This window comes from Pinus tabuliformis, chromosome 9 (assembly GCF_031772625.1).
Source record: "Pinus tabuliformis cultivar Carrire ecotype Pingquan chromosome 9, CPIR1, whole genome shotgun sequence".
Lineage (NCBI taxonomy): Eukaryota > Viridiplantae > Streptophyta > Pinopsida > Pinales > Pinaceae > Pinus > Pinus tabuliformis.
The window spans coordinates 1,890,179,088-1,890,251,176 of NC_142307.1; the positions used below are offsets into that span (position 1 = coordinate 1,890,179,088).

Genomic DNA, 72,089 nt, shown 5'->3' on the forward strand with positions numbered 1-72,089 from the left:
TCCTATGCCTCCATGCCTATTTTTGGAGAAACAAGGAGACCCTGCACAGAAGTTCAAATGAAATATGTGGTAAGTAGTAAGGCAAACCTAAAAATTCATTTGATTTATGCTATAGACATTGATTTGGGGTCAGAAATTTTATATAGTGATGTGAATTTGGAGGAAGGAATTTAACATTAAGTGGAAGAGAAAATCCATATAGAAAATGAGCAAGTGGCTGACATAGATGAGACATGAAGAATGCATTTTGATGGTTATGTTTGCAAAGAGGGACCATGAGTTAGTATATGGATCATTTCACCAGATGGAGGTAGATAAGTGTACTCTTTCAAGCTATATTTTCAATGTTCTACTAACGTAGTTGAATATGGGGCTTTAGTAATTGGTTTGAACATACTCAAGAAGCAACGAACTAAAAAAATTCATATTTTTGGGGACTCAGATGTAATCCTAAATCAGGTTAAAGGGTTATATCAAAAAAAGCACCAAAGGATGAGAGCTTATAGAAATGAGGTTTTGGATTCATTTAATAATTTCTTTGTTCAACTCAAAATTTCAATAGTTTCTAGACAAGAAAATTGCATTGGTGATTCACTGGCTAGTATAACAAGTATGTTCAAAATTCCTATTTACCCAAATAAGAATTATCAGATAGACATGAGATATAGACCTCCCATTCCAAACAACATAAAGCATTAGTAGGTTTTTGAATATGATCAACAAATAAAAATAATTTTCGAAATGACTGGTGAGATTTCCAACAATCCTATTGATGAAGACAAAGATTCATATAATCAAGTTGATACAAATGAATTTGTAAATGTTATAGGAGATCATAAAATAATCTAGCTAAGCAATATAATTTTATCTAGTGGGTTAGTGCCTCTGGATAAGTTATTTGACATCAACTATGTAGCTTTTAAACCAAAAATGAAGCCTAACAGTAACGAATTATAAGATTGCAATTTAGGCATAGAAAAAGAACCAAAATTTGTTAGATTTTAAAATTCTTTAAATGAGGAGCAGAGGGAGAAATATGTTGCTTTATTGAATGAATTTTCTGATGTAATCCCATGGACATATTATGATTTAAGGGTCTATGATAGAAGCATAATTCAAAACACTATACCCTTGAAAGAAAATGAAAAGGCTTTCAAGCATAAACTGGGGAGAATAAATTCTAAAATGTTGCCATTGATAGAGAAAGAGGTGGAAAAGTTGTTGGATGCTAAGATTATAATTTCCTTGATATTTTCAAACTGGGTTGATAATTTTGTACTAGTAAGGCAAAAGAATGGAGAGATTCGATTGTGTGTGGATTTCAAAAATCTAAACAAAGTGTCATTAAAGGATAATTACCCATTGCATAAGATGGAGCACATTTTGCAAAGTGTTGTTGGATCAAAGAGGATTTTAATGTTAAACGATTTCTCAAGGCATAATAAAATATTGGTGCATCTTGATGACCAAGAAAATATATCCTCTACTACACCATGGGAAATGTTCATGTATTCCAAATGCCTTTTGGATTAATGAATGCATGAGCTACACTTTAGAGGGAAATGGATATAGCCTTTGCAGGGGAGAGGAACAAATTTATGGCATTCTATTTGGCTGATATCACAGTGTATTCAATATCAGATTCAAAGCATGTAAAACATCTTAGGAAAGTATTTTTGAAATGAAAAAAAATCGGTATTTCATTGAAGCCCAAAAAATCAAATTTTGTTATGAAAGAGGATAAAATTTTGGGTCATATAATATATAATGATGGAATCCAAATTGGTCTAGAGAGAGCTGAAGCAATACAAAAAATTGAGTTGCCTAGAAGTAAAAAGGAGGTCCATTCATTCTTGGGAAGAGTAATTTTTCTGTGGAGATTCATTCCAAACTTTGTTGAAATCTTAAGGGTAATTAACAACATCTCAAAGAAGAAAAACGAAGTCAAGTGGACATTTTTAGCCAAGAAATAATTTTAAGAAATCAAATAAAAAATAAATAAATCCCCTGTCGTTATTAGCCTAGAATTCTCAAAAGATTTCCTAGTCTTTTCATTTTCTTTAGATCATACCATTTGAGGGGTCTTATTGTAGAAAAATTAGGAAAATCGGGAGAAACCCATTTCTTTTTTAGTAGGACTTTTAGATATGCAGAGATAAAATAAAAAATTATGGAAAAACAAGCCTTTGTATTGGTGAAAGTGCTCAAAGATTTCAGGGTTTATGTTTTGCACTCTCATATAACAACTTTTCTTCCCATTGCTTTTGTTAAAGACATCCAGAGTCAACCTAACAACGATGGTTGAAGAGGAAAGTGGATTGAAAGATTATTGGAGTATTATCTAGAGATTAAATCAATAAAATTAATTAAAGGTCAAGGTCTGACAAAAATTATGACTGAAACAAATTGTGACACTTTGGGCATACATTTTTTCTTTACTTTTTCCAATGATTAAGAAGAAAGGTTGGTTCTTAAAGTATTCGATGAGATTAGAAATTACCCCTAGTATAGTGACATAATCTATTTTTTCCAAAATTTGTAATCCAAACTAGGGATGGATAAAACCATAACATAAACTTTGAAGCTAAAAAGTGCCAACTTTTTTGTATTGATGGTTACTTGTTTTGGAAATATCCAACAGGGAACCTTTTGAATTTTATCATTGGAGTTGAAGTAAAACATGTGGTAGAAGAATGTCATCAAGGAGTGTGTGGAAGAAATCTCTACTAGAAATCCAGAGCTAACAAAATCCTTATGGCATGCTACTATTGCCCAACTCTTTCTGAAAATGTACACAAAGAAGTAGCCCTGTTTTAAGTGCCAATTTTTTGAAGGAAAAACAATTTTGTTGTCATTGTCATTGAAGCCAATCTTAGCTGAAACTCCATTTCAGCAATGAAGGTTGGAATTTATTAGAGAAACCCATCCACACTCTTTAGGATATTTGATCCAGGTGGATCTCTAAAAAGTACCAGTGGCATGGTAAAAGGCTCAAAACTCAAAGTACCCAAATCTTGATAAAATTAGCATCAGATCGAGTGCTCTTCATCCTGATTCGAACAATGTGAACAAAACTCGAATCCAAGCTCATATGAGGAAGTTAGAGTAATTCAAAGTTTAGGTTTGACTTGGACAAGTGGTAGGAGAACATGATGTGGCGGAACTCTTTATGGAATAGGGAAGCACCAAGTAACATGTCGCCATTAGCCCCACAATTTTCTTCTTGCAGAAGGCACGGGTTCACGATTAAGGAATCGGCCTCGGCAGAGCCAGGCTTCTCTTTCGATTGTGCAATCGTAGATCAGAGGTAGGTTGAAAGTTTTACAAATTGGCCCCAAGCAAGGAAGGGTGTGATGCAATGATCGCAATCGCACATCACAAAGTGAAGTGCTATACAAAACTAGCCCCCGACAATCAAGGTTGTGATTACGATATCACATATTGCATAATGCCGTGTTCATAAATAGTAAGACCCATCGGTTTCACTGATTGCGATACACCAATGTTCCTAGATGTGATATGGTATAGAGTGTTGTTTTAAAACCTTGGCGGGTCCGTGTCGCACATCGCATAGTGCACCATCCCATATGGAGGATAACCCTTGCTCTGACCAATTGGGATTTGCGACGAGTTGTCGACGCTGATAGACTATGGTTGTCGATGGTAAAGCTACTGGGTTTAGGAGTACATCGATTTATCTGTCGTTTGAGGTTTAATGTGAAAATGGTTTGTGAACTGTATTGATGGTGGTTTTTCTATGTTTGACAGGTTTGTTACCTACATATTATTCACATCCAAAGAATCTATATTAGAAACTCCTACCTGCTAAACTTGTTATCTGTTTGGAACTACCCCGGATTGGGGAGTCGGTTGATCAAGGGTATATATGGGACGGTCCGCACAACAAAAAGTGGGTGCAAGCATAGAAGTTCAGAAACTATTGTGTACAACACTAACCCAACCTGGCAATAGACCAGAACCTTGCCTTGAGTAGCAGGGAGGTTTTGAGAGGGTGCCTAAGCTTCATTTCTATGAATTGGGTGTTAAGATAGGCAATTCTTCACGGTTTTTTTCTAGGATTTCAGTGGTACTATCTATTTCTGAATTTTGGTTCTCCATTCTTCATCCATCTTCCATCTTGGAGGTATAAGGATTGTAAATGAATGTTTCTTGTACTTTTATCTCTTTTTATGCCACTTAGTGAATGAAGGCCTCGCCACTATTGAGCAGGGCCTTGAGACATAGTCCAAATTGGATGAACTCTTAATCAAATCTTTCTGTCATGGTTTCATGCTTACCTTATTATTTCCACATTGTTTTATGTGCTTTTTTTAAGTTCCATGGTTAATGAGATCTGTTACATGTAATTCTGATGCATCTATAAGTAAAATATCTTAGATCAAGTTTGGTATCAGAGTAGGTCTTTGTTCATGTGAATTGCATGAGTATATGCTAACTTGAAATAAGCTACGAAAAGGTGAAAGAAAGATTATGTCCTTTGATCCCGAAGTAGGATGTGCACAATGAAGAAGAAACATGGCAAATGAAGAAAATCATTGGGAAGAAGAGCGGAATTATCGAAAATTATTCTACAATATGGCAGAGAAAGTGGGAATGATGTTTTCAGAGTATGAGAAGGCAGTTAGGCACTAGAAGAAAGTTGTCGATGAAAATAGATCAGTAAATCATGAAGGTGGTGGAGAAGATCCTCCTCCCTCTCCTTCTTCAAGTGATAATTCTCATCACTCTAATCAAGATTCCAAACATACATCTAAGAAACCATTCTTTAAGCTAGATGTAAAGTTTGATCTTCCCATGTATACTGGAGAGTGTAGTGTAGAAAAACTTAACAATTGGATAAGACTGATAGAGGTGTACTGTCGGATTCAATAGATAGAAGAAGATGAGGCAAAGTTCCAGTTAGCATCTCTTCGGCTAAATGGCACTGCTATCGTTTGGTGGGAGAGAAAGTTGAAGAAGGGAAAAAAAAAGTTGGGTAACCTTCTTTCCTCTTGGTCCAATTTTATTTTTGCATTGAAAGACCAATTTTACCCTTTGGCTTATAAAAAAAGGCACTAATGGAATGGAAATATATAAAGCAAGGTAAAGGCCAAAATGTGTAAATCTTCACTGAAGAATTTTGGAAACAAGCATTGAATTTGGGCATCTCATTAGATTTTCTTGTGACTGTAACTAAGTATGTTGGTGCATTACATAGTTACATAAGACACTCACTATTATTGTTCGAGCCTACTACAATTGATGTGGCCAGCATAAAGGACATTCATCTAGAAAACCAAGGCAAGAATGACAGAGATGATCAAGCCAAGAAAACATTGTTCAAACCTCAACATGGAAAATTCTAGAGGAAAGGAAAGGGGTTGGATAAGAAGACCATCATAGCTAAGAAAGGGGACAAAGCAACGCCATCTTGCATGCATTGCAAGAGAGAAGGTCATAATGAGGACTGGCGTTGGAAGCTACATCTGGAGATGAGACCAGAGAGATTCAACAGAAAAGGCAAGACAATGGAAACAACATAGCAAGACCTTGGATCTGACTTGGGTGACGATACATTGATCACAATCGCGGGTGCAAGAGGTACTCTTCTGGTTAATAATAATTATTATTTGATCACAAGTACTAGTTCTTTGAATGAGCCTGTAAGTAATGAATGAAATAGAATTGAATTATTCCACATTAGGGTTATTATAAAACACATAAAGGTGGAAACTTTGTTCGATTTCGGTTCTCAACAAAATTTAATCTCAGAGTCCTTAGTTAAAAACTTAGGCCTCAAAACTAAGCTTGATCTGAGTCCATACCCACTTGGTTGGGTAAGCGATAAAGAAAAATTACAAGTAACCAAGAATAGTAGGGCTAGATTTGTTATTTTTTCCAAATTAGTTGATGAGGTAGAGTTAGATGTAGTACGTTTGGATATCTATGGAATCATATTGGGAAGTCTGTATGTATACGACAGAAAAGTGATTTTCTTTTGGCATGAAAATAAATACCACCTCATGAAGGATGGGGTAGAATATATAGTCTGAGATCATTATATGAAATCTAGTGCCAAAACGACTAACGCTTTCAAAAGTTGTGATCCTAATCATAAGAAAGAATTGTTAGAAATTATTTCTGGCTATGATGGATTGTTTTAGAAAGTAAGAGGATTACCCCAAAAATTGGAGATCCAACATCAGATCCGCTTACAATAGGATTCTCCTTTACTAAATATTGGCATGTACAAGATGGCTTCTATCGAGATGGAGGAGATGAGGAAATAGGTGCAGGAATTGCTAAATCAAGGGGTCATTAGACTGAGTTCTTCTCTGTGCAGCTCACCAATCATGTTGGTGCCAAAGAAAGATGGAACATGGAGAATGTGCATAGACTACAGGGCGCTAGACAAAATTACAATGAAGAATCGATACCCTCTCCATCGCATTGATGAATTACTAGATCAGTTGAAAAATGTTGTCTACTTTACAAAATTGGATTTGCGCAGTGGATATCACCAGGTTAGAGTTGCAAAATAAGAAATTTAGAAGACTACATTCAAAACCAAGCAAGGTTTGTTCAAATTGATGGTGATTCCATTCAAACTATGCAATTCTCCAACCACATTTACAAGGGTAACAAATGATTTGTTTAGGCATTTTCTTGATAATTTTGTGCTTGTATATCTGGACGATATTCTTGTTTATAGTAGGACATGAGATGAACATGTATGTCATGTGAAGAAAGTGCTTGATGTTTTGAAAAATGAAAAAAATGTATGTAAAACTGTCAAAGTGTGAGTCTAGGAAGACCTCTTTAGTTTATTTAGGTCATATAGTTGGTAATGGGCAATTGAAGATAGATCCCTCTAAAGTGGATGTGATTACGAAGTGGCTTGAGCCGACAAATGTTATAAAGGTCTGAAGATTTTTGGGTGCGGTACTGTATTGGAGAAGGTTCATTGTGAACTTCTCTGCTATCGCAGCCCCCTTACACGCATTGACAAGGGTGAAGTAGGCCTTTCAATGGGGAGGGAAACAATAGAAATCCTTCGACACATTGAAAGAGAAGATCAGCATAGCACCAGTGCTAGGCTTACCAGAATTTCAACAACCTTTTGAGGTTGAGACAGATGCTAGTGAATATGCCATGGGTGTTGTATTGATGCAGCAAAGGAACCCTGTATGTTATAATTCAGAGACTTTCTCCTAGGTTGTTGTGAACTATCCCACATACGACAGGGAGGTGTATGCCTTTATTCAGAGTGTAAAGAAATGGAAACACTACCTGATTGACAAGGAGACCTTCATACATATGGATCATCAGCCCTTGTAGTACCTTTAGTCACATACCAAGCTTCAACAAGCTTTTCTTTTTAGATGGATGGGATTCCTCCAGAAGTTTCATTTGGTGATAAAATACAAGAAGGGAACCAACCACAAAGTAGAAGATATGATTTCTCACCCTCCTATTTCTGCATCTGTAGTTTTGCAAAATTATTCTTTATCGTTAGAAATTTATGTTGAACAATATGCTAACAATGATGATTTTAAAGAGATTTATGAAAAAATAAATCGTAGGTCGCAGGTGGATGATTATTATTTGCAGGGAAAACTATTGTATCACCTTGGAAAACCGTGTGTACACATTTATGAAAGGATACATGTAACTTGAGAGGCTCATACCTCTCTTGTGTCTGGTCATTTTGGGGTTGAAAACCTTTATGTTATTTACAGGGGTTTTGTTTTTGGCCTCATATGAAAAACATTGTGGCTATTTTTGTAAAGGGTTGTGTGTTGTGCTCTGTTTCAAATCCCTCTAATTGAAAACATGGGCTCTACACACCACTCCCTATTCGGAGTCAACCATGGGAAAGTGTGTTCATGGTTTTTGTAGGTGGTTTTCCTATGTCTAGGAAAGGTCACGACTATTTGTATGTTGTCATGGATCATTTTATTAAAATGTGTATTTTAATGCCTTGTAAAAAGAAGGTCAATGCTGAGTAGACTGCTTATCTTTTCTTTCATCATTTCTAGGTCCATTTTGGGTTTCCCACATCTATTGTGTCAGAACGAGACTCTCGCTTTCTTGGAGGGTTCTGGACCACCTTGTGGAGAATGATGCACACTAAGCTAAAAAGTAATACGAAATTTCATCCACAGGCTGATGGGTAGACAGATGTCGTCAACGGAACTATGGTACACTTGTTACGAGGCTATTGTAGAAAACATCCCGAGTTGTGGGATGAATAACTTCCTTATGTGCAACATGCATACAATCGAGCAACACATTCATCCAAACAGAGCTCATGATTCAAGACATTTTAGTTATCTACCAAGGGATCCCTTAGACATGGTATTTTTGAAAGATGAGGATGGAAATGGAAGAGATGATAGGGACAAAGTACATAAGTTTATTCAACAAATATAGGTGATTCATCAGGAAGTACAAGAGTAGTTGGAGAAGAGTCAAGCTCGATATAAAGATTGACATGATAAGCACCGAGTTGACCATCAGATTCAAGTTGGGGACATTTTATGGCTCCACATCAACAAGGATAGAATGAAGGGGGAAGGGAAGAAATTGAGACCCATTTGATATGGTCCCTTCACCATATTGGCAAATATTGGAGACAATACTTTTCGTCTTTACTTGTCACTTATATGAAAATGTACTTAGTAGTAAATTTTGAAAACCTAAGGCTTTATGAACCTCCATTCATTATGGATACTGAAGAGGTTGCGCAGATTCCTTCAGTGGATGATTCTGCACCACAGTATCTATACAAGTTGCCCGAAGATATCATACTCAACAGGAAAACTAGAACTTCACAATGGGGAGATGTGGAGTAAATTCGTGTGGGCTTCAAAGGAACGAATCTGAGTAAAGGTCGAAGGATGGAGAAATAAAAAGTGATGAAGAAATTTCCTCACTTGCCAATTGATTGAAAAGGCTTTGGGCGGTCCAAAATCTCTTAGTGGGGAGGATTGATTGAGGTGGATCTCTCAAAAGTACCAGTGGCATGGTAAAAAGATTCAAAACTCAAAGTGGCAGAATCTTGATGAAATTAGCATCAAATAGAAGTGCTCGTCATCCTGATTCCAAAAGTGCAAATGACACTCGAATCCAAGTTCATATGAAGAAGTTAGAGCAAGTCAAAGTTTAGGTTTCACTTGGACATGTGGCAGGAGAAAATGACGTGGTAGAACTCTTTAGAGAATGGGGAAGCACCAAGTGGCAAACAACCATTGGCCTCGCATTTCACTGATCGCAAAAGGCAGAGGTTCGCGGTTAAGGAATCGGCCCCGACAGAGTCAGGTTATGATTTTGATTGCACAATCATAGATCAGAGGTAGGTCAGCGGTTTTACAAATCGACCCCAAGCAAGGAAGGGTGCAATGTGATGAGTGTAATCACAAATTTCAAAGGGCAGTGCTCTAAAGAATCGGCCCTTGGAAGTTAGGGTTGCGATTTTGATATTGCAATCACACATCGCACAACGTTGTGTTCATAAACCGTAAGACTCGTTGGTTCCGCCAATTGCGATATGTCGATGTTCCTGGATGCGAGATGGTATAGAGAGTTGTTTTGAAAATTCATCGGGCTTGCCAAATCACACATCGTACAACACAGCGGCCCGTATGGAGGTGTTAGAAAATTATATATTATATAGAAATGGAACACATAGATATTGCATAAATATACACACAGAAAATGCATAAAACAAGAGAGACACAAATATATGTGGTTCACCCAATTTGGGCTATGGCCATGGAGAAACAACGAGTCCTTCCGTTTATATTATCCAACAAAATGAAGATATGCATCCTACAACAAATCCATTGTAATTCCCTCTTCTTTCTTACATAATCTCCTCTCTCTTTTACGCTTAGAATACACATCTCCATGGCCACAATACAATTCCCTCATATATAGCAAGGGGTTGCCTTCTAGAGAAAAAAACCCTAAATTAAACATAACGTCTACAATTATATTTCTGCCTAATGAAGGGCCTATATTGAATACGAAATTACAACATTTTACAAGGAAAATTTATATCTATTTTTAACTTAGGGGGCACTACCCCAAATCCCCTGGACCCCCCTGGCAACGTGCATAAATAGGTGGCATTGCCACCTCATTACGAATAGGAGTCCAATGTGGTGATACCTTTGAATAAAGAAGATAATCAGGTGCCACACCCAACAGGAGGATCACCGCTACTCCGACCAATTACGATTTGTGATGGGTTATTGACGCCGATAGACTATGGCCGCTGATGGTAAAGTCGTCGGGTTCAAGAGTATGCTGATTTATTAATCATTTGAGGTTTAATGTGAAAATGGTCTGTGAACTGTGTTGATGGCGATTTTTCTATGTTTGATAGGTTTGTTACCTTCAGACTATTCACAACCCAAGAATCTCTATAGGGAACACCTACCTACTAAACTTGTCATCTGTTTGGAATTGCCCCAGATTGAGGAGTTGGTTGATCAAGGGTATATATGGGACAGTTCGCACAGGAAAAGCAGGGAATAACATAGAAGTTCAGAAACTATTGTGTACAACACTAAATCCACCTGGCAATAGACCAGAACCTTGCCTTTAGTAGCAGGGAGGTTCCAAGAGGATGCAAAAACTTCATTTCTCTGAATTGGGTGTTCGGATAGGTGATCCTACATGATTTTTCACCAGGATTTCAGTGGTACTGTCTATTTCTGAAGTTGGGTTCTCCATTCTTCATCCATCTTCCATCTTGGAGGTATAAGGATTGTAAATGAATTGTTCTTTTACATTTATCTCTTTTTATGCCACTTAATGAATGAGGGCCTCCCCACTATTGAGCAGGGCCTAGAGACGTAGTCCAAATTGGATGAACTCTATAATCAAATATTTGTGTCATGGTTTCATGCTTATCTTGTTATTTACGCATTGTTTTATGATCTTTTAAGTTCTATGGTTAATAAGCTTTGTTACATGTAATTCAGATGAATCTATAAGTAAAAGATCTTGGATCAATAGAATAAATGGATATTAACTACCACATACTACTTTACCCAATGGATTGAATCTATACCTACAAGTTAGTCTACTGATAGTGTGGTAAGCCAGGTTTTAGAGAGTATATTTTCAAGGTTTGGTTGCCATAGAAAAATCATAACATATAATGCTCAATCTTATAAATCTCATAAAATGGTCAAATTCTATGAGAATTATCATGTTACCTTAGGTCATTCAAAATCCTATTACCCCCAGGGTAATGGATTGGCTAGATATCTAACAAAAGTTTAGTTAGAATTATCAAGAAATTGTTACAAGAGAACAAAAAGGCTTGGCATACCAAGAAAAAATTTTCACTATGAGAAAATAGGATTAGCATAAAAAATTCCATTTGCACATCACCTTTCCACTTAGTCTATGGCACAAAAGTGTTTTTCCTAGTTTCCTTGATTTTAGTCGTGATTAGGTTGTTGGAGGAACATGAGGTAGAGACTGGTGATTTTGAAAGAAGGACTAATCAACTTATTGAAGTATAGGAGCTAAGAGAGAAGGTATATCAATAGTCTCAATTTTTCCAAGAAAAAATCAAACAAATACATGATTTTAAGGTCAAGGAGAATGATTTTAAGATTTAGGATTTAGTCCTGAAGTGGGATGGTAGATTTGAGGAAAAGGGGGAACATGGAAAGTGTGATCATTTATGGAAAGGGCCTTATAGAATTTTATCTTTTAGAGGTAAGAATGATTTCATTTTGGAATATCTAAATGGGGTGTTGTTGAGTGGAGGTCCAATAAATCGACGCTTCGTAAAATATTTTCTGGTTTGAGAGACGTCATCCTTCGCAATTCATTCTACATATCCATGTTTAAAGCAGTTTGGAGGATTGGACAAAACATTTGAAGGATTTTAAGCTTGAGGTGAAGGCCATAAGATTTTGATGAGTGGTTGTCACACTTTAAAGAAATTTTAGTGTCATTTCTTTAGTTAAGCAATTTTAGAGTGTTTACTTTTCAAAATAAAGCAGATTGAAAATTTCAAGCTTCTTCATAGGATATTTTCATAGTTTTTAGCCCAATGCATCAAGCATAGGGTCAACATGTTATTTAACTCCTCCCCGAGAGACAGTATCCACATTAGAGCCAATTGTTAGCATCAGGTTTGCACCTTTCCCTAAAGGTCCAAAGGCTATATTTATCAGTTCATTATGTAAATTCATGGTTATGTAAAGAACCTATAATTTTTTTTTGTAAATTCTTATATAAGCCTAAGAACATGTCTAATCAAGTATTTTCACCTAAATCTAAGCTTATCCTAAGTGTTTTGTAGCGTAATTAGCCTATTCCAAGCCTACAATTGGCACTATGAAATATTTTCTTAGCGCTCACCAAAAAAATTAAAAGTTCGGTTTTTGACCTACCAACCCAATCATTTCAATGGCCTAAGAATTTTTTCACGAAGACCTTTCCCTTTTAATCCATGATTTGACATCTAGATCCATTGTAAATATAGAGAAGGAAGTTTAAACTCAAACCTTAAATTCCCCAGTTTATGCTAAAACGGTAATTTCCAGTAACCCTGAAATTTGTTTAAGTGCGCAAGAAAGTTTTAGAAGTGTTTGGAATGTCTGACCAGGATAATTCAAGACTATAAAAGGATTTGCAGTGTGAGAGTCTTTGCAAGATGGGTCGATCAGGTCATGTGAAGCATTTTGAGCCTGATGGGATGTATTTCAAAGTGTAGCTAGAGATGTTCACTCTATTAAAAAATGCAAGATTGCAACCAGTGTTCTAGTGCTTTAATGGACACAATTTGAGTTGGTTCCATAATTTCACATATTATCTTGATGGCAATACAACAAGAATTATCACCTTGCAGTTTTCAGTCATTGAAAAATCCATTGCAGAGGCCATGAGTTTATCAACTAAGGGTGAGAGACAGTTTAAGCAACAAAGATCACAAAATGTGGACTTGGACTTTTTCTTGAAGGAGGATGTCATAACCAATATTGGAATATAGGATTCCTCTAGAATATGTTGAATCTCGAATGGTCCAACACCCTCAGGACTATCCAACTTTTCTTCACCTATGAAGGTAGGTATTCTAAAGCCTATTTGTATCACATGGGGTTTTTATGTCATTTAGCAAGTTTTAGTAATAAATTATCTCTATTTTCTTCACCAAAGTTTGCTAAATATGTCAACCAAAGTAATAACCAGAGCTAAGTTGCAACCTCATGACATTTGTCATCACGACTTGATAAAAATATTGTATACTCATGAATTAAACAAGCAAGTGGAGAAATTGAGATAGAGAAACATAAGATAACCTGCACCCATAAGACAAAGGAGAGGCCAAACTCTAGTTTATGTTCAAACCCTGGCTTATGAAAGAAAGGGAGTGTTTATCCATATCCCTGTTGAAGAAGATGTTGAAAACCCTATAAAGGAACTAGAGGTTAGGGTCTATGAGAGGAGGATAAGAAGACAATAGAATAAAATGTTAGAAGATGAGGAGGGAAAAGAGAGAACAACACAAAGTGAAAAAGGAAAATAGAAAATTGAAACAAGGGCTGAAGAAGTTGAAGTAGAGCCTATGGTTTACCGTCGAAAACCTCATACTCGCCCTACAAACAAAATAAGTTTGATTTTTAAGGAAAAAATAAACCCTAAGCTGAAGCAGATAGTGATTATTAATGAAGAGGAAGAGACTATGCAAGTTTCAAAGAGCATAAAGAAGGCCACTACATAGAGGAAAATAGAACATGCTAACAGAAAAGGGAAAGAAACCTTGAAGGCTGGTAAAATCATACAGAAAGATACGAGAAGGATGACAAGAAGCCAGGATAAGTTAGGCCTTCTTTCTTAGGCTACAGAAGCTATGGGTAAATGATTAGTTCACTTCACGGGGTAGATAAATAGACAAAACCCTAATTTTGTTTAGCAAACCCTAATTAGACCTCAAGATTTTGACCCACTCCATTTTAATATTTTTTGACAGTAAATTATTTTCGATATTTTATGGTAATATGTCAAAGGGCATTTTTGGCTGAGGGAGTGCAGAGAATAAAAGTCAACAAAAGGAAAAAGAGTGTTAAAAGGAGCAAGCAACTACAAGGGCAGTTGCATAGTTTCAACACAGTTTACAGGTTCATGCACTAGTTTTGCTACCAAGAGGGAAGATGAGATGTAGTTCCATATATCCAGCCTACAAAGGAGTGAACAATTCCAGATCCTACAATATAGCTATGACTCATCCTTGTTCCAAAAGAATAGTAGGAGATATGCACAAATTACAATAGTTCCACAACATAAATTGACCAATGTTATGTGCCAGATAGAGATCCGAATAGCTAAAATGATAGGATTTTGATTATTTTTTGTTAATTAAACTTTCATATATTGTAAATATTATGCAGTTATTGCTACCAAAATTTGTGGATCTTATCTTTATTGTATTTTTCCTATATATTACATGAGAAATGAGGAAAAAGGGTTTCTTTTTTATTTAAAAATAGCTATTGTTTATGTGTTGAAATCTTTATTAATCTATAGTTTTTCAAGATCAGTATATTTTAATCAATGACACAAAGATTCATGTGATGGTATCTCTTAGTCTATAATTTCTACATGTTTCAATGTTTCTCTCTTTGTAATATTATTTGAATATAATGTCGTCTTATATTTGAATGAAAATAAATGTTACAAAATTCATCCTTGTTTTTGATGCTCTGTCTCATAGATTCAAATATTTGCACTCCTATCTTCTAAATCTACTTTAGGATTCATTTCATATGCCCTATTGTAATGGATTATTTTTCTATTTTCCTCTTTTAGCTGCAATAATGATTTGAAATGTCTTGAATGTGCCATCTACCTTGCCTTTATCAATCTTGATATGGTAGCCAATATCTTGATAGGTTTCCATAAACCCTATCTTGTTAACTCCATTACCCAAGGGAATATCTCCCTCATGCCCAACCAAACCTACCTCAACACAAATCAATTGAAGATCTAGCCACTGTATGAATGTATAGTCAATTGCTAAAGTTAGTGTTTAGGCTATTAGAGAGATCCCTCTCTGGATTAAAGGGGTTAACCTTCAATCTACAAGATTGGCTTGTGACGGTTACCTGAGAGAGTTTTTTGTTCATCCAAGAGAAACGTTTTGAGTGATAACACCCTTAATTGAGTTATTTCAAAATTTAACTAAAGCGCTCAATCGAGCTTTTCAAGTGCTTGATTGAGCTATTGATGGCCTAAAAAATAGATTTTTAGCTCCCTTTCTATAGATTTCTCTGTAACACCATCTTGTATCGTGGTGAACTTAAGGCGATATTTGTCTATAGGTGGCGGAGTTGATGATGTTGGATTCATGAAGTAATTGTCTATCTAATGGCATATGAGTTTGACATTTTCAGATTCATATAATATTTGTCATCTAATTTCTTTTAAACGTTATGCTTGAAATTTGTTTGGACAATTTCAAAGGCGCTGAATGAAAAATAAATAATGTAAAATATACAAAACGAAAAGATTTCAGAAAATACTACCATCTTCAATTATGGGTCCTCTTCAAAAGGTTACTCTTGGTTATTGAATTTATTTTAAAAGTAGAAAAAATCATACATGAATGCATGTCTCTGAAAAATGAAATTCGAATATCAATTTGACAACTTTGAAAAATAATTAAAAATATAAATTTACATAAAAAGATAAAGTTTCAATATGCATAAGTTATTTCTCCCTGTGTAGATATATATATATATATATATATATATATATATATATATATATATATATATATATATATATCTGCACACACACACACACACATTTTAGACTAATTTATTACATGTGAACACATGTATACCTATTAAGATGTGCAAAAAATTGTAGGGACAAGCATTTAATTTAATGGAAAATTGACATATTATATGACACTAAAATGTTTTCTAAAAATTATCATTAGGACAACAAAATAATTCTCCACAAATTGATTTTTTACTCCAAATCAAAATTCACAAAGATTATATGAATTTTTTATGGCTTCAATTCAATAAAAGAGTAAAATTTTGAAATTTCATCGCCACATTTGGCCCAAAAATTGAAACCATCTTCGCATTTTCATCTTTCTTTATTTAATGGGTTTGTTTGCAACATATGGTATTTTTTCTAGTTAGAGGTGGGTTACTTTGAGCCAAAACTATCTCCATTTACCCTATTTTCTTTCATAGGTTCTCTTGTCATATATCTAGTCTCGAAGAATCACTCTACACCTAATTTCCCTAGACTCTTCAAGATGGTATCATAGCTAAGGTGACACATCAAAGAAAGGGCAACTCAAGAACATCCATCAAAGAAAGGCATCTACAAGGTTGAAGCATCAAGCCAAAATCTACTCAATGAAAAGAAGGCCTACCATCTATCATTCATCAAGGAAGACTACATAGCAAGACGAAGAGCCTTAAACAAAGGCACCTACAAAGAACAGTATATAAAAAATAAACATACATCATCTACAAGTTACCAAGAAAATATCTTCATCAAGTAAGCCCATTTGGAGAAGGAAACTTGAAGAACGTCAAGATCCTAGGAAGGCAAGCCATCAAGTCTTCAAGGAGGAAGCAAATCCATTACATCTCAAAATCTATAAAGTAAGTATATGTCCCCTTTTGAATATACATCAATGTCTTTTTACAAGGAAAGCAAAAAATTGGTAGGTACCAATAACTTTGTTGCATGGAAGAAGAGGAATGATTTACTTCTCGAGGAGAATGAACTCCTAGAACATGTCAAAGGGAATATCGCTATCCCTACTAAGGAACAAACTCAAGCCTTAGCCAATTACAGTAAAGATGAGAAGGTAACTCAAAGGATTCTAATAGAATCTATCAAGGGCTCTCTCATTCCTTATTTCTCCAAATTTGAAACATCAATTTGTTTTTATGATAAGCTAGTATGGCTATTCTCAGTATCTAAAGCCGGAGAAGTGATATCGGTAAGAAATGAATTGTACAAAATGAAGATATCAAAGGAAGGAGTAGGTCCCTACTTCATGAAGATGTCTAAGATGAGGGATCGACTTCAAGAGCTTGGAGAAGTCATTTCTAACAGAGAAATGAAAACTGTAGTACTCAATGCTCTACCTGAGGATTGGGGCAACCTCACATCAATCATATATGCGAAGAAGGAAGAAACTACACTCAGTGAAATGTGGTCTCTTTGCAAGACAAAGGAAACTAGACTTAAAGCAAAGGAAGATGTGGGATCAAAGGAGCAAGCATTTTCTAATGGGCAAGAGAAAGGGTAAATTTGGAAAAGTTGGTCCACGAAGAATAAACAACAAAGACATGTCCAAAATCAAATGCTATGGATGCCAAGAATATGGACACTAAAAAAGGAATTTTCCTAACCTTGAGAAGGACAACAAAAATAAACAAAAGAGGTAAGAATATCACATGACTCAAGAGGTGAAAGAAGAAGAAAATAAGCAAAAGAAGGAAGATCCTCTGGATCTCTACTATGACTAAGTCAAACTCTTTACTCCATGTCTTATTTAAAGGTTTTGAGTAGGATAGGAGCATGTAGGAATAAAATAAAATTGCATCACTAGAAACTTCTTCTAGAATCTAGAATCATGAAGAACATAGAGTTCTAGATACTCATGAAGAAGTAACATTTATAATAAGAATAAAATGCATGGTTATAAATATATTCTAGAATATAAGAGCATGGTAGATATAGCTCAAGATATCCATGTAGAAGGAGCATACTTAGTATAGTACCTCATCCATAATGAATGAAGATTAATCAAGATTAAGAATCTTAGAAGACCTCCATCATCAAAATAAAAGAAACATTTGCAAGGATAGGGTCTTTAAGATCCTATGATGGAATCTTCAAAAGAAGGTTCATGAACCAAAACATATGTCTCATTGGGAATTCCATTCATGGGATTCAAGAAAAGGATGATATGCAGGAAAGCTAAGATGAAGCAAGAAGGGCCACACCAAGGACAACCAAATGAATCTAAGATGATCAAAGGAGAATCAAGATGAGGTATGTATGCATCAAATTTTAGTCATGTTATCATTTGTATATTATTGAGTCATGAGAATAGTTCTATAAAATGATCAAGTAGGAAACAATAGATTTCACCAATGACATGCTCGAAGGCATGTACTATAATGCAATAAAGGTCAACAAAATGATATTCTCACATAAGGATTATAAGATTGTTGACTAAGAAGAAAGAAAAAATGTTGACTAGTCTAGGAAGCAAGCAATGAAGAAGTGCTCTCAAGGATCATAAGGTGGTTGACCAATTTATCCAAAGAGAAGAAAATGAAGATAGAGATCAACCATGTGAAGAACAACATGATCATCGAGAATCACTATCTGACAAGATACTTTGAATGTATCTCTCAAAAGAAGGTAGGACAACTCTGATGAAGGAAGGAAGGACCCTTGACACCTATGAAGGCCTTGGAGATATGAAAGATGCAGATAATTGGTTCTACTCTACGAAGATGTCATGATGAAGAAGCCATCCAACAAAATAAAATAAATGTTGAAGCATTGTCAGGATGAAGTCATGATGGGCTAATAGGTCGAGGCATGCAAACAAGCAAGTACAATGAAGCATCCATAAGGAGAGTATTAGAAAGCATGGAAAAATAACAGAGTAGCCAAATGACAAGAAAACTTGATGTATGACAAGAAAGCCACTTTCCACGAAGGAAGTAATGACATGATAAACTGGGAAGGAAAGTGATTAATGGACAGTGCCCTACCTAGAATAAGTTCGAGAAAAGACTTCATGACATCAAAGAAAGGAAGGAGATCAAGAAGTTGAAGGACCAATGAAGAAAAATTTGTTGATGAATGAAAGAATCCCTAGTTAAGAGGGAGCTCTGATAGGTCCCTACTGAAGAGGGAGTTTTGGATCACCCTTGATTACAAAGGAGTGACAGTTATGTTTTCCATTCCATGTATCATGCACTAGACTAGGACTAACAACCATAATTCTAGATGAAGGTCATGAATGAAAATGTAGACACAACATTCTTGCCTTCATTTGGGAAGAAATAATGGGTGGATTGGGTAATCATGTGGCATCCGATACTCTTTGAGGATGTGTAGGGCATCCAAGAAAAGAGTAGGAAAGAGGACCGATATTCTTTGATGGCTAGGAAACCAAGACAAGAATAGTCCTAGAAGGTCATACTAGTGAACCTACGGGTGGGTATGTACCTTGAGAGACAATGACTAAGGTTTCTAGAAGTCGTTGGTCTCGCCAACATTGTGCTTTGATCTATTGAGAGATATATTTTCCAGTTAAGGCCTTGTTGTAGAAACAATGTTGGTTATTATGATGCTATAACAGATGGATTACAAATCTGGTTTTTTTTATGTGAATTCTTCAAGATTGATAATAGACAAGCACCTTTTAATGTTGTATGAATACCTCCCTAGTTAAGAGGGAGTGTTGAATAAAATGTAACTAGGTTCAGTCTTCATAAATGTACTTTTTATATTTGTCTTTATTAAATAAAATAAATATTATTTTTATAATATATGTCAATGAGTTTCTTACTCATTGAAATACTTCTAGCAAATGTTTAAGTGTTGTAGGTGAGTGAAAGAGTCAAAATAATTATGTTGAAGACCTTAAGGGTATGTTACACTATGTATAAGAGTCAAATAAGTCACCTCCATGAAAATTCAAGTCTCCTCCTAGCAAAGACACCATCAAAAGAAGTTATGGCACCATTAAAAGCACCCATCGAAGTAAAGGAATTCAAGGTGGCCTCAAGGCAGCAAGTTGGCCTACAAGTCAGCCTAAATGAGGGAAAATAATTTATATATCGAGGCTGCCCATGCCTCCAAAAGAACATGAAAATCTTCTTTGAAATTAGCGAGCAAGTGAAGTCAAATAAAAGGTCGAAAAGTCAAGTATAAAGGAGCCTCTAGTGTAGAGGAGGAGGAAATATAACCAAAGTAAAAAAGAATGTTGTGTATACATAAGAATAGGACATCAACAAGAATTAAATAAGGAACATCTCATCTAGAGGCTCACATAAACAAGGTCTATCACTAGTTGTTGAAAGAAATAGGAGGACGAAGTACCGGGGAAGAAAGTGTCAGAAGAAGGAGGATGAAGCACCGGGAAAAACAAAGTGTCAGAAGAAGGAAGGACCATACTTATGATTGGAGGCTATTCTAGTAAGAGGTCTAGGGTTTGGCATTGATAAATAAGGAGCTTCAATAAGAGAAATTTAATAAAGGATTCTCCTCTCAAGAGAAGAGAGGTTTTGGCCCTGGGAGAGAGCCAACATCTTCTGTTCTTATTCTTATGTTTTGGTAGCAGTTTGATGAAGTACACAAACATGCATTGTTAATAAAAAGAAGAAGATTAAGCTAACAAGAAAAATTAAAATGACCATAAAATAGTGAAGTCAGACTGTTGATGTTATATGGCTTCTCTTTCCTTCGCTTGAGGTCCTTCCTTATTTGCTCGGATAGGAGGCCTAGTAGGCCTAGTTTGTAGCCCAAACAATGAGGTATGATGGGAGGTGACTTGGTTATGCCCTAAACATAGATATCCCTTCCTTCACTTTTCATGTGTGGCTGGTATTGGCCCTAAGATAGTCCCAAAACCTTCGCTATTCCTTCTTCTTCTTCGTTGCACTAGAGGCTCCTTCTTTGTCCCTTTCTCAGATTGTTTTTCGGTCTCTACCTTTGTTGATTTCAAAGTGAATTGCTTGTTTTTTGAGAGGTTGGACAACCTCTATATATAGAGGATTGTCCCTCCCTTAGGCCGACTTGTAGGCCGACTTGCTTCCTTGAGGCTGACTTGACTTCCTTTGCTTCGATGGGCGCTTATAATGGTGTCATTGCTTCTTTTAATGGTATTTTTTCTAGGAGGATACTTGACTTCACTTAGAGGTGTCTTATTTGACTCTTATACATAAATATACATAATGTAACATACCCTTAAGGTCTTTAACATAACTATTTTGACTCCTTGTCTCACCTATAGCACTTAAACATGTGCTATACGTACTTCAATGAGCAAGAAACACATTGACATATATTATAAAAATAATATTTCTTTTCTTGAATAAATTAGAATATTGAAAGTACATTTATGAATATCGAACCTAGTTACATTTCCTTCAACACTCCCTCCTAAATAGGGAGGTATTCATACAACATTACAAGGTGTTTGGCTATTATCAATATTGAAGAATTCACATAAGAGAAATCGGATTGGAAATCCATCTATTAAATAGCATCATAGTAACCAACATTGTGTCCACAACAAGGCCTTGACTGATAGCTCTATCTCTCAATAGATCAAAGAAAAATTTTGGTGAGACCAATGACATATAGACACCATAGTCATTGTCTCTCAAGGTACATACCCACCAAGGTGTTCATTGAGTATGACCTTCTAGGACTATTCTTGTCTTGGGTTCCCAACCCTCAAATAATATCGGTCCTCTTGCCTACTCTTGTCTTGGATGTGCTACACATCCTCAAAAGGTATCAAATGCCAGATGATTACCCAATCCTACCATTATTTCTTCCCAAGTGAAGACAATAATGTTGTGTCTATCCCTTCTTCTAGAATGAGGAAGACATGCCCAATTTTACTTTGACAAGTAACTTGCCCAAGTTCCTTTGGGAACTTGTCAGAACACCCTATTAGCTAGAGGCTTGTTCATTGAAGAATTGCACTCTTGAGATAGAGTATATTACCATCATGCTTATGTTGAGACCGCTTATTCCATTGTGGTTTAATTTAACGAAATCTTCTCCTTCACCAAGACTGCCATTAAGGAGGAGGATCTGTCATCATTTCCAAGATCCTGTGAGATATCTCAAACAAGTCCAAGGCACTGCTTTCACTGAGCTATCCGAGATTTTTTTTATTACTGTGCCATCCAAAACCTTGAACTATACCTTCGAAAACTTCAGAGGAATTTGAGATTTTTCCTTTTTCTTTTGTTGGCATGGAAAATTTTAGGGGCTAATGTTCACAGGTGGGCTAGTTTTCCGTGGCTTTTCCAAAAAAAGATTGCCAACTTCCATTTTTTCTAAAAATGATTCACCCAAATTTTACAATGTAAAATTATTTTACCTTGAAAATCGCCAACATTATATGGAGATTAATATAAAATCATTATAAATTTCAATAATTTTACAAATATATCAATAAACATTTTATAGTTTTCATATTAGGGACTAGTGAGTTTCGCCAAGGTTTTCAAAATTCATGAAAATTTCCATCCTTAAAATTTTCCCTATTTGGGGATACCCCATCTGTGTATATATAGCGGTTATGTCTCCAGTTTGAGTTGAATTATCCAGGTGAACCGACATGTCATCCTTTAGTTATTTAATATATTTTTTTAGGCCGACACGATGTCTTTTCATCGCTTTGTTTGTAGGCTTCTTCTTTGAAGGATGGTGCTTGTCTTGAAGGGTTTCTTAACACTAGGTTGACTCATGTTCATTACATAAATGCTCAAGAAGAGATATTCAATATAATTTTGACTCTTTGACATTCCTAGACCTATAGAATGAGCAAGAAACTCATTCATATAATTTATAAAAATAATGATTCTTTTTCTTGACAAGTACAAAGATCAAAATTACATTGAAAAATACCGAACCTAGTCACCCTTTTCTTCAACACTCCCTCTTAACTAGGGAGGTATTTATAATGGTAGTTGGTTATTCTCAATCTGAAGAATTTATCATAAGAAGAATCATATTGGTAATCGTATATGTATAGCATCATATCAACCAAGATTGTCAGAGTGCAAGGCCTTGACTAACAACTCCATCTCTCCATGAGACCATGAGCTACAATGCTGGTGAGACCAATGATCTATAGACACCTTCATGATTGTCTCTCAAGGTACATATCCACCTGGCTATTCACTCAGTATGACCTTCTAGGACTATTCTTATCTTGGGTTCACAACCCTCAAAGAATATTGATCCTCTTCCCTATTCTTATCTTGGATGTGCTACACATCCTCAAAGAGTATCGGATGCCAGATGATTACCCAATCCTCCCATTATTTATTCCCAAGTGAAGACAATAATGTTGTGTCCATCATGCGTCTACATTTCCATTCATGACCTTCATCAATATTTACGGTTGTTAGTCCTACTCTAGTGCATGACACATGAAATGGAAAAACACAATTGTCACTCCTTTGTATTTAGGGGTGATATAATTCAAACTTCCTCTTGGTCAGGGACCTGTCAGATCTCCCTCTTAGCTATGGACTCTTTTATACATCAGCAACTTCTTCTTCGTGGGTTCTTGAGCTGCTTCATCAACTTCTCTCCTTGATGCCATGAAATTTAGTTGAACTTCTCCCTTGTAGGGCAACAAACATCGATCACTTTCCTTCTTATTCTGTCATGTCATTCCTTTCTTCATGGAAAGTGGCCTTCTTGACATACATCTAGAACTTTCTTCATATGGCTACTTCTTTTTTCTCCATGCTTCTTTCAGGAGTTTCCATCTATCGCGTGAATGCAGGTTGTACTTGTACTTACAAGTCTTGTTCTTGTAGCCCTACATGAGCTCATATAGATATTATTCAACAAATAAAAACATCATATTAAATTAAACCATACCTTACGAGATAGATATTCATCATGACATATTCTTGTAGGTATCAACATCCTGCACACTTATTGAGATATCTCCCAAAAATATCCATTGTCAAGGGTCTTCATCTTTTTTCAAAATTTCATCAAAGTCTTTATATCTTTCTGGCAAATTTCCTAGTCAAGTCTTCTTGGTATTTTGGATGTTGATTGCCTTCATCATAGCTGCACATCTCATGATATCTTCCTTCCTCACACATTCCATTTCCCAAAGATTTTAATCAGAGTTTCTTAGTCAACTACCTCATACTTCATATGAGGACATATTATGTTGGTTTCATCTAGTGTGACTTATGTCTTCCTGCATTGTTTCAGAGGAGAAGATCATTTTTCTCTTGATCATGCTTCTCAAGATATAAGTAAGGATCCATTGTTACCAGAAACCATATGACATGACATTATAATATTAAATACAAGCATACATACCTCATTTTACCTTTAGGTAATCTAGGCTTCTTCCAGCAGCTTCATTCATTGAAGAGATCTTCAATCCGTTGGTTTTCTTCATGTCATCAAACCTTTATCCCATGAATTTTCTATGTTGGAGTTCCTGATGAAACACTTGCTTCCTCTCTAGATTAGTGAACCCTCTAATGAGGATTCCATCAGAGAACCTTGAGGATCTTGCATATCCTCATCTGGCAAATGTTTCTTGGTGTATGATGAGGCTTGTCCTAGATGACATCTTTCTTTCCCTCTCTAGTCTGATGAACCTTGTCCTTTTAGTGTGTAAATTTACCAACCCTAAAAAAATTTAACAAAATATTTTAATAAAAATAAAAAAATAAAAATTATAATTTTCAATTTAATTTTAACAAAAAATTTAATTTAATTTTAAACATTAAATTCAATTCTAATTTCAATCTTAAAAATTAATAATAAAAAATAATAATGGAAATAATAAGTTTATAATCATTAACAACTTTGGAAAATCATTAATAAATATTGGTTATTTATTATTATTAAAAAACATATATATTAAAAGTTTTAGAATTTTCAATTTAATTTTAACAAAATTTTAATTTAATTTTCGACACTAAATTCAATTTTAATTTCAATCTAAAAATAATAAAAATTAATAATGGAAATAATAAGTTTATTTTATAATCATCAATAACTTTGAAAAATCATTAATAAATATTAGTTATTAATTATATCAAAAAAAAATGATTTTAATCATTCATTTTAAAACTAAAAATAATTTAAACAACCTATTAATACTTTTATTAACCATTAGTTACTATAGTCAATTATTAACAATATAAGTAAAAATTCCTTTATTAGCAATTAATTAATTGTGAACTAGTTTTTATAAAAAAATTCTAAAGAATTTTTAATTATTAATTAGCAAGGCTAAGAATCTTGATAACAATTATCATTTTAAAACATTTAGTATCATCAATAATCTTTAAAAGAAAACTAGGTATTGAAATTAAAATTAAATTAAATCATTATCAATTTATTCGGCCTCCTTCCTTCAAAACTTGTCGGCCGCCATTCATTCCCATCCTATCGCACACCTTTATTTATTGACGCTATTGAGATCTACCTTATTCACTCATGGATCTATCCTGATGATGAACCACAGAGAATGGTTCGAAATGTCGATTCCAAAAATATGAATGTGATGGCTCCGTAAGATAACACAACACAAAATATAAATCACATAAGCCTCAAATCAATAATTAAAATATATCTTATTCTTTTATATTATATCATTACTAGCCCATGGGACCTAGAGTAAAGAGTGATAGGGTGTTATTTTAAGGCACTCCATGGTGTAAAGGTCACTAGTTTTGAAATCCATGGGAAAAAATCCAACCATGCTAATGATGGCATTATTGTGATTAATGGAAAAGGAGAAACACAAGGGAAGTGAAGAAAAACGAGAAGAAAAAGGGAAACAAAGGAATGGGAGCAACAAGGTATGGTGTGGGGATATTTCATAGCGAAAGATGAAGGTGAAAATAATGGACCATCAATAAGTTTGTATGGTTATGATCAAGGCAAAGAAGCAATAGCATGGCAAATGAGAAACACAGTAGTAGCAAGGCAAGGAGAAACAAAGGAGAAACAACAAGCATGCATGGTTATGACCAAGATAAAACAACAAGTTATTCTTGATGAAAGCGGAACAAAGGAGCAACAAATACCTTGATGGATTGGCAAAACATTGATGCTTGCATGTGTATAAGGTTGATTTGAGGACTAGTTTGTTGGAGAAAATTGTTGTGATGCAAGGCAATACTCCATGATAGTAAAGGAAAGGAAAGAATCCACGTCAACTAAGGTAAGGAAAAACTCCATGATAGCAAGGAAAAGGCAAGACTCCATGACAACAAAGGAATTTCAAAGTCATTTTTCCTTCTCCAATTAGTTGGCATTTTAGTGGACCATCTCCCTCCTTTTAGGTATTCTCTGATTAAACCAAAACATGTCATACCAAACAAGCACGAGATGAACAAGAACATAAAGATGACATTTGCAAGCCATTTATTTAGGTCACTTAGTTTGACAGACCTAAAGGTTTGAGGCACAAGTTGGCATTCTACACAAATCTTGGTGCTCAGAGATGACCTTGTTTTCCAATCCCTTGGAAGCATTGGAAGCACATGCTTCATACCCCCTGGGCCAATTTTGAGTGGCCTCAGGGTTCATGTTGAGACCAAGCATCAAATTCCACGATAGGACATGATATTCTAGCTATGTCATTTGCAGAACACCAAGTTGGGGAAGCATTTTAATTTTCACTTCCCTGTCTACAATGAGACACAAAATCAATTCTATTGCCTCTTTGAGGTGTCTTAAAACTCTATCTTTTTTTGGTGCCTAGACAAGAGGTATTTGGATTTGTTTATGAGAGAGGCATTGGGTCTCCATCCTTCCTGGTTCAAGACACCAATTGGATGATCACATCCTTTTTTTCAATTAAACCAACAAAGTGAAAATCTATGAGACCCTTGCATAATCACCAACTCAAATCCCAAGAAAGGGCCAACCATTTTAGCAACATCACTCTCCCTTGAGACAACAATTCACACCTCATATCAGCTCTTCTTCCATTACTTTGTGACAATCCTATATCAAATGTTTTCCTTTCTGCCTCATATGGAAAGAGAGATAGATATTTAGAGATAGATGGCTCACATGAATGTAGTGTTCCTTCCTTGTCTTTAACAGGCACATCGAATCAAAATCAGGTTACATTCCCTGCCTTTTGTATCCTCATCCAAGGCATCACTCCAAGGAGTGTTGATTGTCAGTTGTAATGTTTCATGCATCACGTTAGTTTTCAAATCAATGTTTTCTTTTTTGTATATCCTATGATATATCTTCTTAACATCCTTTTATGTAGGAGCAATCTTTTACACTCCCAAAGTGTGCTGATACTATTATACTTACTAGTCATGTTGAGCTATTTGTGGTCATTTTCTTAACATTGATAAAATTATCTTAACTCGTCTTATCTATTATCAACACAAACACGCAACTGATTTGGGTATTACTTTCATAGAGATGTCTTTCTCCGTATTTTAGGCTATGAAGATGCAATTCCAACCCTTGGTTTGTAAGTTTCGTAAGTCACCTAGGGTTATTATTGCTGACAACTTTCCTAAGTGATCTTGAAGAAATATTTCCTAAGCAGTGTTTCTAGGTAGGTTTGTAAATGCTCTATCAGTGTTTCTCTACCTTGTAATGTCAAATATTTTCTAGGCTGATACATGTGAATTGTACATGTTACACTTAGGGTTGCACATGAACTTATTGGGGTGTGCATCTATCTGCTTTTGTGGGGCATATTTCTCTCTCCTGTCATGCTGCAATATTCATCTCGCCTTTCACTCAAGAATATAATATTTGATTTGTGTGTTCAAGAGGGATAATCTTTTAATTTTGTTCTTGTGCTAGTCTAGTGATCCATAATTTCTTAGTCTATGACCTATATGATTCATTAACATGTATACTAATTTATTTTCTATTGTTCCTTCTTTCTGCATTATGGTGCTTCTGTGAAAATTAGCTATTGTTGTTTATTTTCCTCTTAGTGCTATTGTGTATTAATCAACAATACAGTGTTCACATACATCAATGAACACAGATTTATAATGGAAAACCAATACAGAAAATTGGCATCAATAGAAGGCTCTCAGTGCTTCTTTACTTTAGTTAATGCACATTGCAAAGGGACTCTTCTTGAACCTCTTGTGTTGGAAACTTATATATACACCAAGTGATTTACATCTTTAGCACTGTGATAGTATTTCCTCTAAAGCAACAGTGAGTTGGAATGAACGTTCTCCTTCTCTTCTCATTGTTAGTGGAATGATGAGTGCTTTAGTATCTGACGGCCAGTGGGATGCTTCTTCTTCCTACTACAAAGTCATAGATGGCTGAAATATTAGAACTCTTCTTCTTTTTTCATTAAATGGAACTGCTTTAGAATTATGAAATAAGCTTTCCTTCAGTTAGAATTCCAAATATTTTCAAGCTTCTGACCACTACTTTGGTTCAGTAGTTGGTCTTGCAAACTATGATCTTTGTATAAAGGTTGTAATAGTTTAACCATCTAATTTGACTCTACTTTCTTATGGAGTGGTGGTTTCTATTGCATAATTACAATTATACTCATTTAAATATTTTCATTGATGTTGAGTAAAATTTTGATCTGTTTATAAGTGCTTATGTTATTCGGGCCCAAATTGGGTGAAGTACATACTTACAAAAATAGTTGGGAAGTCTAAGATAAGAACTTGAGATGAGATTTTTCCCAACATAGACTACAATTCTTGGCATATCGGTCCCATCATTTATGAACAAACCGAAAAACAAAGTATTTATTCATGCCCCACTTTATTTACTATGTATTTATGACAAAAAAATGGCCAAACAATTTGGCTACTTCATTTGTAATGTCAGACATATGGAAAGACCAAAAAAATCTCTTCAAGGTAGACATTCTAGAAAAGAAACTCAAAGTATCAAGGACAAAATTCAAGCACCAACACTATTTTTAGAGTCATCAATGCCCTTTTCCTCAATGTAAATAGGATTTTAATGCTCTCTTTCAAACATGTTTTGAACCTACATTCCACTATGTTAATGACCTGCTTGATGAGGTCCTCATTTTTGTAATTTTCCTCTGAGAAAAATAACCATTGCCAGCTAAAGATAATTTAGCCTTTTTGTCTGCAAGCTCCTCCAGTTTCTTTTTTCTTTATACTTTTCCTTATCTTCTAGGAAGACACCCCAACCTACAAGAAATTGGTGAACCTTTTGCTTCATGGGAAATGCAACAATGAAAATGTTCTAACAAGATGTATATTCCTTGGGGTATTGAACTTCCAAATCTCCTTTCACATGGATTACCTCTGTGCCTGCCTTACATGTATATGTAGAACCACTCATCTGGAAGACTGATTCCAATTGAAACTCTCATGAAACATTGCTTTCTTAGTTCTTCAAGGATCAAGGGAGATGGGCTATTCCTTCTCTTTCTTCTCCTTTATCTCTTGTTGGCTCTTTTGATGGCATATTATCACATGACATCTCCTAGAATTATATTATCTCAACCACTCAAAATGAATTTTATCCTTATTCCTTCAATTGTGATGATTGCGTCCTTGCCTCATTCTCACATATACACCACCGATTATCTCTGATAAATTGTATTTATTGCTACCCTGAGGTAGCTCCTATTAAATGCAATATTATATCTTCTTCAATGCTTTGAGGCATGCATCTTTCTCTTGTATCAAGGTTTTCATTTTTCATCTTATTATTCTTTTTCAATGTTCGTTGTAGGGAAGTTTAATCCATGGACTATGTCACTTGGTCAGTCTTTTGTTTTCTATTGTTCACTAGCACATATTTTCTTTTTTCCATTCCGATGTCAATTACTTCAATTTCATTTTTTTGTAGTATTTGGAGGAGAAAGTTGTACTTTTTTAATGATCTCCATAATTATCTCTATGTACTATGAGTTCTTTGAGTTTCAAATCTTTGTATGCATTGTCTTTCATGTTTAGATTGTTCACCATTTATAGTATATGGTGTGTAGGTGTGGGACTTGATAAAGTTGATGGACTACCTTTCTGCAAGAGAGGACATTAACCCATTCTAACTTAGGGATGACTGGTGAATCACTAGGAGGTGATAATTTCATCTTCATGCAATGTGTTCTTTTTGGTTTCTTTATGTTGGATGTTTTATGTTGATTATGATGCCTAAGCTCTTGGTTGGAATTTCGTCTATTAGTAATAGAAAATACATAAGATCAATAGGTTTTACATATTTTTAATTATTGTTGCATTTGAAATGCTTTGAGGTTTGACATAGGATAAATGTCAAACCATTGCCATTTTCTTGAATGCGAACAAGGCTTTTTTGTATTTAGTTACTCTCACTTTTGAACTTCTCATGATTTGAAGGGATTGATGCATGGTTTGTTGCTACTGCTAACCCATTATATGTTGTAGTGGTTCCAATTATCGGGGTTCATGTATTGGTTGGGCATGCTTTACATAGAGTTTGAAGAGATGTTTTTTTTTTTCTTGAATAAAGACCCACTTAAGAGTTCATTTTTTATTGCTCGGTAGGCATATAGATTTGTTTAAGAATTTCCAGGAAAGTATGTGTAGGGTTTTAGATTGGCCATATATAACAATGATGACATTCCAAATTCGCAAGTCTAAATGATGTATTTGAAGGTGAGCTTGGATTGATTTCCTTTGGATTTGATTTATTGTTGCGCTGAATTATTTTTCAATATTTTCCTTTGGTTGCAGAGGCTAGAAGTAAATTTGGCAAGTCTTCCATTGAAGTTAAAGTGGTGCAAGCAATATGTCTAAGGCTTAAGTTGTCTTTCTATCCATTTTAGGAAAACAGTCTAGGCATGCTTGGTGTTCTTTGTCTAGTTGCTTATGAAACCATTGTGCATTTTTCCAAATGTTGATGCTTCTTAAAAACTCTATGAATCAGATTTGGGACAAAATAGTGTAGATAATTATGATGCTCCATTTTCAGTTCCATCCATTGCACCTCCTCTGCTCTTGATCCTCAATGGTATGTTCATTGGATTTATTATGTTAATGCAAGATTATTATTTGCATGCCTTTTAACTGTGTGATGGAAGCATGTATGGAGTGTGTCGAAGGTTTACCTTCTAAAGAACTACTCAAGTTGTGACATCCTATATTGGCAGGCCGAGATGATCCTCAATACCCAGTAGAAGGTTTGGAAGACACATGCTCGAGAGCTATTGAGGTATACAGTAAGGATAATGTTTTAGAGAAGTTCAAGTTTTGTTTATAATTTTCATTTGTGGGAATATCATTATGTTTCCCTTGATCGGAGCCTGGTTAGTTTGATCGTTCACCTAAAATTCTGTTGATGAATAATACATGTTAATTCTGCAAAATGATAGTGCATTTTGTTTTGATGTGCTTTCCAATCACTTTGTATATGATTACACTATACCTTTTCTTTTCTCTTCTCCTTTCATTAAGGATTTTATTTCTACCAAGTGCATAAATCCAATCTGACAAATGTCGATACATTTTGTTTCTCCAGTCACTTTGTATATGATACACATGTTTTTTTTCTATTATTTCTTCATTGCACATTTTGTTTCTATCATAAATATAGATCATATTACTTTAGGTTGCATTCTACACTTAATAGCCCACAATAGATGCTTCCCGAATTTTCAGGACTAGAGGCCCCTCTTTAATTTCCTATAGAGATTTCCTTTTGTACCAAGAAGTATGGCTTGAGTGTAGCAATTTATATAACATATTATTTGTGAGTCAATTTTAAGGTTTGGATAAAGGTGGGAACATAAATTTTCTCATTGTAGTTCCTCATGACTTTGAAAACATGTTTTTGTTTTGAACTTGCTTTTAGAATTTCAATTTTCTTTCAGAATTTTTTGGGATGACTCTTGATGCTATATCAATTTTTAGATTGACCTCTTTTACTATCATTATTTGTAGCAATCTCAATGACCAGTACATGAAATGCACCGCTCAACATGTAGTGTGCCATTAACTCTTCACATAATTCTTTTATGGTGCTAACTTAATGGAAGAGCACCTGCCTAGGAGGTTGGTGGTTGGATTCCACTGTGTCGTCACATGAATTAATCAATAATATTGTAGTTTATTTTAATTAAATATTTTTTATTGATTCATTTCAATGGTTAGATATTTTTTTGTATTCCTTATTTTATATCGACAAGACAATAGAGATATTGTATTATCTTTAAATATAATTTTTATTGCATTATCTTTAAATATAATTTTTTATTGTCTCTAGAGAGACAATAGTTAGGATTAAAGACATAATGTCTTTATAAAGACAATCTGTTTCTAATCCAAATTATTGTCTTTAGAAAGACAAAAATGAAGTTAGACAATAATGCTTGTGTTATATATTATCTTTATAGAGACAATATGTTAAAACAATAATGAAATTGTCTCCTAAGAGACAATAATACTTGTGTTATATAGTGCCTTTATATATTGTCTCAAATTAATACAATTTAGCCATAAATTATCTTAAATATTGTCTTAAAACACCCTTTGTGTTATAATACTACAAAGCTCTCTTGATATCTACAATTAACCATTTTCTTTTTTTTTAATTCCCTTTGCATGTTCTACCTATCATAACCCTCTCGAAATAATAACAGTAACGAGAGAGACGAACATGACACTAAAACTGTCCTCTGAAAAGTAGAATAAATAAAAGACAGGAAAATAACTGAGGGAAAATGATAATAGTAGCCAGCTCAAGAATGGATGACTCCAGATTTGACGACCTTCTTTTTGAACTAAAGCAACCACTTTTTTGTAATTCTTTTTTTTTTTGTTGTTGTTGTTGTTGCAGATAGTCGTTGAAAACAGGCAGCGCACAAACAACTCCGCATAAGCAAATACACAGACAACAAAATGGACGAATGACGCCACTCGGTTTTTAATAAAAGAGACTGGATCTAGACCTAGAAGGCGAATTCATGTAAACGACTATGTAAAAGAAATCACCACATGTCTCGATATGTAAAATGACTATGTTAATATGTATTAAATCATGCTTTTAATATGTAATCAAAGTTTTTTTTTAAATGTATTCGAAGCTCGTACCATCTAAATTTCTATTAAATTTCGGTGATTAAAGCTACTGAAATAGTTTTGAAAGCTCGTACCATGGTTTTTATCGCAACCTATCGAAATCTCGTACCATATTTTTCAATGCAGTTGACATATCAGATTTGAACAATGTTAAAAAAAAATCACAGCAACAATGTTTTTATTGCTTATGCTCCTGCCTGAAAATGTATAGCCCTCAATACAACAAATTTATCGGCCATACGGGAAACTCATCATATTTAATATGACCTCCACTCAAAAGACAGAGGCTGAGGTATGGCCCCGCGTTTCGCTGCCCGTTGTGATGGCCGCGGACCGATGTCAGCCCCAAAACATTTCCAAAATCCGATATTGAACTTTGGTATAGGCCAAAAAAATTGCCGCACAGGCCAAACAAATAACCCACACCGTCACTAAATATCACTTGACAGTAACATAATATCGTTATGCTTCTTTACATCACTAATTAATTGATTTTACATTGAATTAAAAGAAAAAACAAAACAAACAAACAAAAAACAACATTGAAATCAGGTCCTGAACAGGAGGGCGCACCAACTAATACAAATAGGCACTTGGATATTTACAAATATTAATGGGATCAAATAGCCATTGTATATTTACAAATATCAATTGAATCAATTTACATCCACTTGATATTTACAGATATTTATTGGATCAAATAGACATTTCTATATTTACAAATATTAATTGAATCGCTTTACATCAACATCTTCATCCTCACTAGACACACTATTCTCTTTCCTATATAAAGTATCGTCAGCATCTCCGCCGGTGGATTACAATATACCCACAGTGCATACAACTTTTAGCAAATTGGAAATCTCTTAAGCTGCAGGCGGAGCAGGCATCAACTTGGGGGACGTTGGCATCGCAGAAAGAAATGAATCGTTAGCCACTTGGTGCAGATCATTTAATTTTCCGTCCGACTCTGGAATTGGATCTGGAATCGTAGTATCTTCCGATCCCAAGTGATCGAGAGAGGGGTCATTGTATATGTCCCACCATTTCTGCACCAACATCTTTATATCTTCCCTCTCCATATTTTCTTGCTTCCCACTAAACCTCCACGGCTTCGATCCCTGCACATCCACATAACCCTTCATGGTTAGAACAGCGATCTATCTCATATTTTACATGATATTGCGTGTATCTAATGCATTTGCACAAACTTTGGCTAAAAACAGAAGCTTACAGCTGCACAATAGTGAACAACTTTGACAGTCTCCAAGTCCACATTTTGGGGATGTCGCCATAGCATGGCCAGAACCAAATTGTACACCAACGGAATGGGCTTGTATATCTTCTCAAAAAACATGTTCAAGAAATCCTACAAAACGTTTACCACAATTTAATCAAAATCAGATCTAATGAAGAAAAAAAGAATGTCATCATCTTAGAATCATTAACAGATTCAGACCTGTTCTGCGAAGGGCGTTGGCACAGTCTTCATGAGAGTTTCTAAAAGGCATTTGAAGGTCAGGTGATTGGGCTCAAACACGAACATTCCAGCGTTGAAGTATGGAGAAGGTGGCTTCCCTAAATCCATGGGCCATGACACCTTCTCTGGGCACTGTTGGCAGTATCCGATCTTGTACTGCGAAGTGTGGCTCCATGTCTTCTCACAGAAGCAGTCCATAACCGCATAGAAATATCCATCCCGCATGTCAAATAGATTGTCGATGCTGTCAAAGACCTGGATGTCTGCATCCAGATATACCATCTTGCTGTACTCCTCAAACTGCCCCACAGTCCCAAAACAAGTTTCTCAGTAACTATGTGCACGTGTTTAGGAAAGATAGTATTGCTAAAATCTATTTATTTATCGAGAGTTGCAGAAAAAAAAATACCTCCCAAATACGGAGTTTAGAGTAATTGAGGACATAGTAAGCCATTGCGAATTGTACTTGATTCTCGGGGGGGAGAGTTGCAGAAAAAAAAATACCTCCCAAATACGGAGTTTAGAGTAATTGAGGACATAGTAAGCCATTGCGAATTGTACTTGATTCTCGGGGGGTTCGATGGGCTGAATCTCGCGAATAATACAACCTTGACGTTGCAATTGCAGGCGATGATCGTCTGGAACATCGGGCAAAACAGCAACGACAAGGGGATATGCGCTCTTCACCTTGCGAAGACCCTTTGCAAGACCTATAACACCTTTCACGTAGTCGCCACATCCAGCCAAGAAAGTCACGTACGCTCTACACATCTTCGTGGCTGTCGTTCCCCTTTCCCTGAAGAGCTGATCTGCAAGAGGAAATTCTGGATTCATTGTGAGAAGAAGAGAGTATACTGAAAGTCAAGAATCTCTTGTAAATATGAAGGGCCAATTTGCATAACACGAGTACACTAGTGTAGTTTGTATGTTTGGGCAGTCAGAGGAGCATGCCTTTATAGGCCCGGGCGACTGTAAGAGATAAAGCATGTTTAAAACAATAATATCCAATGCGTTGTAGCAAATAGAAAACCGACAGGTATTATTCACCTGTCGATTTCTGCGGAGTCCGCTGTATATGATCAATTTTTAGAATTGGAAAAGGTTAGTCATGATCGTTGGAAGTTAGATTGGAAAAGTCCATCGTGTTGAAAAAAGGTTGGAATGAAGGGAAAGTTGGGGACAAGTTGACAGGTAATCATCCGTGGACCGCGACACACACAAAGAGAGACAACCGTTCCTGGAAGTTGAGGAAAAGCAACGGTCGGTCGAATCAGATTTTTGAGTTGGGTGAGCGAGCGCAATTTTGGTTGATTTCTAATTTTATAGAGATGAAACTGCTACGTAACCTGCTTGCCGGACACAATATTCGCAAAGTATTTACTCCGCTGTCAATATTTCAGTGGCCGTCGACAAGACCTTCCCTTTTAAACGCGTAACTAACGGCGTTAACGTAACCGCTCGGCTCCGTTCTGTTCTGGTGAGTGTGAACCCGGTAGGGGACGTAAGTTACGGCAAGGGCTAACCAGCCATATATTGTGTCATAAATGCCTTTGCCAGCTATGTATGTGGTGCAAACTTGGGATGGCATACATAAACACTCCGGCGGGCGACCTCGCGTTTCCGGTGACATATCCGGGACCCACCAACGAGGGCCCGCGTCCCTCCGTTCCCGCTATCCACGTCAGCGCACGGGATCCATTTTCAAATGAAACTCTTCCCTCGCGCCCATTTCATTAAAATTGATTTTCGAACGCCGATGGCTCTGCAACCTGCTCTGCGCATCCGTTGCTAACAACCACTGCATCCTGCTTCGCATGTCCTCTGCTACTTGCTCTACGACTCCTCTGCGATCACAGGTATTTCTCTGCAATCTAAAATTCCATAAGACTTTGGACATTTGACAAGTCTGCTATTTGTCTGCTGCGAAATCTGGCACTTATTCCGCCTTTCATCTTCTATTCAATCATTTCTACACTTATTCAACGGTGGGTTCTTCTTAGGATTTGGGAGTGAAGTGGGCAGAATGAGATGGGCTGAAACCCATAAACAAACGCCATGGTTTCATCAACGCCGTGCCTTCATTTTCGGGCGCCCCCTGATTAGTTCACTGTTATATGAAAATTGTTTTACCATATGACATGCTCAGCACAGATAATTTTAGATACGAGAATGCATTAGAAACAACATTTAAATTTTGCATCTAAACATTTTCTTGCCTCTGCAACCTCGTTTTCTCCCTCTGAGCGCGCTTAAAATTTCGAAGTTGAATATCTAAAGGTTCTCGGTGATCCGAAAATTCATTACTCTAGTTTAGCAGGCGTGATTAAAGATTTCTCCAGGTTTTAAATCGATATCAGTAGTTATTTAAGATTTTCTCGATATCAGGAGCTGTTGCAATCAAGAAAGACTGCTGAAGGAGATAAAATTCATAGGCATGGATTTTAACCAAAACACCAAGCTGGAGAACACCGGAGTGCTTGGAACCCATAACCTTTTATCTGTAGATATAAATTGTTAACAAAAATATCAGAACAGGGTATCCTGCAGAAACCCACCTTATTCCCTATTCATTCATGTATATGGAATTATCACAATCAATAAAGATAGCTTGGTATTAAGTTTAGATAATGAGCACAGAAGACTTTCCACCTGTTAATGTTGTAAACAGTCGATACAACCACGTCAACGGATAACTTTGTAAACACAGATACAGCCACATCAATAGATGGGCCTGAAGGCACATAATTTTCAGTCGGATAAGCCAAATGCATCTAGACATTTATAAAAATGGTTCAAGAAACAAGGTCCAAGTAAACAAATAGATGCTCACTTTCTTTCTTTTTGCTTGATGCTTTTTTAGATGCTTCTCGTTCTGCTGCTGCCTTCTTTTCGTCCTCGGTCTCCTCACCAAAGAGGTCCAAGTCATCATCATCTTCCTCATCTTTAGGAGGACACTGACAACAAGTCATTAAATTCTCAGTACATGACCATGAAATAAGATGTAAATTTTCTAGATCATAAAGTCAAATGTGCCACTATAATCCTAAATAACTCATGATAGGTTATAAGTGTAATCTAAATAATTGTCAATGAGAAGTTAGAAATAAGTAGGTCTAACAGAACCAAAGTTTCATTCTTTGTGTTAACTAAAAAATAACAAAAATTATTTACAACTAATAAACAGATATTCATTTATGGATTAGCATAGAACATAAAAAATAAGATTGTGAAGTAGCCAAAGACCTCCCAAAATCAAAACAGAGAATAGAATTCATAGTTTGATACTGTAGGTCCTGGTCTACAAGGGCCTGGACGTGCCTTTTATTGATGGATTATATAGTACTAAACACATTAATCCCAGTAAGAAATTTATAATTCAACTTAAAAGTATTTTTATCAGATCATTACCAGCCTGAAATGCTTGCACTTTCATGTCAATGTGGATGCAGAATGGATACAAAGAAAAGAGAGAAAAAGCAGGTTAAGGGGCATGAAGTTGTAGCTCAAACAACTTTAAATTTCCTACTAACTTCTAAGGACACAGCTGCCATCAATATCAACTTTTCAAAAACACACCTTCATCGAGAGGGTTTCCAGATCCATCACTGTACGATGTAAGGAATTGTTTGGTGGAATACCATCCTAGTAAACAACCTTCCATCCAGCCATTAACGTGGCTTGGATAATTTTTACATGAACAAAACCAACTTTAATAAACTATAAAATTAAAATAAAAGAAGGAAACAATTTTAAAAAAAAACATTTGAAGGACAACTCTCCAACCTGCAATTGCAGCTGGCCAAATAGCTTCTCTAATATTTTACATTTCAAAACTAGTTCGGTAATTTGAAGGAAATTTGCCCATTGTTGCTGTAAACAGTTTCAGGAAATTGGCCCATCCCTGAGCTAAGCAGTTTCACAAAGATGAGATTTGGGCCACTCTACCCAGAAGGAATATCTATAATAAAGCTATCCCCATTGCTAAGTTTTCCTCTCTAAAAGCCAGTTACATTACCTTGAGTGAGGTTTTGTAATTTATAGATATAGAGGTGTTTTTCTGCAGTGAGGCTAAGAATATATCCCAAATCATGGAAAAAGCTCTTTCTTCACTCTTTCTCACAGAGAGGGAAGAAAAATGACAAGGGTGAGAATACCAGAGTCAAATGAATTTGGTAAAAGCAACGATTTCTAAAGAGAATCCACTGGAAGACGGAAAAGGGCTATGAGAAATCTAAAAGAAAATCTTAATTAGTGCTGGCATTCCCAGAATATAATGAAAACGTTATAAACAATAAATATAGTTGCAGTTACCTTTGCTTAAAGGAATAGAATGTTAGAAAGTTAAATAGGACACGCCTACAAGCCTTCTCTTGCATGTAATATGTGTATCTTCTAAATAAGAAATTTTCAATTTTACCAAAAACAAGTGTGTTTTCATTTAAAAAGATAATAAATCTCACTAAGCAAATCCAAATTCTGACTGTTAACATCTGTATATCGTAAGAAAACAGTACCTCGAAGCCAGTAGGGCACTGATATGGTTGTACCACCGAGACACATTAGGAAAGTTAGGTGTAGGTGTCTCTGACACTTGCTGATGCTGAGGATGTGCATCCTCTAAGTCTTATCACTGATATGGTATTTTCTGTTATTTTTCAAGGATGTGCATTCAGACTTGAGGTAGCATGAAAATAATCAATTTCAATCAGGATATTTTGTCATGTTAAAGTATTCTAACATGAATCTATTTTGTTGTTGTCACTATGCAGTGCTTCTAAGCCCACGGAATGGTGGAAAAGTGGACACTATGCATTGAAGTATCATGCCGCCCCAATCCGGGTCCAGCATCTTTAAAAATTGTCCTTCACAATGGGCAAAAAATCATGTGATTTATAGAATATGGGAAGTGCAGGGAAAGACAACCAATAACGAAGCATACTACATTACACTTGTTGCAGGTTTAAAAGAGGCAAAACACAATGGGGTGAATAACATAACAGTGCTGACAAACTCAGAATTAATCTGTAATCACATGGAAGGCATCTACAATGTTCGCGCAGACAATTTGAGGCCCCTCTACAGAGAGGCAAAAATCTGGAGTGCTCGATTTAATTCTTTTTCGATAAAAGCACGTTGCAGAGATCCATAAAATCTCTACTCATCTCATGGTTGGAGCAATCTCAAGTGTAGATGCAGGTGCCAGAGATGATTCAGGATCATCGTTCATTCCACTGGCAAACATTGATCAGCATCAATATAGGTCTCGACTATGTGTATACACCATGGTTGTCATTTTTATTGGGATTCTCATACCGTGGTTCTTTCAGTAAAGTACTCGTTAATGTACTTTTTTTTGGTTTTGTAATATCATTCGCCTTGGATGTCCAATCATGTTATAACTGAATTCATGTGTCCAATTATGTACATTATATTTGAGGTGAACTAATTATTCTTAACCTACTGGTGATTCTGAAGGCCATCCACAAGTTGGCAAATGTGTGGATCATTGCTTTCAGTGCATATGAATATGTGAATGTTTGATTGGTTTTAATTATGTCCATTTAATATTTTTCAAACTTGACTAGACTACTATTGGACATGGAATTATAACTCCTCAGCTTAATAATATGTATGCACAATCTTCTTCAAGCATCATTCATGATTGCCTATTAATACTTGGAGGGTACCAAAGGCTCATAGTTACCTTGTTATCTACACCTGTTAATTCCATCCACATACTTGCAGCTGCTCCATAAAACAACACAACTATCTGCACAAGCAATCTGATTTCCTTCATTTGAAGCATTTTTGTTGAGTAGGGTTTGCAACACACAAGCAATTCTAGGTAATGTATCCTTTCTTTTCCTTGCTTTCCATACTATATGCACTCACCACATATTTATTTCCTTCAACTTGTTGCTTGACACGAAGTTGGAATCCTTAACACCTACATATAAACTTAGAATGCTGATCACTTGGAACATGTAAGTATTAATTCTCTTTTTGTTTCTTTAAGGACAACTGTTTTATAGCCAGGTTCAAGCATGTTTGCAAACCTCTGGTCGTCTGATGATAACCGTTCTTCGACATTTGGGTGAGACAACCGTCACAACTGAACTTTAGTAACATTCATGTTAGACCTCTTATTTCTTGTAGGTTAATCAACCTCCATGCATAATTACGCTACACTCTCAGTGCATGGATGCTCACATTATCATGGAATAGCATTAATGATCCACAACTTCGTTAGAATAAATTTCTGCAAGAATACATTTCATACATAGAGCAGAGCAGACGACTTAAAGGAAAAAAAGGATGAAAATAGTCAACTGAGAGACCACGTTCCTCTTGAATAATGTGCCAACGACCAGGAATCAACCAGAAAGTAGTTATGGAAAGACCATCTGCCATCTCAATCCTTTCCCTGTACTCATGTTGAAAAGAGATTGGTTGTGATGAACTCGACTTAAAATGGATCTTTAACAGTTTTGGAAAGACCATCTGTCATCTCAATCCTTTTCCTGTTACACATGTTGAAAAAAGATGGTAAAATTGTTTTGTGATGAACTAGACTTCCTCAAAATCGATCTTAACATTTGTCTTTCCATAGTGCATGCACTCTTCATCTAGTTTATTACCATTTATGAATCACATAAATTTGGATGTTGTTTACACATTTTTCCATCAGCAAGAAAGAGAGTCAGCTTTAAGGTCACGAGCTTTCAAAATTTGTTAATTGAACTCTGAAATTTGTTAATGGTTAGTTCTTTCTCTAGACCGGCTTTAGACTGAAAAAATAAGCACCTCTTAAAGAAAATTATTCCACCAGCTCCACTGAATTGAGGTTGTCCCTGAGCATCATCATCAAAAAAAATTCCTAAGCCATTGATTTATCAATTAGTTGCACAACAATCTATCTTGGGTAAAATATCTGGGGGGTTTGTTATCTTTAAACTGTTTGAAAAAACTAAGATTGTTCAGTCCTTGCTATGTAGATTGGATTATTAGGGTTAATTTATTCTCAAATAAGCTAATTAAACTCCCCAGGCAATGATAGTAAGTAAAGCTTCAAACCTCTTCACAGTATGATTTTCACACCAATGATTTAATCAGTCTTCTGCAAGAGGACTCCTACAATCAGTCTTCTGCAAGAGGACTCCTACAAACATATCTTGCAAGCCCCTCTATCTCTTTCCAAAACTTGAATAGCGAGAAAAGGACAGAATATAAAACTTGAATAGTGAGAAAAGGACAGAATATAAGCAAATGATGCACACTCTCTTCTTCAACCTTGTTCCAGGTGAAAACATTATTGTCCAAGTTCTAGCCAGTGGAAAACCCTTAATTGTAATGAACATTTCATTTTCCATATCACCTTGAAGTACCATTTAAAGCCCCAAAAACCCTACTTTCACCCAAAAAAAAATAAAAATTGAGACCCAATATTGGGAATATAATGCTAACCAACTGGTCTCTTTGACCAAATAATCTCGTCTGGCTAACCTTTAATCCTTACATGAACATCACAGGGATGCAATATATTTCTCTCATTCCAGGGCATCGTCCCCATATAATCCAAGCTCCTAAGTAGATTTCCATGCTAGGCCCCAATTGACATATTCATAGATATGTTCTCTGATTGAGAGTAATGAACCTTTTATCGTGCAACATAAAAAAACTAGTGTAACGTAATACACTATTCAACCATTTTGATGATTATGTTATAATTCAATTTGTATCATTTAAAGACTAGTCAATATGATTTTGCAAACTTAGTAGAAAATCCATGACTCCTAATTCTTGTTGTGGCTGCCCTGGTTGAAGCTGTTGGTTCCAGCATGTGATAGTCGATGTTAATTTCAAGTATAAATGATAAATCAAATAGTAGTAAATGACATTTAATCAGGATTGTTCATGATGAGTGCAATCCTATGAGCAGGAGAAATTATTACAATCTTTATAGTTTAATCATTATTAAATAACTAACTAGCTGAACAAAGGACAGGAACTCTGTGAAGGGATTGGTTGATTTGCAGACATTGTAGAAATGCATAATTGTAATGTGTACAATTGTTAGTAATGGTTCTAACTAATAGGCCACAACACTGAAAGTAATAATATTAGCCATTCATGCCACCAAAGGCTGAGAATGACAAAGAATGACATAATGGGGTTTGGGTTCTTTTTGAGGCTGAGCTGCTTTAGCTGGGCTTTAATTTTTAGCTTCCTCACTTCTTTTGCATCATCAATTAGAAGCTCTTGCAATAATATTATTGATGTGTTGGATGGCATTGCCCAAGTAGCTAGAAGTTTTCTCCTTAATTCTGTTGGTATTAATCTTGTTTAGTTACATGCTTTGATAGGTAAGTGATACGAACAAAACTATTTTTCTTCTGTATTTCAAGCTAAAGCAAACTTTTGTTTAAAAACATACAAATGTACACGGCCTGTTGTAGTGGAACATGTGTAAATCCAATAACGACAATAAAGGCATATGTTATGTGCACTGAACAACTTTAGCTAATATATGTAATTATCTCTATATAAACGATCTTCTACACATATCACAATCGGTAATTTAGTTGAAGTATACGCATTCCTATCACCATGAATACAAAAGCAAATTGCTATAATAAGCATGAACAAATAAATAACAGAGACATTAATATTGCAGAGGGAGATATTTCTTGAACTCTCTGTATCCAGTACTCATAATAACATGATGATTAAGAATGCAAACTTGATTTTTACAAAGTTGTATATGCCAGATTAGAATGCAAACACTAAGCAAAATCAAAAACAGATACACCCATGAAATGAAAGTATGAACTGGCTAACATGTAAAGTCATTTGCCCAGCAATAGGCTAATAGCTGTATTTTAATTGCAAAGTAGACTGATATCAAAAAAATAAATCTACATAAAACAAGATAAAGTAATCCATAATATGAAAATGAAGGGTTGCTTATAACAATTCTTAGCAGTAAAAAATCAAAAACCATGCCCTTGGTTATTTAATCTCAGGCTCAACAAAAGAACAATAATCAATGCCACTTTCCAAAGTAAATTTTGAAAACTAATCCGAGCATACACAGCAATGAGAAATGAGCACAAGCAAGCCAGTAACCATTTAATCAGAATGAGATGGTCTTAATTCAGTTTCTAGAAGATGATCAATGCTACTCTATTTACTAAATGCAAGTCTGTTAAGATAACACAACTTCCCAACTTAAGATTGCAGTCCTAACAACTGAGTAATCAAAAACCATGACCTCTGTTTCTAAATCTCAGGCTCAACAAAAGAACAATAATCAATGCCACTTTTCAAAGTAAATTTTGAAAACCAATCTGACATAAATGGTTAAACGAGCTGTGATAATCATGTCCATTGATGCACAACAATGGGAAGCCCATTCACTTTGTATGCCTCTGAATGTTTCAAAGATCCCACTGTCCTCATTTCATATAGCAATGGGAAGCACAATTTCTTTGGTCATTCTGGAACCTTGCAAAAATTCTGTTACAGTGATTCAGGCTTCCAATAGAATGTCAGAGTTGCCATAATACACTAGTTCTTATCACACCAATATGACACTGGTATCGTTAAGTTGTTTCCTGCAACATCATATGCAGAGATGCATAGACTTTCTAGTCAACCAAGAGATTAATGATGCCAATCATTTTACAGTGCTGGATTGTAGTTTATATTGCTGATGGTTGTGCCTACCGAGAGTTTCATAGCATGAGGGTACTGTCAAGGAAGCATTATCTTCCTCAATAATTACAAAATTACTTCCTTATCAACAATTCCAGAGTTTATTAGGTTTTGTAATATATTGTCTGCCTTGACAGCTTCAAATGCTATATTTTAGACATTTCTGTGCCTCTCAATCTCCACCTGAATTATGGTGTGCTATCAATCCACACTTCTTTTAAGGCCTGAAAATATGGATGGAAAAAGAGGTTTGATATAGATTTGACGACAATGCTGACAGAATAGACTAGAAACAGTGCACTACTCCTAGAAACTTGCTTGGAGAATCACAGGTCATCAGCAGCCAAAGTTCAGGACCAAGTGGGAAATGTGTATAATTAATGAAAACAAGAAAAACTCAGAATTTGAAATAATTAAAAGAGTTCATGAATTTTTCCCTTAATAATATTAACAGAACTGTTTCAATGGTCGCAAAAATGCAGAGCTTTTGATATTACAAAGACCAAGTTGGTTTGCCTGCGAAGGAACCACAAGCATAGTTAAACATACAAATAGAAGGAAACCAGTTTCAATGCCCTAACTAGCCAACAAATTTCACCAACCACTAAGAAGTTCAAGTTATTCAAAACTGTCCCAAGAGATTCACACATAATTATGTTCCCTGTCAACCTTTTAAATGCTCAATAAATCAAAGCTGGAGGGCCAAATCAGGCTGTGAATCAACCAGCATTCCAGAAGACTGCCTAACTGGAGACCTTGGAGACTGTTTTTCTACATTCAAATCTGGTGGAATCGAATTTGAAAATTCAGATGTCTGTTGAGAAGGCTGTTTTGAAGGTAAAGACTTCCATAGTTGTTTTTGAGATTGGGATGTATCAGCTCCCATTGGTATCTGCCTGCAATTAAAAGGACTCTGTGTGGTTGAATTCGGCAATTCTAACATCGAGTTTACACCTCCCTGAGAAGTGGCATGAGATGACAGATTCTGAGGATGCATCCAGCTCAGCTGTGAACGCATATACAGAGGCATGTCCATGGGTGCCTGCTATTGAATAAATTGAGGAACACTACTAGAAATGCCTGATAGTTTTGTATCACCATATGGTTCCCTGGCCACAAAATTGGAATTACCATCCAACCTTCTATCAAAACCAGTGCTGCCAGAAGTTGTCGTCTGGACACTTGAAACAGGTTGCACATGTTCAGCTGGTTTGGCAGAAACCCATTGCATAAGTCGGTTACTTCTGGAGACAATCTCAAGCAATTTTGACTGGGATACATCTGAGGTAAATTTTGCACCTGCCAGATTGACTTCACTGGATTTAGCAATTGATGAAGCTGATTTCAACTCACTCTGTTTGACTCCTTGCAAAGGCGTTTGAAAATTTATATTGTTGGCTGACTGTGAACTCATAGATAGAGGAACAGGTAACCCAGTAGATTGAGACAGAGATACTAGTCTTGTAGATTGAGCAACTGTTGCAACTGTAGATTGAGCCAAGGTCTGTTGATCCTTGATCTCCTCACGCAATAACAAAGCACCAGGAGGAGCTTCAGCTGTAACAAAAAAGAAAAAAACACGTTGTTATGCAATCGCATACCTGCCATGGCCTTATATAACAAAACGAGCCAATTATATATATATACTCTTTGTCAGCTCAAAATTTATAACCAAAAATAAATAATCAAAATACAAGCATTATCCAAAAGGAAAAAGTGTACTGTAGATGTTATGAAATCAGAGTAAACAATCTCAGGGATCTGAGCAATTGTAAATAGTGTGATCTTATGAAATAAGAGTAAACAATCTCAGGGATCAATGCTCAGAGCACTAGTTTGGTGACTTGCGGGCCTAAATGTTAAGTTCTAGTAGATTCGGACAAACAATCAAGGGTGAATGTTCACTCCTAACAGTCCAGGCCAAAAAAATCATATAGCAATCGAGGCCAAAAATAATCATTTATACAAGTCCCTGGGGGAGTAGCTTCATGTGTCTACAAGCTGGTGTTGCACATCCACTTGCTAATATTGTGTATGTAATTGTGGTTATCCATATATCAGTTTAACTTGAAGTAACCATTTTTCCTTTTTCTGTTACTAGTCTCATAATTCAAGAATGCTTACACAGCCTTGTGAATGATCCGCATTAAGTAGCCAGAACTTATTATTATTAAAAAATGTTAATGGAAACCTCTAATTTATTGCAGTGTAATAGAAAAGAGCATACAGTTTGTATATAGAAATTTATAAGCATATTGATGCACTTTTACTGTTCAGCTTCATCTCTCCTTCAAACTTTCTTTCAAATCATTTCAAGGATAGTGATCCAAAAAGTGCTCATAACAGGAATAGCTGACAGGAATTTTTTGAATTTTTTGAATTCAAGGCTGGATTAGGTGGAAGCACAAAAATACGCTGAGCTGTTGGCACTCAAACTTGTCTTATGCTGCCTTTTCAAAAAGGCGTACAGAAATTTCAAGTAATAGTGATTAAGCTGGAACCGAAGAGGTTTAATATTTATCAGAATCACATTTTTTTAAATTTAAGGCTGGATTATGTGGAAGCACAAACAACAGGGCTGACTGGGCACTCAAACTTGTCTCATGCTGCTTGTTCAAAAAGGTGTGCATAAATTACAAGTAATGGGTGATTCTATCATCTATGGTGGTGATAAATTGGTTGAGAGGACTCTATCCTATAGAAAATTTCCCATTGAGACCTATCTACGAGGAAAATTACTAATTTGAGGAACATTTTTTCTAATATTTCTTTCTGTGATGTTTGCAGAGAAACAAATATGCTGGCAGATTCACTATTTAAAGAAGCCTTGCAGATGGCTCCTGGTCATTGACATATTTGAGTGCAACAGGAAGATGTTTTATCTGGATATGACCTGGGTCCTTTCCTTAGTCAACTGCCATATGTTTCTGAACTCTTTAGGCACCTTTGCAGGTCTATATGGCAGACATCTGAGGTTAAATTTTGGAAAACTGTATAACATTTTGATATACTCATTTAGGGCACAGCTGGGATCCTTTTTGGAATCACTATTAACTGGATTAAAGATTGTTAGGGGTCTTTGTATTTGGTCAATGACTTGATGAAAATTGTGTATGGGTTTCTACACAGTCGATCAATCCAGCCAAACCGTTGGTTAATATGAAATGCAATACCCTTGGTTAATATGAAAATGCGAATCGAACTCCTTAAGCGAACACAGAGATTTATAATTACAGAATGTTGAGAGAATGCGAGGGTTTTAGCAGTCTTTAAAACAGATTTAAAACAAAATGAATGTTTAAAACCATGATTTGACGGCTGCAGAGACGGTGCAGGAATTTACCAGGAGGTAACAGAGCTCAGTCTGGCGGGCACTGGGTTGCAGAGTTTCAATGCGCGCAGCGCTTCAGTCCCGCGGGCACTGGGTTGCAGAGCAAACGGGTTCTGGTTGCAGAGTTAAATTGGCGCGCGAAAGTATTTCTCAGAATTATGTTATTGAACGAGACGGGGTGGGTCCCGCGTGGGTCATCGGAAACGCGAGGTGGCCGCCGGAGTCCGATGCCTATGGATATGTATGCCATCCCAAGTTTGCACCACATACATAGCTGGCAAGGGCATTTATGACACAATATATGGCTGGTTAGCCCTTGCCGTAAGTTACTACATACCTATCAATTTGCTTGCACGCATTACAAAGCGATTAGAGTATTATTTAACGTAGAATAGTAAAGTGTCGTGTCGGTCACCCACGTTCCTTGAGTTGGGTGACGCAACCAACGGGAAGTTTAGTTGGTGACGTTAAAAAACAGAGTTGATAAAAATGGATTCAAAATTAGGTGGGGTCCAATTTCCAATACAATATTATCCACACAAAGATTAAAGTGTGAACTGCGGAATATGCCTCTCCAGGAAACATGCCACCATGGTTCAGGGTTTGAATATAAATCTAGGAACATGTCTGGTTATTGGATTATTTTTAATTAGCCAAAGGTTTCCTATTTCCACCTCACGGGGGAATTGGATTATTTTTAATTAGCCAAAGGTTTCCTATTTCCACCTCACGGGGAAGGATGTTGGTTGACTTTTGAATCCATAGTTACAATTTATTCTTTAGAGAATATATTTTGTCTTAACATCTTATTTTCTATGATGGGGAGAAAATATTATGCGTAAGTATCAAGATTCGGTTAGGGTTAGATGAGAGAAAACATTCTACGTAAGCGTCACTTGAAGGAATAACAGATTCTTGGAAGCCGTCACGTTAGAAGAACCGTTAGGAGGTGGGATTTTCATAAGAATTCCTTCCAAAATCCATTACAAAGCGTTTCATCTAGACTTAATAGCGGGTAATGGATACTTATGTTTCGTCCAAACTGGAAGAGTCGATCAGTGAGGCGGTCGTCGGTAGGTGTGACTTCTAGGGAGAGCTTTGTTCTAATCGAAAGGTCGTGGGGTTCGAAGCCAAATACAAGGATGTGGTCGTCAAAATGCAGTGGGGTTCGAAGCCAAATACAAGGATGTGGTCGTCAAAATGCAGGGATGAAACATATTTGGTGATCTAGTTCTGCAACTAGAAACGATCGTTGTGGGAGTATTGAAATTAATGGAAAATAGATATTAGTGGAGAAAGTTTGTTTTATTGTTGAACATGTGTCTTAGATTAGGATTAGTTCCTATTTTCTAGTGTCAGTTCGTAGGTGTAAGGTCTCCGAGTTTAGCCGGGCACGGTTGGGCGCGGGCGAGCTGGGCCGCACAACGAGCAAGAGCGTGGGCACGCGGGGGCGCAAGCGGGCGGGCGCGAGGTTGAACAGGCGGGCGCTTGGTGCACGGGCGGGCGCACGGTGAACGGGCGGGCGCGCGGGTGCACGGGCGGGCGCGTGCACACGGACGAGTTGCGATATGCGACAAGCATTGCGACAAAAGGTGCGACGAAAGAAGGTTGTGCGATGGACTTATACCCACACGAAGTGCGTTTGCGGTGATGAGTGGCCGACTTGCGATGAGCGGGTGAGGCCGACCTTTGGAGCGCCCAAACGATGCGATGGAGGGGTGTGTGGGCGGTCAGCTGGGCAGCCCACCCACGCACGAAGACGCATATATATTGTATGGCGTTGGAGCTCAAAACTCATTCGAAAATCAACGAATCATTCAACATCTATCTTCGCTCTTGGAGAGTTAGGAAGTGCGCAGTTTTAGAAGGGGGATGAGCACATAGCTCATGCGCACTCCTTGGTGATGCACACTTATTGGAATCGCTCACGGTGAGAGGTGAAGGTGTTGGGCAAGACGTGCCCGGGTTGGATGTGCAGTTGTGATATTGTGCCGGGACTTGGCGAGGGTGTCTTGGTGACTCGGGTGAGCACCCGCCCATCGTGCAAGGTGTGCACGAAGTTGTATTGATGTAAAATTGGCTAAGTATGGGACTTGGTCTTGCCAAGACATACTTGTATATTATAAACTGATATTCTTAATATATTATCGGACAGACTCGTTGTTCAGGGAGTTGCCCCTCCCTTTATACTGTGCAATTGTTGTTCTCTTTTATAATTGCTGTGGATAATGAATGAGTATGGGTGTTCATTAGTATAAAGGATAAACATAATTTTACTTGGTTGCGAAACACAAACTAAATAAGGACAAGTGAATTAGGCGTAGTCCATGAATGTTAGTATTGGTGAAAAAAAAGCATTCGGTGGTGCCACACCTCGCTATAAGCGGTTGGAAGACTACCACAGGTGTAGGGGCGTGACAGGTGGTATCAGAGCTGGCCAATGATCGGGTTGACGATGAAGTGCTGATCCCACTGCACTATCGTGACAGGTGGTATCAGAGAAGGGTTTCTCGTGACAGTGGAAAGGGTACTTGCAGGTGAAGGAAGCCGTTTCACACAAGTGGAACAAGGGTTGGTTCAAATTGTAGGTGACTTGGTGAAGCTATTGGATGGTCGAAACTAGATCACAAAAGAAGAAGAAATTGTTAGAGATGGCAGCTGAATCTCACACCGGGTCTAGTCATCATGGTGTGCAGGATGCTACCATCACACTTATGGAGAAAGTGTTGGTGAGAATGGAGGTTATGGAGACTTCCTGGGATAAGAAGATGGACTTGCTCGCTAAAGAATAAGAGGCCAATTCGAAGGTGAAGGAAGAGCTCGATGAACTCCGAACACAACACAATGAACTCCGGACACAATATGAGTAAACGGATCTTATGTGTACATAACTTGAAATAAGAGTCAAGGATGTTGAAGAAGCAAGGGATCAGGGTCTTGCAGAGATCGTGAAATTGAAGAAATCTCTTGACGAAGCCAAAGATGAGATCGCGGTGTTGAAGAAGGCCGTGAGGCATAACTCAGGTGGAGGAGTGCCTCATGTAAAAGTCAAGGAACTAGAATCTTATGATGGCACAAGGAATGCAAAGACTCTTGGAAACTTTCTATGGGATATGGAGCAATACTTGGAAAGGTTGGGTCTATCTGATGATGAGACAAAGGTCAAGGTAGCTGCTCAGTTCTTAACAAAGGGTGGTAAGATGTGGTGGTGAAGGAGGCTGGATCAGATTGCCAATGGTAGTGCTGATGACATCACTTCGTGGGATGACATGAAGAAAGCTTTACAGACCCATTTTAGTCCTCAGGATGAAACATGGGAAGCAAAGACAAATATTAAGTACATAAAGCGGACCGGAAGCCTACAAGCATATCAGCGAGAGTTTGCAAGTACAGCTCTGGAACTTCCTGAGATGGCGGAGAGGGACAAGGTGTTCAACTTCATTATTGGGTTGAAGCCTTGGCCACGCAATTAAGTGAAGAGACAGAAGATTAGGACACTTGAGGAAGCTTTTGCTGCTGTTGACAGGTTGGTGGAGCATTATGATGAGACTTCTGATGATAGGAAAAAGAAGTCCGATAAACCGAAGGATAAGAAGAAGGATGATGCTTCGAAATCGGATGATAGTTCGAACACGAAGAAAGCCTTGAAGTGTTGGATATGTGCTGGACCACACACGGTGAAGAATTGTCCTTCTAAACTGAAGGTGGCTGCTATTGCACAATCTGATGCGAAGAATGAAGGTGCTTCTATGGGGATGATGCAAATACTTGGTGCTTCTACTACTACGGAGGTGGTCTCTAGGAGGGATCCTGAGAGGAACAAATTGGAGTATGTTCGAATGAAGGTTGGAGTTGCTGATGTACTCGCTATGGTGGATAGTGGGGCTTCTCACAACTTCATGGGCGAAGATACTGCAAGACGAATTGGGTTGAAATTTGTACCAGCAAAGGCACAAATGAAGACAGTGAATTCTCCTCCTATTGAGATTCTTGGTATAGCTGAAAGGGTGGACACTACACTTGGTGAATGGACAGGGAAGGTTGATTTCACTATAGTGCGGATTGATGACTATGAGGCTGTATTGGGGATGGAATTCATGAAACAATTTGATGCTATGATTGTTCCACATTTGAAGAAGCTCTACATTTATGATGGAAGGGAAGATGTACCCATTGGTGTGCCAACCGTTGGAGTGACAAGGCCTGATTGTAAATTGGGAGTGATGCAAATGGAGGATGAGAGGAGAATGGGAGACATGAGTAAGCGATTGTCTACTGTTGAGGCAAAGCTTACCGAGCAGTCATTAGTCATCAGGTCACTTTCAGATAGCATCTTGGACTTGTCAAGAAGGCTAGAGTTGGTTGAGGATGATGATGATGAGGAGGTATATGTGAGGCCGGATGTCCAGAAGGAAGACCGGGTTGCTTATCTACAAAGGATGGAGATTGAGGATCCTGATAGATGGATCGAGTTGATTAGTGAGGGAGAGCCTTCAGGCTCTACTCCCTCCACATCTTCTTAGATGGATGAGAAGATGGGACTCATTGTTAGCTGCTCATGGCAGTGAGTCCTTAAACATGTTGAGCAGGTATGACTGATGGTGCAGGGATGGCTTGGCATCAAGCATCATGACATGTTGCAGATGAGATGGATGGAATTTCCATGGACCTGAGCATGGTTTGCACTTATGGAGATAGATTCTTGATGAGTCAAGAATGTGGCAGGTTGTTTTGAGAAACGACTGGTGGTGATGGATGAATGTGCATTCTTGTGGTTTAGGCGCATGGTTGGATTAGCTACCCAACTAGCTTGAGTCATGAGGGGATCCAGTGTACAGAATGATGTTGCTATTGGGATGAGATGTTGGCACATGATGGACGTGTGTTAGCTCTTGTTGGAGTATCATGACAAAGGTTCACATTGAGGACACATGATGGAGTCGACACAGGATGTAGCAGTGGAGATTGTGGCAGAGGGGTCGATGATCATGGATCGAGATGATATCTGATGGAGGACATACCATTGGGGTATACCTTGGTAGGTGAGCTTGGTGGCAGTTGGTCACTAAGTTGGAGACATGACGGAGATGGAGTTCTACATATGTTGCATAGATGTTTTCCTTATGTGGAGGAGTTGACATCATGGATATTGATGATCTTGGTGGATGGCTACCGAGATGGTATGTTGTCGAGGACGACAACGATTTCAGGTGGAGGAGGATGTAAGGTCCCCAAGTTTAGCCAGGCGCGGGTGAGCCGGGCCGCACGATGGGCGAGAGCGCGGGCACGCGGGCGCACGGGCGCACAAGCGGGTGGGCGCACGGTTGAACAGGCGGGCGCATGGTGAACGGGCGGGCGCGCGGGTGCACGGGTGGGCTCGTGCACACGGTTGCGATATGCGACGGAGGTGCAACAAGAATTGTGACGAAAGGTGCGACGAAAGAAGGTTGTGTGATGGACTTATACCCACACGAAGTACGGTTGCGGTGATGAGTGGCCGACTTGCGATGAGCGGGTGAGGCTGACCTTTGGAGTGCCCAAACGATGCGATGGAGGGGTGTGTGGGCGGTCCGCTGGGTAGCCCACCCACGCACGAATATGCATATATATTATATGGCGTTGGAGCTCAAAACTCATTCGAAAATCAACGAATCATTCAACATCTATCTTCGCTCTTGGAGAGATAGGAAGTGCGCAATTTTAGAAGGGAGATGAGCGCATAGCTCATGCGCACTCCTTGGTGATACGCACTTGTTGGAATCGCTCATGGTGAGAGGTGAAGGTGTTGGGCAAGACGTGCCCGGGTTGGATGTGCGGTTGTGATATTGTGTCGGGACTTGGCGAGGGTGTCTTGGTGACTCGGGTGAGCACCCGCCCATCGTGCAAGGTGTGCACGAAGTTGTATTGATGTAAAATTGGCTAAGTATGGGACTTGGTCTTGCCAAGACATACTTGTATATTGTAAACTGATATTCTTAATATATTATCGAGCAGACTCGTTGTTCAGGGAGTTGCCCCTCCCTTTATACTGTGCAATTGTTGTTCTCTTTTATAATTGCTATGGATAATGAATGAGTATGGGTGTTCATTAGTATAAAGGATAAATATAATTTTACTTGGTTGCGAAACACAAACTAAGTAAGGACAAGTGAATTAGGCATAGTCCATGAATGTTAGTATTGGTGAAAAGAAAGCATTCGGTGGTGCCGCACCTCGCTATAAGCGGTTGCAAGACTACCGCAGGTGTAGGGGCGTGACATTAGGAGTATTGAAATTAATGGTGAATATGTATTATTGGAGAAAGTTTGTTTTATTGTTGGTGTGTACTAGATTAGGATTAGTTCCTATTTTCTAGGTGTCAATTCCAATCTCCCTATTATGATGTAACTGAGAGTTGTAGATTTCAGATTTATAGTTTGTCCTCCTTTATTTTAACATGGTATTAGAGCCTTGGTGGATGGATTTGAAAGCCTCGGTGGTTGAATCATGAGCTTGCTCACATGAGAGCTGTAGGTTTCAGATTTATAATTTTCCTCCTTTATTTTAACATGGTATCAGAGCATTGGTGGCTAGATTCGAAAGGCTCAGTGGCTAAATCATGAGCCTTAGTAGCAACGTAGAATCGTGGTGGCGAGGGAGACACATTTTTTCTCTTCTCCTCTCACTTTGGAGCAACACAGATCTGATATAATTTTTATGCGTTGGTTAATTGAGATTTGACTGAGGTACAGCACGGGTCTAAACCTAGTTTACGCATTGTTTCACCCTTCCTCGCACCAATTTCGTTTAGTGTGCCCAAAAAGCACGGATCTGGCCTCTCACTGTGCACCGCAATGGTGAGTTGGCATGTGCCCAATAGTTATTTGACATTGTGGCGGTGACTTGTGTGGAACATTTGGCAGATTGCCATCTACAGACATCGTTGCCTCAGTGGTGAAGGTGATTTGAGTGAGGGCCAGAGGAAGATCGTGCAGGAGGTCGGCATGATTTTGCATCGGATGTTGGAGACTGAGATCGTGGTAAGGTATCCGAGATCGTGCCATCTGAAACTTGGTAGTAGCAGAGGAGAGGCACGAAAGCCACAGTGGCATTGTGGCCGAAACCTAGTTATTTGCTTGGTAGAAGCGTATTAGAGGCACAAAAGCCGTAGTGCCATTGTGGTCGAAACCTGTGATCTGCCTAGTAGAAGCAAAGGAGAGGCACGACAACTGTTGTGACATCGTGGTTGAAACCTGGTGCCAAAACCTGGAATTTGTGGAGAAGGGATCGTTCCCTGATTTTTTTTATTTTTTTTTATTATTTTTTTTATAACGATTGTCAGATCTTAGATGTGTGGGTGATTTTTCAGTGGGTCTGCCCAACGTTGTGGAGCAGCGAAGTCGTTGGTTAAGTATGGTGGAGCCTGTCAGTGCCCGTTCGAGTAGCAGTGGAGAACGGTGAAGTTGACAACCGATTTTTTTTTCATAGTGAAAAGTTAACTGTGGTGGAGCCTGTCGATCCCTGTCGCTTTGATGTAAGTGGATGAGTGAGCGTGTTTATTTATTTTAAATTTAACAGCCTCAGTGGGAGGAATTATCAATTCAGAGCGAAAGAGGAGTGGCATTAGAGTGGCCCAGTGGAAGTGGGGGGTTGAATTGTAACCCCCCATCATGGGTCGTGGTGGTGAAGTGGTCATCATCCTCTCATTTGTGTTTCATGGGTCGTAATTTATAACTTCATTACATATTGTATTAAGATCCATATGAAATGTCTATATATATTTAAAAGTTTGTCTGTCCAATGATGTTTTGATACCTTGGTGACCGAGATTGTTGGTGTTCTTTATTGAAAGCATTGATCGCTGAAGGATTGAGGACCATGAGAGAGATCCATAGGTCAGCCTGTCACGATGAATAATCATATGGCAGAGGCATACTTGAATGAAATAAACAAGCTCGATGGGTCTAATTATTCGATCTAGAAATTCAAATTGCAGAAACTGCTTAAGGGGAAAAGTGTGTGGGTGATTGCAAATGGGGATGAATTGAAGCCAACTATAGTCACAGGCGAAGAAACTGCATCAATTCAGGATTGGGAGAAGAGGGAGAACAAAGTGAAAGTGTTGTTGAAATTGTCAGTGAAATACTACATTATTCCTCACATCAAAGAGTGTAAATCAACAAATGATATTTGGAAAACTCTCAAGGATTTGTATGAGATAAAGAATACAAATTTCTTATTGTTCCTAAAGAGAAATATTCTCTCAATTAAAATGGAGGAGAATGAATTGGTCACTGCATTCATCTCTTAGATCAAGGAGTTGAGAAATAAGTCGGCCGATATAAGGGAGACAGTGTCAAACATTGATATCGTCATGGTTACCATGAATGGTATGACTGATGATTATCATATGTTTATTACAAGCCTGAACACGAGGAAGAAAGACCCCAATTTTGAAGAATTAACAAGGATCTTGATGCAAGAGGAAGAGAGGTGGATGACTCTGAAAGCCCAGAATTTAGATCTCGCATTAATAACAAAGAAAAATCCTTTCAGAGGGAAATCAAGCAAAGGACAGAAAGACGAAGGTACACCACAGAGAAAGCCACCTCAAGGTATGTCTTCAACTAGAAATGATTTAGGAACCAAGTGTTTTTACTATGGTAAGGTTGGTCACATTATTAGGAATTGTCAAAATAAGAAGCTTGATGAAACTCGACATAGACAAAAGAAGCATGCAGGGAACTTTGTTGATGAAGATCAAAATCAGGATCTCAAACTGTTTGTGTCTGATTATGCTTTCTCTGCTAAGAATGATGAAGCAAAAACTTGGTTTGTGGATTCAGGAGCTTCCACTCACATGACAAGTAAGAGACGTTGGTTTGAAGATTTTAAAGAGACCAGTAGTGGTGCTAATATCTACCTTGGTGATGACAGAGGATACTAGATCAAAGGATATGGAAATATTCCTTTAATATTTCCTGATGGTAATATCCATCTTATTCAGAATGTGATGCATGTACCAGTTATTAAAAAGAATGTGATCTTTGTTTCTATGATTACAGATCAGAATCTTAAGATAGAGTTCTTCAAATATTACTGTGTTATTAAAGACCCGCTATATCATTTGAAGCCAAATGCGACATGAATATGAGTTGGAGGTCTGTATAAGCTAAGTGTTACAAGCGCACCACATCAAGTGTTAACTTCAACATCTGTGACAGTAGTGAACCTATGGCATCAAAGATTCAGACACATCAATCTTCCTGACCTATTGCTTCTACAAAAACAAGGTATGGTCAATGGACTCCCTGTTTTAAAAAATGCACATATTGACTATGAAGGATGTGCACTTGGGAATATGCACAGGGACAGATTTCCCTCAAGTTTAAATAAACGAAAGAGGATATCCTAGAACTTGTGACACTGATCTATGTGGACCAATGCAAACAAGATCATTAGGAGGAGCATATTATTTTTTATTATTTTTTTATGATTTCACAAGATATACATGTGTATATTTTCTCGGAAAGAAAATTCATACATTTGAATATTTTAAAGAGTTTCGAAGTATGATTGAAAAACAAACAGGTAAGGTCATCAAAATTCTCCGCTCAAATCAAGGGGTAGAATACAATCTTGAGAACTTCGTCAAATATTGCAGGAACCATGGAATAATTCAACAGTTTACAATACCCCACACTCCACAGCAGAACGGGGTGGTAGAGAGGAAGAACATAACTTTAGTGGAGTGTGCACGCAACATGTTGAAAGGTAAGAACCTATCTAATGGCTTTTGGGTAGAGGCTATAAATACTGTAGTTTATTTAAAGAATATGAGTCAAACAAAGAGTCATGATCTTGAAACTCCATTCGAGGCATTATATGGTTTAAACCCTACAGTTAGTTATCTAAGAGTGTTGAAAATAGCAACAAGAGATGCTAAAAATAGTATTTCAGGATACATTCCAGTTTTAGTTAGTCCCTAAACTAAAATTGAGAATTAAAATTCGAATTTGATCTTAGCAACTGTTTGTAAAATAATTAATTAAGTCATCTTGAGTTAATTAGTTGTAGAAAATCAAACATGAAGTCTATGTGAAGACATGCACAATTTCCCCTTTGATTGAGGAAGTTATCCCTTGATTAAGGAGATCAGGATGAGTTGTACTTTGAGTTATAATAAGTTAGTTCAGTTAACCGAATTAAGTCTAGTTAGATTAGTTCCAGCAGTTTGTGGAACTGATTATGAGTTCAGTTAGTTAATGCATGCATGCATGTAACTACTGCACTTCAGATAACTGAATATTCTCTCATAAATAACTCATGCATGTCAGTTCAGTCAGAGACCCACTTGAGATCAGATGATGGGACGACATACTATCAGTTGCAGGAATATTCCATTGAGAATATCTCTTACATGCAGAAGGAATTCATTCCTTGGAGATTGCGCAATTACTTTTGAGTTTGGTGAGTTGTGTGAGAGGTTAATTCACACAGGTGGTAGCCAGAGGATCTAGGAGAAACTGCGCAAGGAAACATGAGGCTTGGAGGATTGAGGGAAGCCATATGGCAGCATTGAGGGATTGTACTGAGAGCTGGATAGCTTGTGAGCTAAAGCTTTGTGTAATCTGGACATTTTCCCACTTGTATGATACTATAGAGATCAAGGTTTTTAGCTAAGGCTTTCCCCAAAGTATTTTTCTGTGTTCATGTGCAATTGATTTCTCATTCTTTGTTATATGTGTTCTATTTGATCTTGCTCAAAATCGATTAAGCTTCCGCAAGTTTGTTTGTAGAAGTAGATCAAGTATTTTGCTTTAGTATATTGCATAATCTGTTGATCTACAGTGGGAAATTCTACATGGTATCAGAGCGAAGGTGATCAAAGAGAAGAACATTATACAAAGAAGGGAGAAGTTTGAAGGTTGAAGTTCCTGATTATAGAATTCAAATTCTTATCACATCTCAAATTTCACCAATGGCATTCAACGGTTTAAAACTCGAGTATGCCCTTGATGGCAGCTCGAATTATATAGCCTCGAAGGATCGCATGGAAGCAGTATTAGAGGACAATGTTTTGAAGGACTTCATTGATCAAGAAGTCCCCAAGCCAGTAGTAGCTAATGTTAGAGCGAGGAGGATTCTTCTGGAGGGAGTTCAAGACCACATAGTCTCGAGTCTCGATGGGAAGGAGACAACATTTTCAATGTGGAAAACATTGAAAGATCTATATCAGAACAACAGTGATCAGAGGAAGCTGGCACTGAAAGACAAGCTTCGAAAAATCAAGTGTGAAAAGGGTGACACGATCTCTACATATTTGAATAAGCTCACCACCTGCAGGAATGAGCTTGGAAGTGTAGGGATCATGACTGCTGATGATGACATGGTGAGTCTTGCTCTCCTTGATCTTCCTAAGAGCTGGCATAGCTACCAAGACTCGGTAAATGGAAGAGAGAAACTACCAGATTGTGAACGACTTTGGTTGGATTTGATGCAGGAGGAGATAAGAAGAAGCACCAGAGATGGATTTTCATCAAAGCAAGATGATGAAGAAAATCTAGCCTTAGCGAGTAAGGTGAGGAAAGGGAAAGGGAAGGCATCCCATTCCAAATCTAGTTCTTCCCATGGTGGGAAGAAGATTGACAAATCGAAAGTGAGATGCTTTCATTGTCATGAGGTGGGCCATTATGCTATGAATTGTCCACAGAAGAAATCCAAGAAGGGATCCTCGAAGGGATCATATGGTGAGGCACTGGCCTCACAGTTTGAATTGGATTTCTCCCTCATCGCATGCATGGTTTCATCGATGGTGGGATGTGTTTGGTACCTGGATAGTGGAGCTTCATTCCACATGACCGACGACAAGAATCTTTTAAGTACCTTGGAGGAGAAGGATCTCTAGATGCGATTCAAGATGGGCGATGATGGAAAGTACCCTATTTTAGGTGAAGGTACGGTTGTGCTTTAGAGGGAGCATGGAGCTCCTCTCACCTTAACTGATGTAAAGTATGTACCGGGTCTGAAGAAGAATTGTGTGTCTATTGTTACACTGGAAGACAAAGGCTATGATGTAGTCTTTAGTAAAGGAAATGTATTCCTAAGGCATATCGGCATTGGACAGACCAAGAGGATTGGGATTCGAGTAAAGAATCTCTATAAGCTAGAGGTAGATGACTATGCTACATTGAGTTCCAAATCAAATTTGGTGCAGAGCCAAGATATTGGTGAGCTATGGCATAGAAGATTGGGCCACTTGCACCATGGGGCCTTGAAGATCATGCAGCAGATTTCTACCAGACTTCCCAAAACTGGAGCAGATGGATACATGCAAAGGTTGTACCTTGTGTAAGTATGTGAAATCTTCCTTTTAGGATTGAGACAGTAGAGCTAGAGAAATCCTGGAGCAAGTTCACACAGATGTGTGTGGACCATTCTATACAGCCTCCACTGCTAAATAAAGGTACTATGTTATTTTTATTGATGACTTTTCTCGTAGACGTTGGATCTACTTCATGCAGAAGAAGGATCAAACCTTCTCAAGTTTTTGCGAGTTTAAAGCCTTGGCAGAGAAAGAATTTGGAACGAAAATAAGGGACTTGCATAGCGACAATGATGGAGAGTATGTCTCCCAATAGTTTAATGACTTCTGCGCAGGAGAATGAATTAAACAGGAGTTGACGACACCCCATAACCCACAGCAGAATGGGGTGTCCGAAAGGAAGAACAAATCGATTGTGGGAGCAGCTTGAGCGATGTTTCATGACCAAAGCCTACCACTTCGTTTGTGGGCTGAGGCATGCAATATGGTAGTATACTTGCAGAACAGAAGCGCACATCATATACTGGGAATGAAGACACCAATGGAAGCCTTTTCTGGGAAGAGACCAGATGTGAGTCACTTCAGGATCTTTGGATCATCGGTTTATTTCCATGTGACCAAAGATGTCGAGAAGAAGCTAGATCCAACAACTAAGTTGGGGATACTTGTGGGGTACATTGATACACCCCACAGCTATCGGGTGTTCTCTCCTACCAGTCAGAGGATAGTGGTATGTAGAGATTTGAAGTTTGACGAGCAGAAATCCATGTGATTATCACTTGAGAGGGAGCTTAAGTTTCATGTAGAGGAGGAACTTTCAGTTCCTAAGGAGGAGGAGCCTCAGATTGATGCAGAGCAGCCGCATGTAGAGGATCCAGGAGTGGAGACATCCAATCATGTTGAGTCTTCCAGAGATGGGTGGAAATGCTCAAGGGAAGCTGATAGGTTGATACTGGATGCGAGAGAGAATGTGGGACATCCATCTTCTCAGCGTAAACAGAGGAGGTCACCCGAGTGGTACACTGGTTACATGGCCCTGGTTGGGGAGTGTGTAGAGTCCGAACCTTCTTCATTTGAGGAAGCAGTGCAGCAACCAGTCTGGGTTGATGCTATGGTGGAGGAGTACGACTCCATTGTTCGGAACTATGTTTGGGATGTTGTCCCAAGACCTCAGGACAAGTCAGTGGTGAGTTCTCGATGGCTTTACAAGGTAAAGAAAGCAGCTGATGACAGTGTTGAGAAACATAAGGCAATGTTTGTTGCCCGTGGCTTTTCACAGGTCGAGGGGATCGAATACGATGAGACTTTTGCTCTTGTAGCAAGGTACTCATCTATCAGATCGATGTTGGCACTATCAGCTTAGATGGGTTGGAAGATCCATCAGATGGATGTGAAGACTCTGTTCATCAATGGGAAGATTGAGAAAGACTTGTACATTGAGCAGCCAGAAGGTTTTGAGACATTCGATCATGAGTCGCATGTGTGCCGACTCAAGAGGGCTTTGTACAAGCTGAAGGGAGCATCTTGTGCTTGGTACACTAGGATCGGCAGCTATTTCACCAAGTTGGGCTTCACCAAGAGTGAAGTAGATGCAAACCTTTACCATATCATGATAGAAGGTAAGCCATTGATCATTGTTCTTTATGTTGATGATCTGATATTGACAGGTGATGATCAGTTGATCAAGTCTTGCAAGGAGGACCTTGCAATAGAGTTCGAGATGAAAGACATGGGTCTTATGCACTACTTTCTAAGCATGGAAGTGTGGCAGAAGGATGGGGAAGTGTTTGTGTCTCAAGGCAAGTATGCCAATGAGATACTCAGGCGATTCCACATGGAGAGGTGCAAGCCCATGTAGACTTCTCTAGTTGGTAATTGGAGGAAGGAGGATGCTACTTCAGGTGAGGTAGTAGCTGCTATTGTTTATCGGTATCTTGTGGATTCATTGATGTATCTAGTGAACACACGAGTAGATTTGTGCTTTACAGTGAACCAACTGAGTCAAGCTATAGTTCAGCCTACCAAGCTATTTTGGAAGGTAGTGAAGCATGTGCTGAGATACCTTAGAGGCACATCTCAGAATGGATTGTGGTACAAATGGACAGAGGGAGTGAAGTTTCAAGTCTTCACAGATGTAAATTGGGCAGGGAGTCCATCAGATCGGAAGATAACTTCAGGAGGAATCTTCAACATTGGTTCAGCTATAATTTCTTGGTACAACAGGAAACAGAGGTAAATTGCACTTAGCTCAGCAGAGGTTGAATACATGGCTGCCAGTGAGGAAACATGTGAGGCCATTTAGATACGGAAGATTCTAGTTGGATTGTTTGGTCAAAGGATGGATCCAACTATGATCTACTACAATAATCAGAGTTGTATCAAACTCTCTGAGAATCTAGTATTTCATGACAGGTCTAAGCACATTGATATATGGTATCATCATCTTCAAGACCGTGTGGTGAAGAGGATCATGTTGTTGCTGTACGTTTCGACTGAGGAACAAGATGCATATATTTTGACTAAGGCATTGTCAAAATGCAAGTTTGAGTTCCACAGAGACAGGATTGGGGTGACTGATAATCACTTTCTTGTTGAGAGGGAGTGTTGAAAATAGCAACAAGAAATGCTAAAAATAGAAGTGCTAAAATAACACTGCTATAAATAGAATTTCGGGATACATTCCAATTTTAGTTAGTCCCTGAACTAAAATTGAGAATTAAAATTCGAATTTTATCTTAGCAACTGTTTGTAAAATAATTAATTAATTCATATTGAGTTAATTAGTTGTAGAAAACCAAACATGAAGTCTATGTGAAGACATCCAACAGTTTCCCCTTTGATTGAGGAAGTTATTCCTTGATTAGGGAGATCAGGATGAGTTGTACTTTGAGTTGTAATTAGTTAGCTCAGTTAATTGAGTTAAGTCTAGTTAGTTTAGTTCCAACAGTTTGTGGAACTGATTGTGAGTTCAGTGAGTTAATGCATCCATGCATGTAACAACTGCACTTCAGATAACTGAATATTCTCTCATAAATAACTCATGCGTGTCAGTTCAGTCAAAGACCCAGTTGAGATCAAATGATGGGACAATGTACTATTAGTTGCAAGAATATTCCATTGAGAATATCTCTTGCATGCAAAAGGAATTCATTCCCTGGAGATTGCGCAGTTACTTTTGAGTTTGGTGAGTTGTGTGAGAGGTTAATTCACATAGGTGGTAGCTAGAGGACCCAGGAGAAACTGGGCAAGGAAATAGGAGGCTTGGAGGATTGAGGGAAGGCATATGTTGTGTCTATTCAATCTATGAACAACATTGAGGGATTGTACTGAGAGCTGGATATCTTGCGAGCTAAAGCTTTGTGTAATCCAAACATTTTCCCACTTGTATGATAATACAAAGATCAGGGTTTTTAGATGAGGCTTTCCCTAGAGTATTCTTCTGTGTTCATGTGTAATTGATTTCTCATTCTCTATTATATGTGTTCTATTTGATCTTGCTCAAAATCGTTTAAGCTTCTGCAAGTTTGTTTGTAGAAGTAGATCAAGTATTTTGCTTTAGTATTGCATAATCTATTGATCTACAGTGGGAAATTCTACAAAGAGTATTTGGTTCAAAAGATTTTGCTCATGTTCGAAAGGAGGATAGGAAGAAATTGGATTCTAAGGCCATCAAATGCATATTTGTAGGGCAGTGTACTGAGTTTAAAGCATACAAATTGTTTAATCCATCTACTCACAAGTTGTTTGCGAGTAAAGATGTTATATTTCATGAGTAGGTTGATAAAGCAAACATAGAAAAAGGTAACGAGGAGGGGCACATTCCTTTTTTTATGGAGGGTAGAAGTGAGGAAATTAAAGAAAGCCATGTGAAACAACAACAATAGTAGCAAAAAGAAGAATCAAGTGATGCAGGTATAGTTAGCAAGCCAAGTCCACCAAGGAATGAGCAAGACAGATTTGAGGCAAGTCCACCACTAAGGAGATCAGGTAGGCAGACTCAATTACCAGCAAGATATAGGGATCATGCTCTTATAACTAGTATGTTAAATGTTGTTGAACCCTCAAATTATAAAGAAGCAAGTCAATATGATGAATGGAGGGTAGCCATGGAAGAGGAATATGAGTCAATACTTAAAAATAAAACCTGGGATTTAGTTGAATTGTTGGAAGGGAAGAACCTATAGGTTGCAAGTGGTTATATAAACCTAAATTTAAATCTGATGGTAGTGTAGACAAATACAAAGCTAGGCTAGTAGCTAAAGGTTACTCATAAAGAGAAGGAATTGATTATGAGGAAACCTTTCCTCTGGTAGCTAAGATGAACACTATTAGAATGTTGATAGCTTTAGCTACAAAACATCATTGGAGCCTACACCAACTAGATGTGAAGTCTGCAATTTTAAATGGAGAATTGAAAGAAGAGGTTTATCTAAAACAACCTAAAGGTTTTATCAAACAAGGGGAGGAGAATTTAGCCTGCAAATTAAATAAGGCATTATATGGTCTAAAACAGGAACCCAGGTCTGGTATGAAAAAATTGATTCATTTTTCCTTCAACATAATCATATGAAGAGAAAAAATGATCCAAATTTGTATACTATGTTTTATGGAAAGGGGAAAAATGTTTTGATTTATTTATATGTAGATGATTTAATTAATACTAGAAAGGCTGATAAATTTATTAAAGAAATCAAAGTGCAGATGTCGCAAGTGTTAGAAATGAAAGACCTCGGATAATTACACTATTGTTTGGGTCTAGAAGTTTTGAGGAACTCTGGGAAAATTTTTCTCACTAAAGGGAAGTATGTAAGAGGTTTATTGAAAAATTTCAGAATGGAGCAGCATAAAGCTGGCTCAGTGTCTTTACAGCATACTGTTAAACTTCAGATGGAGGATGATTCCAAAAAGGTGGATGCCATACTGTATAGACATGTAGTTGGGAGTCTAATTTATTTGACTACTACTAGACTAGACTTAGCATTCTCAGGCAGTGTGTTAAGTCAATTCATGTCAAAACCTCTTGAGAACCACTGGGTAGTACCAAAAGGTGTCTTGAGATACCTTGAAGGAACCATTCATTTTGGTATTAAATACACTAATCGTTCTAATGTTAATGTGACAGGTTTTTTAGATTCATACTGGGTAAGAAACGAGGATGATAGAAGATCCATAACAGGTTATAATTTCAACATTGGTTCTGGGGTAATTGCTTGGAGCATCAAGAAGCAAAGTATTGTTTCCTTATCTTTTGCAGAAGCATCGTATGAGGTAATGTGCGCAGCCACATGTGAGGCTATTTGATTGAGGAGACTTCTCCATGATGCTGGAGAGGAACAAAAAGATGCAACATTAATTAGATGTGACAACCAAAGCTCAATCAATTTGGCAAACAACCCTATGTTTCACAAAAACATAAAGCTTATTGATACTCGGTTTCATTTTGTTAGAGAGAAGGTTCAGCCTAAAGAAATTATTCTTGAATATTGTAATACTTGTGATAATGCAGCAGGTATTTTCACTTAGCCTCTTGGGAGGATTAAGTTCGAAATATTTAGGGAGATGTTAGGAATATAGGTGAACCCTTTCTCGATTAAGGGGGAGTGTTGAAATTAATGGAGAATAGGTATTATTGGAGAAAATTTGTTTTACTATTGAACGTGTGTCCTAGATTAGGATTAGTTCCTATTTTCTAGGTGTTAGTTCAAATCTCCCTATTATGATGTAAACTATATATTTTGTTTCTTAATAATGAATTTGTAGAGTGTGTTTTCTACTTTCGACAGTCTCCAGATGCAGCTTGCTCACTTGAGAGCTACATGTTTCATATTTATAGTTGTCCTCCATTTTAATAGGGAGAAACCAACAAGATTGACATGAATGGGTAGTAGTATTTATAGGGTTTTAAGATAAGCGAGGTGTTCCAGGGTATTGAAGTGAGCAGAATGCGTGAGGGATTTTTTGATGGAGGATGGAAGAAAAAGGAAGGAATCATTTGTAATGTGGGGTTCATTCCTAGCTCGTTCCACCATGGTTGCATCAAGCCCATATGGAGAAAGAAATGAATCTATTACCAGTGGTGTCAAGGTTAAAAAGCTGAGAAATATCAATACTAGACATGGGGATTCACAAGCCCTGAGCCTTGTGGCAGCTGAAGCTAAAATCACAATTGTTGAGGGTGTTCCATTGTGGTTTCACTGGGAATCCATACCATACCATGTGCATTCATATTTGGGGATATATATTGAGGAAAAAATGACTTAATATATTGGGGGATATATAGCCGATAAAGGGTTCTTATATTGGCAGGTATAAAAAATGGAGCTCAAAGCTAATGAAAAAATATAAAGGGGTATAAAAAATGTTAATGAGAAAATGGATACCTACAATATCTAGTGAAAGTAGGGGTTTTTCAAATTAGGAAGGTGCATTGGGTTCGTATTAGTAGGGGGTTAAATAATGTGAGTTTTAGAGGTATTTTCTAATATGTTGCCAAATTAAGGGTATTGTTTAATATGTCACGAACGCACATGATATGTCAAAGATTCATTTAGTGAAGCCCTCGTGTGGCATTCTTCTCACACAATAAAGCTAAGTGGAGCGAACAACATTGTTGATCAGGAAGGGATTCGTCTTGGACTGAAGTGAGTTATTGATAGATCTTGATGCAGGGTTGCAAAGACACTCCGCGAGACCTTCCAACACGCCCTTGACTATTTTCTATGACAGATAATTAGTTTTTACCTCAGTCATTGTGGGAAAAAGTATGGGGTGGTTTGACTTCGCAACCATAGGTTTATATTTGGATCTTCAAATGTAACATGCTAAAATTTGTAGTACCTTTTGAGTGGGTGAGGGATCATTTTTAAGTGTGTTTTAGAGGCTCTTGATTTATAACATCCCGAAATATATTTGGGTGGGGTATAATATGTAGGTGTCTTATTAATTCAACCATATTTAGTAATGATATTAAGGTCTTACTACTACCTTAATTTGTGGTAAATATGATAATGTTTGATATTAACATATAGGGGATTAAAATTATATTATATATAAGTAGTGAGGGAAAATATAAACCTTAATACCTATTAATGCATAACATACTTTATTCTAGTTCAGAACAAAACTGTATTCTTATTGTTGTTGTAAACTAAACTTAATGTTGTTGTTATTGATGTTGTTGCAGTTTATACATTCAGGCAATGAATATATTATTCTATGTGGTGCAGTTCACATAGGGACATTGTGATAGGTTTACAAACATTCAAAATATTTTTTCATTTTTTTAATTGCTTAACCAATGACCTAATGAATTAATAATCAATGGGTGCATTCATTTTTTGAATTTTATGGGCTTGTCTATTATTAATTTTAGCAAGAAAAATATTGCTTCAATATTTCATGAAAATACATTATAAAGATACATGATATAAATTGTATAACCATCATCTCATTATGATGATAAATGTTTTAAAACTATATATTTTATATACCTAGGTTTATAATATTTATCATCTTCACAGAGTTGTCTATTATTATTTTTAGCAAGAAAAAGATTGTTTCAATTCTTCAAGAACATGCATTGTAAAGATAAATGTTTGAGATTGTATAACCATCATCTCATTATGAAGATAATTTTCTTAAAACTATATATTTTATATATCTTGGTTTATAATATTTATTATCTTCATAGGGCTGTCTATTATTAGTTTTAGTAAGAAAAAGATTGTTTCAAGGTTTCAAGAACATACATTATAAAGATAAATATTTGAAATTGTATAAACATCATCACATTATGAAGATAAATGTTTTAAAATTATTCATTTTACATACATTGTTTCAAGAAAAAGATATAACACATCTTGTTTCAAGAAAAAGATTGTTTCAACTTGAGAAGAGGTTTGTTCTAATATGTCTTTAAATAAAGAAATTGTTTCAACTTGAAAATATTTGTTCCAACAAGCATTTTAATATTTATTAATTAAATTTAAATTTATTGTTATTTAATATAAAACCACAGAAAGGGTTTGTTCTAATAAATATTTTATAATTATTATTTGATTTAAATGTGAAGTTTCAAAATAGGAAAGTTAGTAATATGAATGATTAGGGTATAATATTATTCATAAGGTTTATAATATTAATCTTAGGGTTTCATATAAATCTTTTGGGTTTATAATCATGGTTCTATGTCACATTGTGACAAAAATTGTTTCAATATGAAAGTCAATCATGGTCAAGCATGGTGTTATGTCACATTGTGACAAGTATTGTCTCAATATGAAAATCAACTATGTTACAATGTCGCATTGTGACAAAGATTGTCTCAATATGAAAATCAACCATGATAACCGAGGGTCAATAACCATGTTAACATTGTGACAAATATTGTCCCTTGGTCCAATGTCACATTATGACAACCATGGTGATCCATGGTCTACTATGGTCCAACGTCACATTGTGAAATAGATTGTCTCAATATGAAAATCAACCATGGTCAACCATGTTATACCATTGTCCAACGTCACATTATGACAAAGGTTGTCTTAATATGAAAATCAATCATGCTCAACCATACTCCAATGTTGCATTATGACAAAGATTGTGTCAATTTGAAAATCAACTATGGCCAACCATGATCAATCATGTTTATTTTCGGGTTTAGAATATTTATCTTAGGGTATATATACCTTGGGTTTAATATTATTCACCTGGGTTTTTAGTATTAATCCCTTAGGTTTATAATATTTATCTTAGGGTTTATATATATTAGATTTAAAATATTAATCCCTTGGGTTTATAAATCTAAGGGTTCATATTCCTAGGGTATAATATTATTCATAAGATTTATAATATTAATCATAGGGTTTAATATAAATACATTGGGTTTATAATCCCTTGGGTTTTGGTATTAATCCCTTGGATTTATTATTCCTTTGAGTTTATAATATTTATATTAGGGCTTATATACCTTGGGTTTATAATATTAATCCCTTGGGTTTAATATTAATAAAATACTAATAATAATTAGTTAATTATTATTATTATCTATTAAAAATATTAATATTGATTAACAATAGTTATATTAATTAATATTTAATTAACAATATTTATATTAATAAATGAATAATCATTATACCTGCCTATAAAATGGGGATAACTATCTTAAGAAGTTGTATGACTCTCTAGACACCATGGGCACCATCTTAAATGCTCCTATTAAGGATGATATTTTTTCTCTGGAAAACGTTTAGTTTGGGGTTAATAAGCTCACTAATGGGAAAGCCAAAGATATTGAAGGTTATCAAGATGAGATCTTTAAAATGGGAAAATCTATCCTCATTCCTCATCTCCATAAGTTTCTCAATTTGGTTGTAAAGCATGGCTTCCCTAAGCTCTGGACGCAAAGCCTTATTGTGCCTATCTTCAAAAATGGGACAAAAGCATTCCCTATAACTACATGACCATTATGATTAGCCACATCCTAGCCAAGCTTTATCCGCTCACTATGGAAAAAAATCTTAGCCTTTGGCTTGAGAACTAGGGTAAAAGAGCTAAAGGGTAAGTTGGTTTTAGGAGACATCACTCGACCATTGACCACCTTTTCACCCTTAAGATCATCACAAAGGAATGTCTCAATAGTAAAATCAATCTCTTATGTTTTTTTGTGGAATTTTGAAAAGCTTTTGACATTGTCCCCTAGGATAAGCTTTAGGAGAGGCTTCAAGAGATCATGGTTCCTCCTGAACTGATGGTTTATGTGATCTGCCTCTACAATACTATTATTTCCAAGCTTAAGGCCAAGGAAGGATGGTATAAAGATATTAATGTAATATCAATGTTAAGCTAGCTTGTCCCCTTTCCCCTAACCTTATTGGCATTTACATTGATAAACTAGAGAGTCTGGAAACTGCGAGCTGAAAAGGCACTGAGCTTGCTGGTATTATCATTACTCTTCTTCTTTATGTTGATGATATCATTCTTCTTATAAGGAACCATGATCACCTAGACAAGCAACTTAAGGCTCTTCATGTCTACTGCTCCAAGATGGGTACGATAGTTAATACCAACAAGACTAAAGCCATGATCACTAAATCCAATAAGATCATCAATGGTAGTTTCGTCTATGATAACCATTGTCTTTAGCAGGTTTCTTCTTATAAATGTTTGGGTATTGAGTTTCTTCATCAACAAATTTTAGTATCGAGAAAGAATTATTGGAGGTTGGAAAGATTATTATGATCTTGAAAACAATTGTAAGTCAGTTGATCTTTACATTTGGAGTAAAAAAGGGTTCCTCTTTGAGACCGTCATCACCCCTGTTATCTTATACGAATGTGAAGTTTGGGGGTGTAGTATATATAGGGAGTCATGGAGAAATGTTGAGATGATCCAAAAGTAATTCATAACCTATAACCTCAAGATCAAGGGAAATACTCCCTATCTTATCCTCTTGATCAAAGCTAGACTGTCCCCCATTGAAAGTGCGTCTATGTTTAGATATCTGATGTATAAGAAGAAGCTTCACAATATGGAATCCAAGAGGCTCCCAAAAATTGCTTCTAACTTTAGTCAAAACCCCCACCTGCGCCTCAAGCATGGGTGGCATTGAGATATTTAGTCTTGTCTCAACCTTTCAGGGATTAAGGAGAAGATCATCATGGGAAGCAAGGACAATATCAAAGATATTATTACCTCTAGTTTTAAGGACAATATGTGGGATGCTAAGGAGTTGGAGGGTAAAAGGAAGCTAAGGTACTATAAGGAGGTGATCAACCCCATCCTCGATAAGCAGAAGTATTTATCTATGTAGACTAAGAAAATTAACATTGCTACGATTAGAACTAACTATCATGAGATTCGGAGTGAGACCGGGCGATGGTCTACTCCCAATACTCCTTGGGATGATATAATTTGTCAAATTTTTGATACTAAGAAGGTGGAAGATGAAAAGAACTTCCTTTTAGACTACCTGACACTTGCCCACATCCACTATCAATTCCCTATCATCAACCACATCTCCAATCTTCTTGACTTATTAAGCCAACCCAACTATAGCGATGTTGGAATGCTTCTTTCCTTGCTCTTTGATCATAGAAACAAGATTTGAAGAATGCCAATTGGACTCTCTTTTCTTGAGGTCTAATAGACCACGTTAGTCTTAATGGACGTTAATCATCATAATCAATAAAATTTAATTATTTATTATTATTATTATTATTTAGTTAATCGTTTAATAATAATAATAATAATAATAATAATAATAATAATAATAATAATTATTATTATTATTATTATATAATAAAGAATGAATTATTATTATTATTTTTATTTATTAATTAATAATGCTACTAAATTTAATTTACAATAAAATTAATAATATTAATTAATTACAATATTAATCATAATAATAATGTGGTTGTGCATATGATTAATACATGTATTCAATATATATCAACCAATTTACTAATGTAGTTGTGCTAGTAATTATCATATTGTAATGGTGAGTAAAATTGTGATTTTCTTCTTTCAATTATTATATATATATATATATATATATATATATATATATATATATATTTCAATCTTATTTTTAGAATGAAATTTATATGTTATATAACTAAAAAGTAACATACATTTTCTTTCACTGGCCAATTTGGAAACTAAATCAAAGGTATAATTTGAGGTTCTAGCAAATGTTTACCAAATACCAAGCTAAATAAAAGATGTCTACCAAATTTCTACCAAATGAAACATAGCCAATAAATAGATAGCCTGGCCGTATAAAGTGTGCTTATGTATGGCAAAAAATAAAAGCCCTCAAGCTGGAATGAAACAAAACAAGTGACCATCATCAATAGTAGAAACAACAAATTCCATAATCAATGAGTGTGATCATTTTTTTAATTTTATGGAGTTGTCGATTATTAATTTTGGTAAGAAAAAGATTGTTTCAATGTTTCAAGAAAATACATTATAAAAATAAATGATTGAAATTGTATAACCATCATTTCATTGTGATGATAAACGTTTTAAAGCTATATATTTTATAAACCTAGGTTTATAATATTTATCATCTTCATGGAGTTTTCAATTATTAGTTTTAGCAAGAAAAAGATTGTTTCAATGCTTAAGAACATACATTATAAAGATAAATGTTTGAAATTGTATAACCATCATTCCATTATGAAGATAAATGTTTTAAAACTATATATTTTTATAGCTTGGTTTATAATATTTATCAAGAACATACATTATAAAGATAAATGTTTAAAATTGTATAACCATCATCTCATTATGAAGATAAATGTTTTAAAAATATATATTTTTATACTTTGGTTTATAATATTTATCATCTTCATGGAGTTGTCTAATAATTTTAACAAGAAAAAGATTGTTTCAATGGTTCAATAACATACATTATAAAGATTAATG

The 72,089-nt window shown here is 36.7% G+C and overlaps 1 protein-coding gene and 1 long non-coding RNA gene across 2 annotated transcripts; both read right to left on the reverse strand.

Moving 5' to 3' along the window:
• Nucleotides 1-33,473: 33,473 nt before the first annotated feature.
• LOC149156491 (galactinol synthase 4-like) lies at nt 33,474-35,219 on the reverse strand. The gene is made up of 4 exons (XM_089444255.1): nt 34,813-35,219; nt 34,288-34,608; nt 34,063-34,197; nt 33,474-33,949 (listed from the first exon to the last, which is right to left on the reverse strand). The coding sequence occupies exons 1-4, from the start codon at nt 35,140-35,142 to the stop codon at nt 33,695-33,697; spliced, it is 1,041 nt and encodes a 346-aa protein (XP_089300381.1). The 5' UTR covers nt 35,143-35,219; the 3' UTR covers nt 33,474-33,694.
• Nucleotides 35,220-36,922: 1,703 nt separating this feature from the next.
• LOC149156492 (uncharacterized) lies at nt 36,923-37,258 on the reverse strand. Its single transcript, XR_016263359.1, has 2 exons — nt 37,139-37,258; nt 36,923-36,957 (listed from the first exon to the last, which is right to left on the reverse strand). It is a non-coding gene; the product is annotated as an uncharacterized LOC149156492 (long non-coding RNA).
• Nucleotides 37,259-72,089: the final 34,831 nt, after the last annotated feature.

Excerpts from the sequence above, each read along its gene's own strand:
- LOC149156491 (XM_089444255.1), bottom strand. The coding sequence starts at position 35,142 with ATGAATCCAGAATTTCCTCTTGCAGATCAGCTCTTCAGGGAAAGGGGA. Across the intron at positions 34,198-34,287 it reads CAACGCCCTTCGCAGAACAG|GATTTCTTGAACATGTTTTT; the intron begins GTCTGAATCTGT and ends AACGTTTTGTAG. Across the intron at positions 33,950-34,062 it reads TTGTTCACTATTGTGCAGCT|GGATCGAAGCCGTGGAGGTT; the intron begins GTAAGCTTCTGT and ends GTGGATGTGCAG.